Genomic DNA, 72,089 nt, shown 5'->3' with positions numbered 1-72,089 from the left:
ACACCAACCTCCCCACCTTTGAGCTCCGCCTCTCCATCTAATCCTGCCCTAGACAAACCTTGGCAGATCGTCCTGGCAGGACAGGCATTTGTTTAGACCTCCTGTCTGTCTCTTTTCTGAATCCCCTCACTAACCTTGGTCGGCACAACAGAGAATGAGGCACATCACAGAGGGATGAAAAGAGAGTGACAGGGAGACCATTGGCAAAACAAGAGTGGACTCATTTTGTATGTGTCAATTAAGAGACTGATAGGTCATTAATCTCTTAAACAAATGGCTTAGAGGTAGTCACCCACGTCCATGTCTGTTTAAGATGACTCATACCTTGTCCAAGTCTCATCGTCTATATTTTAAACTCTGGCATGTCTTTCAGAGGGTTAGAGGACAGGACGGTTGGTGTATGTGTGTCTCCCCTTCAGAGACTATCAAACACCTGCCAGTCACCTAAATTTAGGACCAGTATCTTGTCGGCTTGCCCAATCTAGTCCATTGATTAGTGTTATAGTGATACTGTAGGGTTGGTCTGCCCAGCTGTGTATGGGAGCAACAAAACAAGTTCCAAGCACAAGTCCTGTATTTAGATGACATCATCATGAAAGCTTCAGTTACGTATGCTGTCTGAAATGTAAATAGATCACACAAGCGGTGATGTAATGTATCACAGCAGTATTTTCAGCCACTGAAGTACATCTTTTAACCCACATTGGCCAAGAGAATTGTTGACTCTCTTGATCAAACATATTGCAAAGAGAAAAAGGCAGAAGGATTAGTTTGCTGACTTTGATGTTGGCCTGGCTTTTTAATCAGTGATCAATACATTAGGGAATAAAGACATTAGTATGCTGTCTATAGGCAACATTTTTTTTCATTACAGAGAGGGCAGGGGAATGACATCATTCCATTAGTGGTCATGTCTGTTTTATTGTTCCTTAACTTTTAAAGATGAAACTTTTGAGTTGTCACCAGGAGTCGGATGGGAGGCTTCATGTCAGTGTTAATGCCATGATTTGTTCGTGTTATTGCTGTGCATATCAACAGCATGAAAATATAAAACATCAAGCTTAATAGCAAAACTCAAACTAAGTAACTCTCCAGAGAGTTGAAATCGGCACCTGTATTCTCACATTTATCTTTTCTTTCTGTTTCCCTCATCCTTGGCCTGTTGTCTTTGAATCGTCCTTCTTACTGTAGGTGCAGTTATAGCCCAGCATCTTTCTTTTGGAACCTCATTGCATTCATGCATTGTTGCATTCATAGGTTATGAGGTTAAGTAAACTGAGACAACCCAGAACAGGGAGGTAGCTGAGGCACCTGAAGAAAAGTCACACAGAGGAATAATACACAATGTATACTCTGTATAGAAGTGCCACAGGCCAAACAGATTCCACATTGGAATCTTGTTACTATGAAGTAACACTGGCAATCATCTTCTACAATTGCATTTGGCAGTCAATTATTATTTTTAAAGGGGGAGTCAACCCAAACATATTTTTTTCAAGAATATGTTCTATGCAAGCTCACTAGTTGAAGCAACGCATTCTGATACATATTGTGTTTGTGGAATAAGCGTTAATCCACTGTTTATTAGCCATCTCTGGATGCTGCAATTTTGTCTCTTCTGTCGACTGAAAATGACATCACAACTACTCAGGGCTCAGGTAACGACTAATCATGGCTCAGCTTTAGAAAACAGGTGAGCTGTGATTGGTCGTTACCTGAGCCCTGGGTAGTTGTGATGTCATTTTCAGTCGACAGAAATGACAAAATGGCCGTCCCCTGAGATGGCTAAAACAGGTGGATTTTGCTGCTTAACTCATATTCCACAAACACAATGTTAATCAGAATGGCGTATTTCAAATAGTGGACCTGCTGGGAACATTTTCTTGAAAAACATATGTTTGGGTTGATTCCCCCCTTTAAGTAGGCATGTGCCAAAACAACAGCACAAACCCACAGGACCAATTGTGCTCATTACAGTTATTACACTATATACCGCATGTCCTCATTAGGTTCACGTGGGATCTTGAGCCTATCCCAGTTGACTTTGGGTGAGAGCCGGGGTAGATGCAGGACTGGACACCAGACAATTGCAAGGCACTAATACACAACCACTCACACAACCTATGGACAATTTAGTATTGTAAATTAGCCTCACTTGCATGTTTATGGACTATTAGACGAAATCCGAGCACCTGGACAAAACCCACACAAGCATGGAAAGAACATACAATCTCCATAAAGTGATGCCAAGATTCGAACCTCAGAACTGTGAGGAGAACATGAAACCACTAGGACACCATGCTACAGCACAGTACAGTACAGTACAGTACAAATTCAAAGCCAATACTTAAAGGGCCTTCAAGCGGTGTTGAGCATGTCTGTATTTTACAGACCACTGTATTAATAAATGTAAAATCAATGAATGCGTCTGTTTAAAAAAAAAACGAAAATCGACGCACTGGGTTAAAAGGCATATTATTTTTGTGAAACATTGTATGTTAAATGGTTTATTCTAATTGTACTATATGCTAGGTTCAGACCCATCAGGTAGCGTTGCGTGTCTTGCTTGAGTTTGTTCGCCGTTCATTGGGGTTGCTTCGAGCGGTAAAGAGCAGGGAATCCTCCGACAGACGAAGAAAAAGCAACTGGAACCTTGCTAGTCAATCTGGTGACCAGTGGTTGTTTTATGCTTTGGACAATTATAAATGCTATCTTGGTTGACAGTTCAAGTCAATGCACTCACAATTATTCAACTTTTTTGCTTGGTCGCAGCTATTGGAAGCTGCCTTTGTTGTTTACTTTACTCTGGTCCGGTCCCAAATTGTAACATTGGGAATATGCCGCCAGAAAAGCTCTGCTTACCTTGGCTCTTCACCAACTGCAGCATTAGGCTTGTAGGACTATATTTCCCATGATTCTTAGACACGAAAGCAGGAAGTAGTTCTAGTTCTGATATGACAAAAACAGACGCCTGCTAGTGATTAGATGCGGATGAAAATGAAAACACAAACACAAATGTTAAGTAAATAGGAAGGAATTTAACTTTATGTTTACTTCTCGGTCCCACAGACCGAAATTATGTTGTCCCACATTGTAACATTGGAAGTACGCCACCAGAGATAACTCGCATTAGGCTATTAGCACTACATTTCTAATGATTCTTTGACACGGAACCAAGAAGTAGTCCTAGTTCTGGTATGACAAAAACATATACGCCTACTAGCAATTAGATGCAGATGAGAATGACAACGCTAACATAATAGGATGGAATTTGAATTAAAGACGACAAACTGAAAAGCCAACATTCATCCATACATAGGGCACACTACATTACAAGGCGCACTGTTGATTCTTGAGAAATTTAAAAGATTTTGATGCAAGTGTTCCATATGGTCAAAAAAATATAGTAGCCTACTCGCTAACTATGGTGGTGATTTGTGGTTGAAACAGATTTGAACATTTCCAGCCATTCTTACAGTTTCATATGATTTTGATTTGCTTTGACAACATTGCTGTACCCCTTATCCTGTGACTGGCTGGCAATCAGTCCAAAGTGTCATTAGGGGCACAGCCAGAAATATTTAAATGGGCTAACACAACACCTCAGTTGGGGGTGGTGTGCGTGCCTCCGTCATTCTTTATCATACCATCCAGTCAGGGTTTCATGAAATAAAATTCACATTTATCCAGCACAAAGCCCTTCAGCACTCATAATCAAGATTTAACAAATCATAGTAAAAGAACAACATTTTCTGATCTTAATGTGTGACAAAATGTCTTTTTTTTTGCAGTGTCTTTGCTTTTGTGTACCTTATAGGCTATTTCAATCCCATGCAATGATTCTCTAGCTAACGGCCTATCAGAGTGATTGTCACAGACGACCAATGCCATTTTGCATAATGTGAATGATGGCCCATTCATTCAAATCATATCTAAAAGGCACATTTATTGCACAAAAGTCTCTCAGTTCTTTATGTTATGTTTCACTTTGGTTTGTTCCTGCTTTTATTATGAGTGTGTGTGCAAGATTGATGGCGTGTCCATTTTATTTCATGAAACCATGATTGTGGATGGCACGATAAACAATTACTTCTCAGTTATGTTGTTTGCTTGCTATGTTGTCATGTAATGATTTTCATTGATGTTGACTGTAAAAATGGTGTAATCTTTACTTTAAAGATTATTTTAGAGTTTGCCTTCAGATCAATTGTAATTTGTTCTTTAAATATGCTGTTAGCATAAAAAAAAAGAACTCGGCTCAGAGTATTTAGGTGTCTAAGAATACTGTATCCATGTGAAAATGGCAGAAAAAGCACATATATCAAAATGTTCACCTACTGCAGGTATGGGGGTGGTCAGGGGGGCCTCCACAAAGTGGCAAGCTGTGGCCTTGGCAACTCCTGACCACCCTTTAGCACCGCCCCTGGGTGTCACCCACCTTTTCGCCAGAAGTCTGCTGTGTTTATGCTGCAGCTTCCTACAACCCTCAACATCTCGTAAAATATTGTTTTTTATTGTCAAGTAAATGATGTGATGGTGATACAAAAGGTATTACCAGAAGAGGAAAAGCGTTAATCAAAACAACATATCCAAACTAGCCCCCTAAGCCCCAAGAGACATCCATGTGGTTCTCACACTGTTTAATAGATTTATTGGCTACGTGGATGTTTTTATCTTAAATACAGTACATGTCTTTACATGCATAGTTTGAGTTTCATCCCTGTCACAGTTCCAATCTAATATCTCTCTATATCACTGTAACGTGGAGCACAAGATGAATATTGGAAAGAGGAAACATGAGCACAAAGGTGATAAGAATTCCAGAAGGAGTGGGAAGAGGCTATGATGGTATGGTGAAGGAATAGAAAGCATATTTGAAGGTTATGATGATCCGAACACACCACCTTCCAACGGTACAAGATATCGCTCTGAAACATGAGATGAGAACAGATAGAACTGTGTGCTAGAATTTCCCGTAAAGAGCCCCATTCAGGACAGAGCATCGAGGGAGAGTGGGGCAAAGAGGTGAGCAGGCTATTACTGTGTTAAGAAATCAAATCCAGGGTATGATTGGCATGTCGATGGGAATTGTTGAAACAAATGAAACAATTGGAAGAAACTAATTATTTTAGATACAAAGTAAAGACGGGAACAATTATTGGAGGAGAAAAACAGCTTTGACACGAAGACCTTCGGCGGTATATACATGCTTTAAAAGCTCCCATCATCCCAGACTCCTGGAGCTCTGAGAAGGCAAACACTGAATGAATTATTCAGGTCCTGGCTGGATGATCTCCTCTGGGACACTCACTCTCCTTGTGCAATAGAGCACCACTTGATGGTAAATGCTCACTGGGACAAACGGGAGGTTCTTATAAAAAGATGTGCACTTAACTCACCATACAACCCCCTCCACTAACCCCTTGTCCTGACCTCAGCCAAGATCAATACACAGCAGGAGCCAGATGTTGCGCAACACACACTAGCAAGATAGGGTCTCGGGGAAGGTGTGCATGCTTGCATTTCAATTCTACGGCCACCCAATCAATTTCAGATAAGCACACAATTGAAGAAGCCTGAGTGAGTGGCTTGCATTAAGTTTGAGATTTTTTTTGGAGGGGAAATATATTTATGAAGAGGCCTCAGTAAGCATGTAATCACAGCCTTTTGGAAGACAGTCATGCTGACAGAGTGTGTAACTATAATACATTGGTTTGAAACCGTTATATTGTGTAATGCTGCCATCTTCAGGTAGTCTTTAGTTAGTGAAATAAAAAAACAACAACATTTGGTTAACGTGGAAATTAATTTAAAATGGCATCCATCTTGTCATTAAGGTTCTGAGTGTCAATCTCTGCCCGGATCTTTAGGTGTGGAGTTTGCATGCTTTGCCTGTGTTTGTTTGGGTTTCCCCTGATATACTGCAGCTTCATCCCATATTAAAAAAACAACATTCATGCTAATGTTAAATGAAGACTCTAAAGTTTAGAGTCTAAACGGTATAGAAAATGGATGGCTCGCACTGCAACTGTGTTAATGTGTTCAAGTCCTTACGTGTCCTCACATTTGCATTTGACTTTTGGAGACGGGTCAGCTTTGATTGTCCAAAGAGGGGCCAGGGTGAGACTTACTTTCAGCCCTGGAGTTTCATGGCAGAGACCAGCCCACATTAGTTCGCAACGTTTTATGAAAATAATAATAATAATAATAATGATAATTATAATAATAATAATCATCATCATCATCATCATTTTACCCTTATTAGTTTATCAATCTAAAATAGCTTACCATTCCCTCCAGCATCAATGTATCCCGATAGGAATGAGTAGAAAGCATGGGGGATATCTTGTTTGTAAAGCAGAGGGAAAGGTATCCCTCAGGTACCACAAACTGACTATAAAGTACTTGATCAAAAATCAAAATCACAACTGAATCCGAACTCTGAGGCAGATGTGCTCACGATTATAGTCCATGTTGGTGCCAAAAGCGAACAATTTATGATTTAATCAATCGCTCTATCACAAAAGTTGATTATTTTTGTGACATGTTTTTTGTGATTGACACTAACATGGACCGCAGAGCCAGTGAGTAAAATTGTGCAATATTGACCTTATTTCAGGTGCATGCAAAGGGTGGCGGCCGGGCATCCACCTGAGACTGAGGGAGGCCATCCACAGCCCCTGACGATCATTTCTGAAGGGGCAGCAAACAATTCTTTAAGGGGCACCATCTTGGATAGGAGCATCACCCAAGGCACTAACTATGCTTTGCACGCCATGGCCTTATGTGAACTTGAAATGGTTGGCCCCACCCTCAACACATAATTGCCTCTTAAGCCAAGTTACTGAACATGCTCCCAGTTTCAAGTTCTCTCCAGTAACATCATCATTCTTACTAGACATATGATTATTGACTGCTTGCGCACACATCACTGCAAGCAAGTGAAATGTAAGATAATCAGGTCTGCAGTGCCTGTTTTTGGACACAGCACAAAAATATTTTGCACAACTCTAAACAGAAACACATTTTACAGAATTGAAACCCTTCCAAAGTTGATGTTTATTGTGACTCCAGACTAGACTAATCATTCCATTCCATTGCATTCCAGCATTCTGAAAAAGCAAAAAATATTTTGTATTGTGTGAGAGCCATGGTGTGACATCAGCCCTAGTTTTTGATCTTCAATGCAATATATGTTTTCTGTTGTAAAACTGTGTTGTTGTTTTTTTTTTTTAGATAGAACTGATCATGACCATTTCCTATGACAGTACTTTGTGATAATGACATTCATGACTTTGCAAAGTTCAGCATGGAAATTGGCTACTTGATGGTAATTTACTGAAGTCTGTGGCTGGATGGAATTGCATGCATCTTTGCATGCATTAATGTTTGTTGGCAAAAGCTTGGTGGTTTGAGAAGGAATTTGAGAGCTTTTGCAACTATTCCCATGAAATTTGGTGATAAATGGCTAGAAAGTCCTGTAGGGCCGATTCATATAGCTTTGTCAGCTCCCTGACTTTTCTCTGCTGTTGTCTATTACTTAGCTGTACAACAGAACACCAGCTAAAGTCACTGATAAAGAATTTTGTGAAGACAGAAATATCTGAGATTCAATGATTGTCATTTAATTGATTGACCCCGTGATTTTCTACACCGCATTATGTGGTTTTATATTCTATAGAATGCATTACATTTGTTGGAGGATGTGGAGGTTATTGATTTAGGTAATCCTATTAATGACTGACTTTCACTATGAATGACAATCAACATAAATATGTCAGGATCACTCTTTTTATACTGCCTGTAGCTTTGGTTGGGATTAATTATCTCTATTTGCAATGGTTTAACTGAGTTATAACTGCACTAATCATGCAAATTACTTTTTGGAAATAGGTCAACAGCACTTTGGCAACATTTACAAAAACTCCTCCTTTCAGTGTCATAAAATACGGACGTCCAAGGTGTTTTTTTCTTTCACTGTTTGGATGGTGTTGTTCGTTATGTAAAAGAGAAGTCAACCCAAACATATTTTTTCAAGAATATGTTCTATTTGTGGAATATGAGTTAAGCAGCAAAATAATTTTTAGCCCTCTTAGGGCGCGGCCACTTTGTCACTTCTGTTGAAAATTACATCACAACTGCCCAGGGCTCAGGTAACGACCAATCATGGCTCAGCTTCAGAAAACAGGTGAGCTGTGATTGGTTGTTACCTGAACCTTGAGCAACTGTGATGTCATTTTCAGTCAGCATATGTGACAAAATGGTCGCCCCGAGAGATGGCTAAAGACGTGTGCATTAACTCTTATTCCACACAAAAATGCAATATTTATCAGAATGCCTTGTTTAAGCTAGTAGACCTGTATAGAACGTCCATCCATCCATCCATTATCTGTACCGCTTCTCCTCACAAGGGTCGCGGGGCGTGCTGGAGCCTATCCCAGCTGTCTTTGGGCAGTAGGCGGGGGACACCCTGAACTGGTTGCCAGCCAATCGCAGGGCACACAGAGACAAACATCCGCACTCACAATCACACCTAGGGGCAATTTAGAGTATCCAATCAACTTACCATGCATGTTTTTGGAATGTGGGAGGAAACCGGAGTGCCCGGAGAAAACCCACGCAGGCACGGGGAGAACATGCAAACTCCACACAGGGAGGCCGGAGCCTGGATCGAACCCGCGACCTCTGAACTGTGAGGCGGACATGCTAACCAGTCGACCACCGTGCCGCCTGTATAGAACGTATTCTTGAAAAAAATATGTTTGGGTTGACTTCCCCTTTTAAGATAAAGAATGCTGATGAATCAATGCTAGGCCCATACTATCTAACTTGTTTATAGCAACAAACAAGCAGACAATCATTATTTACCATGCAAGATTAGAAGAGAATGCATAGACATAATGGGAGGAAACAAGCAAGCAGGGGAGGCCATGCATGATGATTAACTGCATTACAGTTTGATACAAATTAAATCAAAGGAGCCCAGTGACAGCTAGGCAGTGAGGTGATGAAGAGGTTAAGTGAGCTTGTCATTTGTTTATATATCTCAATTAAGCTAAGGAGACGTTCACCTGATTGAAATTATGATGCTAATGATACTCCTCTGTGCTATCGCAGCTTGACCAAGACCACAGCCCCAGCCATCACAAACAGCCCATTAAACATCCTCTGTGCGGAGGATCAGAAAGGCTGTGGGAGATGTAATCTACATGGCTTCCCTGCAATGGTTGAGTGGTTTTACTGTAAGATTGATCCAACCGATCACCTCATTTCCTTTTTCATCTACCATTGCTGCCAAAATACTGAGTCTGTCTGAGAAAGCAATGTAAAGATGCCAACTACAACACAGGAAAAAGATCTGCAGACGTTGTTTTTTGGTCTGGTTATGACAAGCTGTCTTTGCCTGCTGTGAAATGGTGCAGCTAAAAGAAACAACAGTATAAAATGGACATGCCAATGCACAACACAGAAAAGTTTGACTCTCAAGTCGCACAAAAATTCAGATGTTGGACCGTTGTCATGGATGACAGCACGACAACCCATAAGACCACTGTTCAGAAGTGTCAAAAGATTCAGAAGTCAGTGAAAGCAATTTGCTTTTTCTTTGCCTTTTTGTTACATTTGAAAGCACTTATTAGACAGCATAACCAGTATTAAAGGAAGTCAACTCAAAGATTTTATTTTCAAGAATATATTCTATGCAGGCCCAATAAATGAAACATGGCCTTATGATTAAAATATTACATTTGTGGAAAATGAGTTAAGCAGTAAAATCCAACCGCTTTTAGACATCTCTGGGGGCAGCCATTTTGTCACTTCTCTCACCCGAAAATGACATCACAGTTGCTCAGGGCTGAGGTACCAACCAATCGTGGCTCAGCTTCAGAAAACAGGTGAGCCGTGATTGGTCATTACCTGAGCAACTGTGATATCAGTTGATAGAGGTGACAAAATGGCACACCGGAGATGGATAAAAATGGGTGGATTTTGCTGCTTAACTCATATTCCACAAACATAATATCAATCAGAATGCTGTGTTTAGACTCGTGAAGGCACATAGAACATATTGTTGCAAATAATTTTTGGGGGTTGACTTCCCCTATAACCCACGAGTGTGCATAACCGCATTTCTTCCACTAAAGCCGGGAGCGCTGTTGCGCATTTCTCCCTTTAAAGCCAGAGAGCGTATACGTCATTTTCTTTTTTTAATCCAATTCTCGGTCTCTTAGCCAATGAAATGCAATCGAATATACATGTGACGGTGTCGTGAGTTGTCAGAGGATATCCAGAATTTTTTCGAGGACTAATGGCGGCACAGTCGATCGCGGGAGCTCTGCTATAAGTCACGGCAGTGATATAGACGATACGCTTGCAGACTTTAAAGCCGTGAAACCATCCAAACGTGATGTATGGTTAAGATATATGCTCGTAGACAATGACGATTTCAACGTCTTTGTAACAGAATACAGCATGGTACTTAGCACTCAATTTAAAAAAAAATAAAAACAGTGCTTCACTTGTATCTTCGATTGAAACAGTAAATATTAATAAACTCGTGCCTGTGTGAAAGTCACAAGTCTAAGCTCTCAAATTTTTGGGGAATTATGTTTCTATCTGCTACAGGGGCTGAGATATTTATTAGTTTGTAGGTGGTGAAAATGTCAGGTTTTCAAGGGTGACTCCAAAAACGGCTGTAGGTTTTAGAGAGACGTCTCAGGAGGGGCTTCGGGCTTTAATGGGTTAAGAAAGAAAGAGACAGTTTTATCAATTACTAAACCTAAAGTAGATGTGTTGTATTATTTATTGTATTGTTTTACTTCTTTTTTTTTTTACCTCTGCATTGCACCTTTGTCGTATGTTGTTAAATTCAAGATTGTTTTATTGTTTTTACATTATTTATCTCGCTTTTACACTTCTATGAGAGTTACGAGTAGGCTATTAAAATTGCCTTTATGATTATTTCAGGGTTTATGATGAGCTCAAAGAGGTTTCACTGCAGTTCGACAGAATAAGTGACCACGAGTGATCATGGAACTCAGTTTGACTCCTTGAATTATGGTTATTATAATAATAATAATAATAATAATAATAATAATAATAATAATAACCTGAATTAACTGATAAAACAGGCATGATATGAGGTTTAGTATGATACAAATAAAGGAAATGTTTGATCAGCATCCAGGACATGACTGAGCTAACATTTCCTCATCGACTAAATGACACACAACACAACTTGGCTAAAGACATCATGCCCAGTGAGATTTGCAATACAATGAGCTTTCCAACGATGCAGGATGCTCTCTGACTAAAAATATCCTGTTTGGATAAGGCAATGGAGGGAGCAACCGAAAAATGAAGTCATGTCTCAGACGAGTTTGGCGTCCGTCCTTCCCCTCAAAGTAATCAATTGAAGTGGAAGCTTTTTTTGGCTGTGCCATCTGCTGATAAATGGAGCTATAGAGCTGTAATTCATTACAAATGCATGTTTGGGAAGTTGTCTTGAAAGGTTGGACCCTTCAGACTTGTAACTCATTCCTGATCTCCTACATTGTCTCATGTTTCATCTACACAAACACCAGGGCTTACTTGAATTGAAATGGACTCTGACACAAAGGGGAAGATTAATGAATTATTGCTAAAACATACATTTAATCGCTCAAACGACATTATACATAACACCACAAGTCTGGTCCTTGCCCTTTTCGAGTCTTTACTCTTGGGTTTTGAGTCTATCTGTGTATGGTTCTTCACATGATAGTTATTTCAAATGATTATGTTTTGGTCCCATGCAAAAACATTTGAGATAAATTAACCTGTCATGCAGGTTGTGGTTATGTGGTCAAATTAGTTAACTGCTTCTTGGCGGGATGCAGTGGCCTCCTGGAGTTTTGTTGCCGGTTGTCAGAGGACAAGAAGTCTTTGTAGTCAGCCAATAAATGCTTAGTCGCTCAATAACAATATCCTTTCTTGTTTAGGTTTAGGTCTGCTGAAGTTATATCATGTTACTTAGAGGCAGCATGTGAAGCACAGGCACTGTCAGGGGATCTTACTTCCTTTCGACATGAACTCCACCAAAGACATTTCAGCACAAGAGCTAATATTTTGCTCGTGCACCAATATAAGGTAGCCAAAACTTTAGGAACCCTTCTCAGTTTGATGTAGCGAGATTGTCCACTACTGACAATTGCAACCATAATAATCAACATATTTTTCATCTGTTACCACTCTGACAGTATCAATCCAAATTGAGAATTAATGTCTTATTTGATGGCCAGATCCTCCATTCTGCTGGAATTCGGTTCCATTCTCTATGGAAACATCTACGAGAGGTGGTTGTGGAGTTTTTAACCAGATGGTGAAGTTGATGAAACACACAATGAAGTTATGGGAAAGAGTAGTGGAAGCTAGACTCAGGACAGACGCGTATTGTGAGCAACAGTATAGTTTCATGCCTAGGAATAGTACTACAGATGCATTATTTGCCTTGAGGGTGTTGATGGAGAAGTACAGAAAAGGTCAGAAGGAGCTGCATTATGTTTTTCTCGATCTCAAGAAAACCTATGACAGGGAGAGGAACTGTGGTACTGCATGAGGAAGTCTGGCGTGGCAGAGAAGTACTGTGTTTGAATAGTACATTACATATATGAAGGTAGCAGAACAGAGGTGTACTTTAGGTGTGACAAAGGAGATTAAAGTGGAGGTTGGGCTGCATTCAGGGATCAGGTCTAAGCTCCTTCTTCTTTACAATAATGATTGATAGGCTGACAGATGAGGTTAGACTGAAATCCCCATGGATCATGACGTTTGGAAATGTTTGGCATGTGCTGGAAAAGAGAGAGATAAAAATGAGCAGATGTAAGACAGAATATATGTACATGAATGAGAGAGCCAGCGGAGGAGGAGTGAGGCTACAGGGAGAAGAGATTGTGAGGGCGGTGGACTTTAAATACTTGCGGTCAACAGTCCAGGGTCCAGATCAACGGTTACTATGATAAGGAGGTAAAGAAACCGATCCAAGCAGGTTAGAACGTTTGGAGGAAAGTGGCAGGGGGGGGTTACTTGATAGAAGTGTCTCTGCTAGGATGAAGGGTAAAGTTTATAAGACCCTGGTGAGGGCGGCATCCAGACACATCCAGAGGAAAGATAGTGACTATATCGGTAGAAGGGTGATTAGTGTGGAGCTGTCGGGAAAGAGAGCAAGAGGAAGACCGGAGAGAAGATTGATGGATGTAGTGAGGGAAGACATGAGAGAGGAGGATGCAGACGGTAGACTCCAATAGAAAAGGACGACATGCTATGGCGACCCCTAATGGGACAAGCCAAAAGGAAAAGAAGATGATCCTACATCTTGATCCTCGGTTAGCTGTGCACATGTACATTATTATGTATATACCTAGTTTATTTGACCTCATATGTTATAATGAGGGTAAACGCCTATTTTTACTCTTATGTCAAACTAAATTTGGAACACAAGCCTTTTTTCCTGAGTCAGCAGCCCTTAAAGGTGACACGCAAAACCTATGCAGACCTAAATATACAATAGACACACACACAGTATTAGCATTGTCAAGGTGTATTATTACACCTTTGGGAAATGTGCTGATGGCAACTGCTGGGTGAAGGGTCTGCTTACTGTAACAGATTGGTTTACAGAGGAACTAAGCAAATATCAATAGGGCAACTATGGTTGTGCACTACTCAAGGATAAAGAGATTATACATGAAACCACTGGAAATTCAACTGAGCTCGGCACTTAAATGCGGTCGCTTCATGCAAATCCCTGCATAAATCCCCTCAATATATTTAGTAGGTTTTATCACAAAGGCTGCTTGTTTTAGCTCAAAAGCTACAGTAGGTGCCAAATATGACGGAATTGACTTCGCATCTATAAAACTATGGAACATTTTCTGACACAGTGCAGGTATTTGAATTTATGTAGTCATTCCAACTCTTGAATTATTTTACCATCTTATATCTGCCGTTTATTTCAAACGCCACTTAGATTGCAAGTAGGATTGTTTCTTGCTGCCTTTCAGAGTTTAATGAATTTATTTTCTGTGAAAATTTGGCAGAAAAGATAAGATATGAAGGAATGGCTGTTCATGGCAATCTTATTTCTAAAGAAATTGCCAGGAAAGTGCGTGCACCACATTAATAACTATAAAACTGGTTGTGGATTTCCAACTTCATAGAAGGGGAACAGTGGATCTTCGACTTCCGTCAGCTTACAACAGTCCATTTTCTATTGCAATTCACATTTCGGGTGAAATAGTTATATTTTCAGTAGTGCAAATACACTTACAACACCATTCGGAAAGTATACACATCGCTTAACTTTTTCCCCATTGTATGTTAGAGCCTTATTACAAAATGGCATTAAGTGTGAAAACAGCATGAAAATGTTATTTATTTATTTCTGTTCTGGTCTGAGAATACTTCAGGTGGCTCTGGCAAACACTGTGCTCATTAGGACCTTCAAAGCAGCAGTAATCTTTCTTCGCACATTCGAAGATCTGTGCCTTGAGACAATCCTCTCGGAGGTCAAGACAATTCTTTGATTCAAACTTCGATTGTGCACTGATTAGCAGTCAACTGCGGGGGCCTAATACACAGTAGGCACTTGTGCCTTTCCTAGTCATGTCCAGTCACCTGAATTTACCACAGTTGTGCTCCAATTAAGATGAAGGAAGATCCTCTGGGATAATCAGTGGAAGCAAGATGCACCTGATCATAATTCAGTTTTATAGCAAAGGCTGAGAATACTAACAGACATGAGATGTCTTAGGTTTTTTCAAATGTGTATTTTTATGTATTTATTTGTAATAAATTAGCAAGAATCTCAAGGCTTTTTTTTTTTACATTGTCATTATAGGGTGTTGTGTGTAGAATTTTCAAGGATTAAAAAAAAAAAAAAAAATTTGACCAAAGTGGAAAAACTTTTATTTAAATTAGTCTCCGTTTATATATTTATTACTGTTATAACATGCAATGGTATGAAACTGTACTACAAATTACTGACTGTTTTCTTTTTCTGTTTTTTTTTAGATTTCAGTTATCATAGGTACATACATAGTATGTAATAGAGTATAATGCAGCACCAACTATTTCTATAAATTCATGTATATTTTCATATAACTCTTCAGACTTAATCTTATATTTCATATACAGGCATTATATAATGCCCAGTGACTATATGCCGTTAAAGTATGAAGAATAAACCGTATGAAGTAAATGGATGTCATGAAAAAAGCCATACACAATCCAGAAAATTAAACTACAGCAGTACAAAGTATAATGACACTCTTAGAATCCTAAGCATACTGTATATGACACATTCCAAAATTCTCTTTGTATATGAATTAATGCAAATTACAGTGGTTTTCAGTGTCGATCCATGATTTATGAGCCTAACGGCATGCACATGCTCATACACACACACACACACACACGTAACCCCCCCCCCCACACACACACACAGACAGAGACATCTTGTGGCATTTTTTTTATTTTCTGCTGGCACGCATGAATGCAATTATTTGAGCAGCATCAATAGGTAAAACAGAGAAAATGTGTGGATCATTTAACTACAATCTTCTCCTGCATCGAAAAACGTCATTAAATTGACTACAAATGTTAATCTAAATCTGATAGAGCGAGTGAGGAGTACCATGTTTGTCATGTGAACAAATGTATTCAGGTGTGTGTTAGTTGGAATCATTATCAGATAATTGTATGTTTTTACACAGAATATTCATACATTTTGATTTGAATCTTCCTCACGTTGGCATTGTTCATATGATCATCAACAAATTGGTAACATTTGACCTGATTCTTTTTTTTTTCTTTTTTCAAAATGGTATTGTAGTTAAAGTCTTATACTCAGCAGTTTCATCATATGGTTAATATCACCATCCTGGTGTGCACAAGTGAGAAGAAGGAAAAATGCTAATCAGCTTTCAAATGATACTTAGACTGTCATCATCCAAGACCCAATTCCAAAAATTATATAAACATTGTGCTGCAGCTTTGCAGTGCTCAAGGGCTAAAGACAATGATGTATTATCCAGAAAGCAGAAAGTGCATGGTTGTAAAGAGAAGCTCACAAGATCAAGCCACATCACCGTGCATGGCGAGGCTGTCCAATGCAGTCAAATTGCTGAGTTCAGTCAAAGCGACTTGGAGCTTTGGCTCAGATGCACAAAGCTGGCCTTACTGGCTTACCTCAGCACTGCGCCAGAGAGTGACTGTCACTGGATATTACTGTGCACACCACTGAGCAGAATATCCCACTGAGTGGACCTCATAGAAGACTCACCTCCACTCTGGGGACTCTGGCTACTTCCTGAAATGTGTCTGTGTATGATTTTGCGGTTCAGAACCTTCACATTAAAAATGAATAGCCTTGATAATAAACAGAAGCTCTCCAACATTTCCATTGGACCAGAAGGCATTCCAGTGACTGTGACAATGCTGTTAGCTTGCTCTTCGCTAATATTGTAAGCTAGGGTGACAACGTGTGTTTGTGATTGACAAAAGTGATTGACCATATCTCATCAAATAGAAGCATCTGCTCTATTAGGCACCATGTGGTCATCCACTTGCACAAAACAACACCACTCTCCAAATTGACTCCTCCTTTCTTTGCAGTTAAGAAAACAAATACACGTGGTAAAACTGTAGCAATAATTAGCTATACTGTAGCCATGTTTGCATGCCTTCATCATGATTTGTACAAATAAATAGACATCTGGCTGCCATACGGTTCAGTAAATAAATCCCCCCTGACCATTTTTGGAGGAAATACAATATTTCTCTACTGTGGAGTGTTTATTTGGAGCATGGCTGCACTGTAAAATCTGTCCACTGTCAGAAATAAGGATACAGTAGGAGTCCATGTCCAACCCCGTAAGGTAGTAATTTACAATGTACCACATAAGGCTAATTTATTCGAGTTGGCATTTACCAAGGTGTAAAGGTCACGTCAAAAGTAGCAGGATAGTGGTATTGCGGTACCTTACTATCAAGTTGTTTCACCCCTCAGTAATAATACTTAAGATGTATACAACACATCTCATGGAACACAAAGATGCTCTACAGTTGCGAGAATGAAAATCAGAACATTAAAAAAAAAAAAAAAACATACCCCACCGCTCTAAATTTGCCTCTGTTAGAGGCTGTCAACTGTAGAATGAAGTGCCAAACAGAAACAGTATATCAGATATAAAATATTTGAATCTCAAAATTAAATGAAACAGAACTGCAGCTTTTTTTTTAACTGATTGATAAATTGTGTTTGTGTGCTATTGATTTAAAATGAAAGTATTGCAATGTTGTTTATGGTGTAGTGGTTAGGACATCTGTAAGTCACATTTTGACAAAAAATATATATTTTTTGTCTTAAAGGGGAAGTCAACCCCCCCAAAAATCTTTGCAATATGTTCCATGGTATGTTGCAATATGTTGGTAGGTTGATTGGACACTCTGAATTGACCCTAAGTGTGATTGTGAGTGCAGATTTTTGTTTGTCTCTGTGTGCCCTGCGATTGGCTGGCAACCAATTCAGGGTGTCCCCCGCCTACTGCCCAAAGACAGCTGGGATAGGCTCCAGCACACCCGCGACCCTTGTGAGGAGAAGCGGTATAGATAATGGATGGGTGGATAATTGGATCAGAATCTGGTTGTTTTTTTGTGCTTTTGAAAAAAAAATTAAAATTAAGAAATTACTTAGGTCTGTTTTCATGCCCTGTCTAGGGACAATAGCATTGTCCCCAACTAGTAAATGATAAATAAAAGTGACTGAGTAGTATAATCTGGGAATGTCAGAAATTTTGACTAAATGACTGCGATTGGCTGATGACCAGTCCAGGGTGGACTGCGTCTGCTGTCCAAATTCAGCTGGGATAGGCTACAGCTCAACTCACGCACAACCCGAACAAGCGAAGAATAGAATTGCCTTTTTTCTGAGAGTGGACAGCATCAACTAAAATACTGCAGACTCGCACGTCCAATGTGCACAAGTGAATACATGATGACAATTTGTGTGAAGCCCATCATTTGACACAAAGCTGTGAATTACTAGTTCAAACTTTCCACTATATCCTCCAGGGACAAGTGTGCAGAGGAGTGACTAGGACTGGATTTAGTTTTCAGGCTAATGGAACCATACAGTTTGGCAGAACGTTTGGAATAAGCAATGACTTTCCTCCTGTACATCTCTCCTTTCCACATGGAGATCATGAGCAGAGTGGAAAGCACAACCCCTCCCAGAGTCAACAAGCACAATCCTGCTATAACGCATCGGTCCAGGTGAGCTCCAATGCGCGCGCTCTCCAGTTCCATTCTCTCCATCTCCCTGGCCGAGACACTGTCCTTGTCCACAGCCACATCCCGGGGCACAGCGTAGGAGATGATCACCAAAGAGATGCCGGTCACCAAAAATGTGACGGCGCTTATAAACCAGTAGTCCACTGAGGACCCTGAGGCCTCCCCAAAGGACAGATCGTCCTCGGACATAAAAGAAAATTCTGGCACCGTCTCTGAGCACGGCTCACAGTTGCGCCCGGTTCTGTGAGAACTTTTACAGCTCGTCTCTGGGCTGCCAATCGCCAGGTTGACATTTTCATCTATGTAGGTGAAAGATGTTTCCAATTCTTCGTCACAGCAGACGCGCACTTTCTCCTCCCCAAGGGTACGCAGTTTGACCTCCGAGCGCCTTGCAGCTGAATGACACCGGTCATGGCAGTTCCGGGCCGGGTTACAGTCCCCGAGGGAACCCCCTCCTGTTGATTCGCTCTGCTTGCGGACGTGCAGCACAGCGCAGAGGCGTTCAAGGACGGCAGGAGAATGTGACTGCTTCTCACTGTCTCTGGTTAAAGGCAGTACCGGAGAAGCCATTTGGTCTCGCTCGCATTCCTTCTTCCTGCCTCTTCTGTAATGCTGCCCAGCATCCCTAATGAGACAAGTCAAATTGTGAATGTTAATCAGATAACCTTGATGAATAAACTTGATTTGCATAGTGTATTTGGTGGTGCACAAAGGTGTGCGCTTCAAAGGGTAAGAGGTGCTGTAAACGCACACAGCTTAGCCACAGAACTGTGTGAAAGCCACTTTTAAGTTGATTAGAGAAATCCGTGGACTCGTCTTGAAAGATGCTTACATTGGATGCGATGAGCCAAATACCTTTGTATCCAATTAGGCAAGGAATCTGTGTTCATCCTAAACTGAGATTAAACTATATTCTACGATCTATAGTAGCATATAGCACGCAACTAGTAAACCGGATCTAAAACGCGAAGTGCTCATTTATCTACCTCACGGGCCGAAATTGAGTAACACATCTCATTGAATCTGCAAAAATATCCATCGAGCATATCCTTTCTAAACCATACAGTTTCATCCGGAGACGATGAGACGCTGCTGTATTTGCATGGAGGTATAGCTCACAATCGTTTTCTAATCCCTCTAGCACAACATTGCCGAAACGTGACATTTATCAATAAACCAACCGTGTTTCTTCAAGATCCCTTTGGCTGCCGCACGCCGAAACACACCATATAGCAGATAACTCCACGCCACATAAGGCAGATTTAGCCAAATCGGTCGAGTACGCCTCGGCTGCTGTCTCTCTGCTCGGAGCTGTGACGTCAGAGGCTGAATTGATTGGAGCTCTTTGCTAGCCCCGCCCTCACCAGATCCTCCACTGCCCGGCGCCGCTGAGAGGAGCTGACCAAATCAGCACCAAATCAGCAGCGGGCTCACTCACTCAGAGTTGTGCAGCCTTTGGAAGCGCCCCGAACAGACCCACGTTGTCTATTGAATTCAAAATCGATACAACAATCATGATTTTATGAATCGGAGTTTAATGCGTGACAATTAAAGTCCTACAGTGAAAACAACAGTCACTAACTTGCACTTTAAGATACAAATGTAGAAATAAATAAATACATAATGTGAACCAATTGAAAGGGGATTCTGTTCTGACCTTTTCATTATTTATGTGTAAACAGCAGAATATTCGTGGATAGCAGGAGTGGCCACTGTTGACCTGAACTGAAAATGATCACAAAAACAGATATTCCCCAAGTTTTTACTTTTTTATTTCAGAAAGAAAGAAAGAAAAGAAAGAAAGAAAGAAAGAAAATCAAAGTTAATCAAAGAGAGCCTGTGGGTGAGGAGGATAAACTGAATGTGTGAATGTGTGTTGTTAATAGTTAATAGTATATATATATATATATATATATATATATATATATATATGTATGTATAATGTTCTACATTCTGGCATTCTGGGCAACGAACGTCTCCTCACCTACCTCTTCTATGGTATGTATAATGAATATAGCAGGTGTATCTAATGAAGTGTCCGAAGAGTGGAACCCTCTCAAGATAGGTACCATAAGGCACCAGTGTTATGACCATTTAAACCACATACATTATAAGAGTTAGTGATCAATAAATTCGACATTAAGTAGGCCTGCTCCAACTTGGATCAAATACCCAAAGTGGAATGGAGTGACAGATTATTAAATTATATAATTATTAGTGCAAATGTTTACCCTCAAAGGTGGTGACATAATAATCTGTGCTGAAATTTTAATTTAATACTGTCTTCATAGCAGATAAAAATATGCAGTCTTGTTCTGCAAACAAATTGTGTGTATCATAGACTGTCGTACGCCATCTGTTGTCCCATGCTCTCAGAAGATTAGTGACCACATCAGAGTCATCCAACCATTTTTAATCTTGAGTTCAAATGGGACATGTGACCTGTGACTTCATACGAATCTTTAGGTGATTTGTCTTGATTTGTCTTGATTTGTCTTTCTCCAACCTCGGAACTTTTAATCTGCCGTACATTTTGATGTAAAACAACCAAAAACTGTATTTGTTTTAGCTAAGGTTACAATTGTCAACATTTAGTTTTGCATCCCACCGTTGATTATTATTTGCAATTTTTTTTTACATAGTTGGGCTGACATTTCTCCCAAAATATGAAATGAGCAAATGAGAGAGAGAGAGATAGAGAGAGAGAGAGAGTGGGAGGACATAGGAGACTCTCTTTACTTGAGTAGTCAGACATGAATGCTCCAGTTACTGTATATATTGGCTGCTTGGTCACAGTGGTTTATGGTGTGTTTGGTTATATTGCTTGTCAACTTTAAACTCTGTCTGGAGCATAGAAATACAAGAAGGAAGTGGATATCTGATTACATGAAGGATTATAGGAGTCCATTTGCAACATTGCACCACTTTTCCTCTTGACAAGGACACCCGTTTCTGAGGGATGCAGAGCTTGTGGATAAGTAACATTAGTGCTTAACTTCTCTATACATCGGGTTTATTTACTTGCACAAGAAATATTTTGGCCAAATTGTTCTCGTCTTGTGAATCTGCCATGCAAATGCAATGCTTGTTTTTGTTTTTTCAAGCCACCACCAATTATGGAGCACCCTGTTCAGAAAGAAAACTGATTAGAATCTCCTCTGTTACAGAGAAATCTATAGAAATTCAAATCGGTGACAACGGTGAAAACAGCTACTGCGTGTAATCTCTTGAACAAAGAAGTGAAGGAACATACCAGAACAACACCAGTCAGACCATGAGCTCACAATCTTGTGCCAACTACAATTTTACGAATTTATAGAAGGTTTGTTTTGTGTAAATGATAAAAATGGCTTTGCTGTTGTTCTGGTAGTACGTTATATCAATTGTTGACTTGCATAGTTGTTTGTTTGTTTTTGTTAATAGAAAATGTTGGCAAAAACAGTAAGAAAAACTGGACTTTTTACTATCTAGTTGTTTTTTTTTGGGTTTTTTTACAAAGCAGCACCACCTGTGATTAATGTAACACCGGTGAGGAGGAGCTATTTTGTACAGACTGGTTGTCTGTAAAAGTACCCTGCAAATAACCAATGCTTTTCATTGGACAGTGACAGTATGTTGCATAGGATGGATGAGAGACCCTCTTATGTCATCACCTAGTGCTGAGGGATTGTTGGCCACAAGAGGATTAAGTCAAAACAGCCTATATATGGGGGTTAGCGTAACCCTCAACCCTATGACCTTTAATTCTAAATTTGTAACGTTCCGAAAGATTTATTTTGACACGTAATTACTTCATCACATTCAACACATCACATCCATCATTGAATGCTATTTCTTTTCTTACCTCGTCTCTTTTTAATTGACTGCTCTGCAGCCTTAAAAATTACATGACATAAACATCAAGTTATTTTATCGATCCATTATCATCATTACAGTTACCCTAAAACTTACTACCCAGATCGCAAAATTGGCGTGGCCCAGTGATGGGCCACACAACTCACCTGCACTTGGCCCACATACCTCAATGAATGACAGACCTTTCGTGGTCCACATCTGGTATCCACAATATGGGCCACACAAGGCCCATATCTCAGCCAAATCATAACCATAGCTGGCCCTACAATGGATCAGAACTTGTTCCTGATCACGGTCATTTAGTGGTCCGCATCTGGTATTCACAATGTGGGCCACATAAGGCCCATATCTCAGTCAAACTATATCTGGCCCTATAATGGACCAGGACTGGTTCCTGATATTAGCCTTAATTCAACTTTAACTAACCCGCTTCATTCATAAGCCATATTTGACCCAGATTATTTTTAAAAAGCCTCGGGAACTACAGTGTTATAAACAGATCTTTATTTTCAGAACTTGAGAACCACCGCACATAAACTGGAAAACTGCAATTCTTTTTTAACGCTGAACACAGAGTCCAAACTGGGATGCAGCATGCTCTTGAACAGCATTTATCCATCCATCAAATTGTTGTGATCTCCACGCCCTTCTTTCTTCTCATCCTCTCCTTCCTGCCACCTTTCCTGTCAGGAGTAACATGTAGCCAACTAGCCATCTTTGGATTTGACATCAATTTCCTGGTCTTTGGCCCCAGATGTGTGGCCCAGGCGGTTACACTGAAACATGCAAACATGGTTTTAAATTAACTTTTTGTATTGTCAGGTAATTTGACGACTAAAAAGGCAGAGAAAGGCAGTTCAGGCAGTTGAATAGGTAAAAGGCAGTTCAAAGCTCATTAGATGGCTAATTTACTATTCAAATCCGCTTACCTTATGGGCACCCACTTCTGGGTTAACGGTTTGACGAACTGCTTGCCAGCTCATTGTATTGTATGTGTGTAAGGAAACGAAGAAGAGTTGAGAGTTGAAATGTAACCGCTTTATTTAACAGCCGTCATTGTTTATATGTCAATGCAGCGGACGTGAGAGAGGTCAGTCTCTGAACGGATGGGCGGAGACCCCCGGTACAGGGAGCGCTTATTGGCTCGCTGGTTTCAGCTCCAGCAGTTTTGGTCGGTGCTGCTACAGTATGTGTGTGCACTTGTCTCACGCATAGGCCAGCTGTTTGGAGAGGTGGGACAAGCACCAAAAAACTTTTTCCCTCTTCGCCTCGTAGCAGCCAGTCAGCGTCGTATTACATCACACACAGCGTCCTGTACGCTTGGCGGGTCTTGTGTGGAGAGCGCAAAATGAAGGAAAACATTATTATTGTGGTTTGTGTACATCCCGAACTATATGACACGGCCAGCTACCAGTACCGGGACAAGAAAAAAAAGAGACCAGGCTTGGAGAACCATGAGCGAGGAGCTTGTTATACCTGGTATGTTTTTACCTTCTTTCGTTTTTACAGTTGTTGAAGTTTACCAAGACGGCAATATTTGTTTGCATTAGCTTTAGCACAACTAAAGCTACGTACTCCTCCAGCAGCGGACAGTCAAGCGACATGCTGGCGTCACTCGCTAGCTTTGACGCTGCTCGCGCTACTGGGTCTCATCGCTTGTCGTACTAGTAGAACTCGCGCTGTATCTCCTGTTGAAAAATAACCTGCGCAGTTGGGTAACTAGTGGCGCGTTTGAAGTGTTTGAAACGTCTGAAAAATCCACCTCCGCCCTTGCTTAGTCCGTCCCTTTTTTAAAACCTGTTGCCCTCCGTTCTCCGTCCCAAAAATGGGCGTCCGTCTGGGACGGAGGGCTGCACCGTTCCGCCCAGCTCTGATACCGAGGTAACAGAGTGGGGCCAGCTATGGTTATATGATTTGACTGAGATATGGGCCTTGGGTGGCCGACATTATGGGAACCAGATGTGAACCACTAAAGGACCATACTTCAATGAGGTATGTGGACCAAGTGCAGGTGGGTTTTGCTATTTATTTTGCTATCTGGGCTTCTTCCACTGACGTGAGTCGACCTTTAACGTAACCAAACGTGGTACGTCGTAATGGTGTGCGCGTACACGCATGTTTGTGATGAATGTAATACAATTCTTACATCTGTTATGTAACATAAGACTGTGTAGAAAAAAAAATTGGAAACTGCATTTAAAGGTGGGAGAAGACTGGCTATACATGTATGGCCCAAAGTTCTAAATTGATTTCTGGGCCAGATACTAAACTCAAAAATTGGCCCACATCTTGTTTGTCAGAGTCAAGACGGTGCCTCTTTTGCCAGTCCTGGACCATGTTTAATTCACATGCCATATCCCAGTGCCGACTGAATGCCACCTGTGCCAGCTTCATGCCAGATCTGGCCCAAATGCCTTGCTATGTGGGTATAGGTATTAAAGTCGCCACACCAGATTACTTTCCCCCATTACACATGTTTACTTGCCTCTGTGGAGCATATTAAAGTTACCATGGAGAACTGCTTATGAAATGCAAATGTTTTAAGATATAGATGTAAAACATCGCCTGAAACAAAAAATGTTTAGCTGCACCAGCATAGCCTACATATTTGGTTCAAGAAAAAAAACATGGATGCCTCATTCTTTCCTTTAACTATCTTTATTTTTACCACACGGCGGCGATGTTGACTAATATTCAGTTTTACAATCCAGCATGTTATGTACTCGTGCATTTGTTTGTCGTCAATAACGTGTATTTGGAAGTTGTTTACTTTTATTTGAATTTACTTTTTATGCTTTTAGCACATTTTGAGCGCGGTTTGTTAGAAATGTATGTGTGTGCCACTTAATGAAAGTCAATTGGAAGTCTTAAGTGTAACTTCTTCCATTGGTGTTTTTAAAGATAAGTCATTTTAATTAAAAAACAACATTGCTAAATGTTCACATACAAAATCTTCAACATTGCATCTTTTCAGTGAATCAATGGTTGAATACAAAGGTGAATCATATTTTAAATATAACGCTATTGACAAAACAATTAAATTAAGTAGAAAAGAATAACACCCAGTATCACCAACTTTTGTTGTTGTTAATCAATTTGATAGAACTAAATATAGATTTCAAGTCTAATTGGAAAGGCACAAGGAGGTGAGGACTTAATACATAAAAACCATTAAAAAAAATTCAAAATTGCAGTTGTATATATTTTTATTTTAAAATTGCATATATATATATATATATATATATATATATATATATATATATATAATGTTGTACTTATGTACAGTTCCCCTTTACATGTACCCCTTTACATTGCAATATATACAAACACAAACAAAAACAAAACAAAACAAAAAAACAGAAAAATTGAAGTACTCATATTTACTAAAGTCTACTAATCCATCAAATGACGATAGAGAGATATATGATTCTACTATCATTTCAAATGTTCGAAAATTGGCATTACCTGATATTTCATATCTTAACTTTTCTATATGCAACACTCCTATAAATTCCCTAAGTCAGGTTGCATCTTTTGGCTATCACCATGCCGTAGGCAACCACAGAAATCACATTATGACCCAATTTTTGCAATACATTTGAGAAACCAAAAAGAGCTATCACAGGGTCAGGCTCAATAGTATTCTTGAGTGCATGGGAGTCCCATTTAAATATCGAGAACCAAAAAGATTTGACCCTTGGACAAAACCAAAATTGATGTTCCAATGTACCATCCATTATCTTACATCTTTGAGGGTAGGGTTAATTAATTTGGGTTATTTGAACTCAGCAGTCTTAAAGGTGTATGCTTTCATTTTCGTTTTGCAGTGTGGTAAAGCCGGTTTGGCGGGTTCTTTAGCCATTTAAGTAAGCTCTTTTGTGGTTTTCGTCACTCCCTGCACATCTAGAACAAATCAGGAAGGGTAAGATGCCATTTCCTTAGTTTTTCTCATCATCGTTAGTTTTCAGGACTGAATTTTGCTTTGGTTTTCTTCCACCGCGGCTGTACATAGCACGTTGCTCTAACTCTGCTGTGCTTTTGTTTTTAATTCTTCACTTGGTTTAACTAAGTGTGAGTTGTTTGATTGAAATGCTCTTTTGTGTGTGCAAGTGGTAATAACGCACTTTTGTGTGATCCCAGATCACTGCGTGACTTTTGCCGCGGACAAGTCAGAAAACTAAAGCAGGAAGTGTACTTGGAGACTTTTTCAACATCTGACAATTTATTCACTTGTGACTGAGGGAGACACACTCAGCGTTGGAATCACAGTGAGCGTTGGAATCTTGTCAAAAGAGACAGTGTGTTTGCAAGGAACATGGCTGGTAAAGTTGATGACAATCTCCACTGTCCATCCTGTTTGGGTATCTTTAAAGATCCCGTCATACTGCTATGCAGTCACAGCTTCTGTCGTACATGCGTACAGCAGTGGTGGGAGCAGAAAGGAGATCGAACGTGTCCAGTCTGTAGGGCTGTCGAGTTTAGATCAATGGATCCGCCTTTAAACCTGGCGCTGAGGAATGTGTGTGAGGCCTTTTCAAAAGTCTCGACGGAGGCGGAAGACAACTGCAGCTTGCACAAGGAGAAATTGAAACTCTTCTGTTTGGACCACCAGGAGCTTGTGTGCATCATCTGCATGGTTGCAGACAACCATGCTGGCCACAAGTTCAGTCCCCTCGATGAAGTTGTGAAATGTTACAAAGAGAAACTCCAGAAAGGCGTGCGGGATGCAAAGGAAAGACTGAAAGATTATAGTGAGAAAAGAGACAACTGCAAGGAACAACAGACGTACATCAAGGTCCAGAGGGAGCAGGTGGAAAGCAAGATTAAGAGGGATTTCAAGGAGCTTCGTCGCTTCCTGCAAATTGAGGAGGAGGCCAGGTTGTCTGCTGTGAGGGAGGAAGAGCAGAAGAAGACTCGGATGATAAAGACGATCATTGCGACTCTCGACAGAGACATGGTTGCTCTCTCAGGCGCGATCAGAAGCACAGAGGAGCAGCTGATGTCTGACCCCGTTTCCTTCGTGAAGAACTTCAAGACTGCGATGACCGGAATCCAGAAGCTGCCCGACAATCCTGAGCTGCTCCCGGGAGCTCTGCTGGACGTAGCCAAACATGTGGGCAACCTCAAGTTCAACGTGTGGAAACGAATAAAGGAGATGGTCTCCTACAGTCCCGTCATTTTGGACCCAAACACGGCCGGTCCAGGACTCAGTCTGTCTGAAGATCTGACCAGCGTGAGTTTTCAAGGACAGCAGTATCCAAAGAATCCAGAGAGGTTCGAGTGGCACTATGTGCTCGGTTCTGCTTTGGCTTCGGGAACACACACCTGGGATGTGGAGGTGGGACATAACACACGCTGGGCACTCGGGGTGATGTGGGGGAACCCTTGTTTGCCACATGACATGACAGCCTGCGGCATTGGATTTGCTGACGTCTTTAGAGCCGGTGTTCGGTCAGTGAAGCCGCAGAGGATCCGAGTTCAAGTGGACACGAATCAAGGTTTTGTTTTAATCTCTGAATGTCTTACAGGCACTCAATTGTGCAAAACCAACCCGTCCAACTGGCCACGTTTGTCTGACAACATAAAAATGTATGCTTTCATTAGGACAATGGATAAAATTCCTCTGCAAATAATTCCACTTGCACCTCGTGTTTTGACTCAAGGTCAGTGATGATGTTGGAGATGTTTTGCTCTCACATTTGAAATCTGATATGATATGGATGTGATATTTTTCCTCCTAAAGTGACAGTTGACATGGATTGATCTGTTTAATAAACTAAAATAAGTACATGACATTTTGAAAATAAATAGATAATTGATTTAGAATGTGTAAGAAAGAAATCAGTCTGAGCAAAATGTGAATGTTGTGGTTTGCCAAATTTCAATAAATAAATAATGAAATGTGCCAAGAAGTATTTATTTAGCTGTTTATTCAATTATTTCAATACTTATTTACTTCAGTATTTATTTATCTCTTTCAATATTTATTTAATTGAACAATTATATAATTATTTCAATTTGTCCAACCAATCTCTCTCAATATTTATTTAATTGAACATTTATATAATTATTTCAATTTGTCCAACCATTCAAATGCAAGCCTTGTAGCGAGCCTTCTTGTCTTGTCTAAACCAAAGGATGGCATGTGTAAATTAGTCACTGAAGATTTCTGATTTCTGTAGACAAAGGCAAGTTGATGGACCTTGTTGAATATCAACAACACCTTTTGCCTGTAGATCAAGTATCTAGTTGAGCCATTCCTGGTTCCAGAAAAAAAAAAAATTTGACCTCCCTAAAGTGAAGACACCTTTCGTCAACTTCAAAACCATTTTCATGAATGAGATGATCAGGCACATTGTCCACCACACCAATCTCTATTCTGCTCAACAAATGGGAAATCCAATCACACAAGCATTGCAGAGATGGAACACTTCGTGGCTATGTTACTATTCATGGGAGATTTTGAATTTGCTGCCATTGAAGAATACTGGGCCATTGAATCACGTTTCCCTGTGATTGCAGAAATCATGCCAACCAGCAAGTTGAAGAGGCCCCCGATCGTTTCTACAGGATCCTCTCACTGTTTGACATGTTGCGAAAGCAGTGCCTCGAAATTCCATCTACTTTCAAGCAGTCACTGGATGAGGTCATGGTTCCTTACAAAGGCACCAGAGCAGGAAGTCTGCATCAGTTCATCCGAAACAAACCTCCTCGTTTTGGCTTCAACATCTACAGTTGGGCCAGTACCTCTTGAATCATCCATGACCTGCTACTCTACCAAGGAGCCTCCACCTTCTTCAACGTCAGGAAGAAAAGAAGCTTCTGCTGGGAGCCAAAGTGGTGCGGACCCTCTGCAAGACCATCCCTGAGCCAAGACTGTCTGTTGTCTTTTGCGACAACTTCTTTACGAGTTACAGCCTGTTCAAGGATCTGGAATCAAGTTTTGGTGTGAAATACATAAAAACTGCACTGGTGGAGCTCCGTTGATGAAGGACAGTGAGCTGAACAAGAAAGGCTGAGGAAAATTTGACTACAGATCTTCAGAGGGGATTGTCGCGGTCAAGCAGAATGACAACTAGTGTGTAACCCTCCTTAGCAATGCAGTGAGATTTCATCCTACATATACGATCTTCCCCTGTCTCAAGGCAAGCAATCCATGCTTTGTAACATACCACAAGAAGGACAACTGATGTTGCTTGAATCCCAAAGCAGTGTTTAAAGTATTGCTATTTTATGACATATTTCTTTGCTTATGTATTGTTTGTGGCCAACTGAGCAAGCTTGATGTGAAATTTCTTTTGAAATAATCCAAAACAAGATGTCACATGGCTCGGCATATTTTATAACCAAAACGCATTTTGTCACAGTTTTGCCAGCGATGCCGTTTGGCACAGGTTTATAAAAACTACAATTTTAGGTATTTTCTTTAAATGTACATGTTCTTTTGTTATTTGTGTCCCTGATAACCAGGAAATGTAAGGAAAAAAATGTTCAATGACAATTTCTTGGTCCGGCTATTAAAGGGTTAATATTGAAGGGCTTTAACTTTCGATGTATTCATTTTTTTTTTACATTGCTATGACGCGCTTGTGACAAACAATGCCGGATACCTATAGTTTCTTCACGGTGTATAAGCCTAGCATAATTTTGACTGGACCTTATGTTGCGATGAAAAATGTGGCCAAAGCTTTGCAGAGTTCAGGGCGCCGATACCAAAGGAAAGTCTAATCATTAGGTAAAGGCTTGAATATCCCTTTCAATATATTCGTATCACCCAAAGTCAATATATCATTTTGTAGTCAAGCTACTCCCTGACCACGAGTCTTGTTGGTGCTCAACTAAAATCTCAGGGAAGATATCAACAGCGGCAGCTTTGCGCTGAAGTTCGTATATGCAATATTCCTTTCCTCGCACAGTTCGTGTGCACAAAATAGTAATTCGTGCGCACGAACTACTTATTTGTGCGCACGAATTAGTAGTTTGTGCGCACAAACTAGTTTTTTTTTTCAAAATGTCATGTCTGCTCCGTACAATGGCCATAATACTACTCTGACCCACACTCCAGCACAGTAGGTGGCAGTGATGCACCTCAAACGTCAGCTGCCACCCTCCAATAAAGAAAAAGAAGAAGAGCAAGCAAGAAGATTCAAGAATCCCGCCCGCGGCTAACAGTTGATGCTGTTTTAGCCACAGGTGCTTCTACTCAACCGGCAGGTAAACGACCTCAGCTGACTAGAAGTACCTGTGGCTCAAGACAATCTGTGGCAGGATGTTTACTTTCTGGACCTGAATTTCCCATCTCTGCCATACACACTCTGATGAGACATCCAGCAAAGACATGGTGAGTAAATGCATTTATTTTATGTTTATGAGAATGTTTGCCTTTTGTGTATTCTTCAGATTCAGTTTCTGGTGGCACATATTTCAGCCCATAGTGTTACACTTAGTGTAAGAATCTTCAAGGGTAATTTTTATTGATTATATATTGGTAATGATTTGCACAAATGTCTTCACACGCTATCCATCTTTGTTTACTTACATCAGTTAAAAAACAAACAAACAAAATGTTTTATTGTACACTGAAAAAAAAATGCTGTGCATCATTTACTTAATTCTATTTTGTCAAGTGGTTGCACTAAATAAAATCAACTGAATCCAGATAGATTTTTACAACAGATTATACATCAACTTTAAAAATCTGGATACAGATGATTTTATTTTGTGCAACCAATTGACAAAAAAGAGTAAATTCAATCATTTTTTAAAGTGTACATAGCTGGAAACATTTGGAAACTCTTAAATCCAACACCACTATTAGTTTTATTTGAATTCTTTTAGTAGTCTGATGACTATCATTACCAGTATCATTACCTGATGATACAAAAAGTTAATTTCAAACCACGTTTACATGTTTCAGTGTAACCACTTGGGCTACACATCTGGGGCCAAAGACCAGGAATTCAATGCCAAATCCAAAGATGGCTACATCTGTCTCCTGATGGGGATGGTGTCAGGAAGGAGAGGATGAGAAGAAAAGAGGGCATGGAGAGCACAACAATTTGATGGATGGATAAATGCTGTCCAAGAGCATGCTGCGTTCCAGTTTGGATTCATGTTTGGTGTTAAAAAAAAAACGCAGTTTTCCAGTTTGTGCGGTGGTTCTGAAGTTTCCCTTTGCGATGTCAATTTCCTTTGTCAGCTGGTTTCGAGCTCGTTTGTACAGTCCCCTATCTCCGCTTCTGAAGGCGGCCTCTTTTGCTTTTCTAAATTGACGAAGTTTGGATTATTTCAACAGGATATAAATACAGCATTCGTTTCAGTTCATTTCACTGTATTAAAACCTTTCATGTCATGTCGCAGTTTAAATGTTGCGACACATAGGTTATTTGTCCATCCATACTACTGTATTCCAAATATTTCAAATATTACCTTTAGAACTGTTTTAACATTTTTATTTTAGAAGGCATTATGTTTTTATAAGTATAAAATCTATGCATCCATTCCTGTTAAACTTTCTTCTTAATGTCTGCAGTCCTGCTGTGTTGTGTTGTTGTATTCTTTATTTTAATGGATAGTGGGATAGTATTTTAATGAATAGTGTATTCATCATTTGTAGCGTTGATATGGCTACCGAACGTAAAATGGTGTTAAGCAATTCAAACAGCTAAAATTGCTGCTGCAACAACATTGCAGATGTGATGTGCATTAGGGCGAGGTATTTGGTGCTTGACTTTTACAATCTAACAGTGGTCTGACAGCTATCTGATAAATGACCTGAGATTCAATACACATGTATATGATACTTTTCACACGTGGGAATAGACCATAAAAGGAAGCACTGCTTTAACACTGTGTCCACTGCTTGTCCAGACCCGATACATTTTTTGCACTGAGAACAACTTTTTCCCCAATTAATTTCACTGGTCGACACATTTACTACTTACTTTTTTTTTTAAATGAGAGAAGCAAGCAAGTTTCTAATTATTTTTTGCGCTGGTTCAGAATCTGCCCTAATTTTTCTCTAGAATCTCAGTTTTGACAAAAACAATAGTAATAATGATAATATAATAGAAATAATGAGATATGTAATGTGTTAAATGTTTATGAATTAAGTTTTAGATTCAGCAACAGGTGTAATTTTTTTTCTTAACCATAGCTATGAATTACAATGTATGCTAAAATCAGTATTGCACAAGCTTTATAGGTCAAACTTAAAAACAAAAAATGAAAATATCTCAAAAACATGCATCAAAAATATGTTTAGGGACGCACAGTTAAAGCCATATCTCATAATTTGCTGTTGACCAGTATTATTGTATCACCACAGCTCAAGTGGTAAATCTAAGTCTATCAGAATAGCAATCACACCACTGATATCTGCACTCATTTTATTTATTTCACTCATTGCGGATATGACAGATTGGCTTTTATGAGGCATTTTACCTCTCTGCTCACCAGACTGAGTGACTAGCTCAGCACACACAGATTTCTTCCAGCCTTTGTCTCCTTCTGTCATATTGACCAAAGGCATTGTTCATTTTCTATTAAAACAAAGCGACAAGTAACATATTTATAAGAAATGTCGATGCATTATATGCATATTTTACAAATCAAAAACAAGACCATTATTTCGCTATTGAGTTGTTTTTTTAATCTTTTTTGGACATATAGTATATGAAAAATAATCATGAACCTGTGTGTCTCTTTTATTGAGCCAAATTCTTTAAAGTGATATGGTTAAGCAGAAACATCACTCATTTCGTGAATCTTCACACGGACTAAAACTGGACAAAAACTGGCTCAATAGTCCATGCCAAAGTAATGTGCATGTGAGTGTATTGCTGCATGGTAGTCATGTCAAGGGTGAATGTTTTGCCCACCTGAATTATTGCTTCTTTACTGGGTCTCTTGGTCTTTGCAGCAAAGACTGAATGTATTGTAGATCTTAAATGACTTCAAATATGTTTTTCCCATCATGGGGGATCAAACAGAGATAATGGACGGATGAAGGGAGGTGCGCTTTCCATCTGTTCTCCTGATACAGATACAAACAACACAATGATACAAGCAACTATTCTTTCTAATTGGGAATCAAAGCTTTACTTTATTTGTCCTCTCTGTACGCTTTGCCCTTTTAAATTAGCAGCTGGTCAATGTGTGGTAGAAGAACTGATGGGTGCTCAATGTGCTCAAATAATTAGATAGGCACTAATTGTGACTCAGCAATCTCGAATGCACCCTTTACAATGAACATCGAATCCCTGTTCAAATCCAGCTGTTTGACTGGACATGTTTTCCATCAGTGATCCATTCATGTTTTAGTAGTGTAGAGGAGAAGACAAAATGTATTTACCATACATTCAAGGTTAAAGGTACAGTAAGTGTTTTTGTTAAAAATCTGTTTTTAAAGCGTAAATCAACCCAAACAGATTTTTTTCAAGAATGTTCCCAGCAGGCCCATTAGTTGAAACACGGCATTCTGATTAATTTTGTGTTTGTGGAATACAAGTTAAGCAGCAAAATGCACTCATTTTTAGCCATCTCTGGGGACAGCCATTTTGTCTTCTGTCGACTGAAAATCACATCACAACTGCTCACAACGACCATTCACGGCTCAGATTCAGAAAACAGGTCAGCCGTGATTGGTCGTTGTGCGCAGTTGTGATGTCGTTTTCAGTCGACAGAAGACAAAATGGCCACCCCCAGAGATGGCTAAAAACGAGTGGATTAACACTTTTTCCACAAACGCAATATTTATCAGAATGCCCAGTTTCAACTAATGGGCTTGCATAGAACATATTCTTGAAAAAAAAAATGTTTGCGTTGACTTTACGGTTCAACAACTGAATGGATTGTCCGTCCATCCATCCATTTCCACATACAACACCGATTCACATGGATACATGCATCTGTACAGTTTGACATACCAGTATCACTTGGGGGTGTTCAGTTCAATCAGATGTAATTGTCACAAGGTATGACTGTGATTGTCTCAGTTTATTGTATGACAACAAGAAACATTAAAGACATTCAATCAAACAACGAGAGGACAAACAGCGATTTTGGGACTGGAATGTTTATAGCCATCTGACAAAAATATATATATAGGCTCATGCTGAAATGTGCATTGTTCATCAAAAAACAGAGCGAGACATCGATAAATATTTAGTAGTGCGGAGGTACTTTATACTGAAAGCTATACAGCAATGTAGTTTTGGCCTTGCACCTAGCATTCCACTTTGAAGATAATCAGCTTTCACCGACTGGCTTGAAACAATTGCTGACACACTAACAGAATGGATCAGAACAGGCTATTTTCTTCAGAATGCGCTCAGTGGCTCACATTTGAAGAACACAATACGGAATTAATTTCACATTACACTGCACAACTAAATTATGACAGTGTGGACTTAGAACAAAAACAGGTTACTTTAGCCACTTTTCCACCAACATTTAGGTCTCGTGGCCCAGGGGGTTTGCATTTTCACTGCATCTCATAGTTCAGGGTAGTTTACTTAATTGAGACTGACGACATATGCACAGGAGAAGGTTTTGCGTTCATCATTATTGACAACCTGTGGGTCTTAAACATCATTGCAGTTAACAGAAAAGGCTTCAGTTACCTTTAGCATTAGTGTAGTATTGTTTATTAGAATGTCATCGTTGGTGTTTTGAGGATGACATAGTTGCCAATGCTCTTCAGTTGTTTTCTTCCCACAAGTGGTAACAGAATGTAGTGATGTGAAAATTAAGCTTCAAGATGCTTCATGAACCAGTCGTTATATTTTCTGACTCCTCCGGATAGCACTGTTGGTTAAAAAAAGGTGCTCAAGGAAATGGCAAGTAAAGTCACTGTGGTTTCAGCTCTATTTTGAGCAGGGAGCGCCATCTAGAGGAGTCCAAAAATACCCATCACTAACAGAATGCACGTTCATTCAGGAGCACCCAACACACTGACTCCTGCTTACAGTGAAAGTTTACCCAAACATTTTCTTTTTTTTTTCAATATGTTCTATGCAGCCCCACTAGTTGAAACAAGGCATTCTGATTAATATTGCATTTGTGGAATATGAGTTAAGCAGCTCACCTGCTGAGCCATGATTGGTCGTTACCTGAGCCCTGAGCAACTGTGATGTCCTTTTCAGTCGACAATAAGTGGCAAAATGGACGCCCCCAGATGAGGACAAAAATGGGTGGTCGACAGAAGTGACCAAATGACCCAAGAGAGATAGCTAAAAATGGGTGGATTTTACAGCTTAACCCATTAAGGCCTAAAGCGCCTGGCTCCACAGGCCCCCTAAAATTTGAGGTCGTCTTTGGACTACCCTTGAAAACCTGAAGTTTTCCCAGAAATTCAACACCTACAAAATAATTAATATTTCAGCCCCTGTAGCAGACAGAAACATAATTCCAAATGAATTTGAGGCCTTAGACAGGAAGCTTGCACACAGGCCCGAGTTGATTAATCTTTACTGTTTCAATCGAAGATGTAAAAGTAAAGTGCCAGTGCAAGAGAAGCACTATTTTTAATGTAAAAACATCGAGTGGTAATTACCATCCTCTACTCTGTTACAAAGACATTGATATTGTCATTGTCTACAAACATACATCTTAACCATATATCACGTTCGACTGGTTCAAAGTCCACAATCGCGTCGTCTATGTCACTGCCGTTACTCATTTCAGAGCTCCCGCAATCGACAGGCAACCGCCATTATGACTCAAAAAAATTCTGTGACATCCTTCGAGGTCTCACGACACCGTCACGTGTATATTCTGAAACATTTTATTGGTTAAGAGACCGATGATTAAATAATAAAAAGAAAATGACGTGTACGTCACTCTCTCGGCTTTAAGGGTAGAAAGACGCAACAGCGCTCCCGACTCTAGTGGTAGAAACACAGTTATGTGCTCCCGTCCTTTATGGGTTAACTCATATTCCACAAACGCAGTATTAGTCAGAATGCCTTGTTTCAACTAATGGGTCTGCATAAAACATATTTCTTGAAAAAAAAAAAGGTTGGGTTGACTTCCTATTTAGGTTGACTTCCTATTTAAGTACTATATATATATATATATATATATATATATATATATATATATAATCTTTAAAGAGATACTTTCATAATTGTGCTATTTTCAGCAGTAAAAATGTTTTATCTATAATGAATTCTATAATAATAACTTCATTATTTCTTATGTGCAACTAACACTACACTGGAAAAAAGGTGGTTTTATTTACTCAATATGATTTTGTCAAGTGGTTGCACAAAATAAAAGGATCTGTATCCTGATACATTTTTAAAGTAGATGTATAGTGTACTGTACTGTACAGTCTACTACCAGGATTTACAATTTTTTTATAAGTATTAGAATTGTGGGCGGCACGGTGGTCGACTAGTTAACACGTCCGCCTCACAGTTCAGAGGTCGTGGGTTCGATCCCGGCCCCGGCCTCCCAGTGTGGGGGTTGCATGTTCTCCCCGTGCCTGCGTGGGTTTTCTCTGGGTACTCCAGACACCATAGTTAAAGGAGTAATGGCTCGTAACTACTTTTTTCAGAGCCGTCCCAGAGATGGAGCGTTCCATTCGTCCGTACAGCCATTTTGTGGATGGTCAGACGGGTCAAGTCCCGTAAATGTTTGCGAACAGACGGAATGTCAGGACGCAAGTGCTTTAAAGGGACGAGGACGGACAGGGTTGGGGGACGATAATTTTTTTGAATAAGTACGGAGGGACAAGGAAAAGTACCCAGGTTGTGGATGGAGAACGGACCGGCAGAAAAGAGTAAAAAAGTGCCCAGCTCTGATTTTTATATTGTTTAATACTATAAAATTGCGACATCGGAATGAAATATACGAAACAAAAGTCAAGAGGCCAGGAGCATCTTATAGCTGCATATGCAGAGTAATAACACATTAAAGTTTTAAAACAGTCAAAATGACTGCCCTTGTGTTAATATCTTTACTGCAGATACATATATTGATACGCATATTCTTTCACACAGTCAGGAATAACACAGAAGCGGTTGTTAATTTGTTGATAATGATACCTGATTATAACATTTACTGTCACACAACACAATAGTCATGAATGATACACCTACACACAGGACATATAGTATGATGTTAGTTATCGCTAAGTGTAAACTTTTTGATTGTGTTGATAAGTAACACATAGTACAGAATACTCTACTGTACACAGAAGTCATGAATGATATCCAAGGTTTTCTAGGTCTAAATTGAAGGTAATACTTTTCTGTGTTGGTTCTTTTCAACTCGCACTATGTATCACTGGAATACATTTATTCATGTTCATGCATTGTTCTCCTTTAGCCAGATCAAAATAGTTTCATTTATGTGCAAAAAGCACAAATACCTGTTGTGGAAAGGAATAGGAAATGAGCCATTTTGATATTGTTTCATGGGTTGGCTAGTACATACAAATTTTAATTGAAGATCCCTGCCCTATATCTGTCGTGTAGAGGGATAGCCTGCTCTAGCATTCTGAAGCTAAAGGGCATACCTTTCTCTTGTTCCTGGCTGCAAGACACTTTGCACAGGCACTTGTTTGTTTTTTAGGTGGACCGCTAGCAGGAGGTGGCTCAAAGATTGATGGCCCAGCATTTTTATTCAGGGCCAGGCACTTCAGGTACCCCATTTGTACTGCATCACACTCTCATCGTAATCGTTTGGTTGCTTCAAGTGTGCACTGCACACACGGGGTTGTTGATCTGGCCAGCCATTGGCACTGTAAATGTGTTTTTGTTCTTTCTCAAAGGAAGAAGATGGAACCTAACATGGTTTGCATTGTCTCTACCTGAATTATTATGATAATGCTTGTCGATGCAATATGGTATTAGTATATTTATACAAATTTGATACAGATTTGATACAAAGCTAACAACAACCTTCATGTTTGCACATAAGCAACGTCACAGCGATCATGTCACTGGTTGAAAATGGTCCAAATGGTGCTGCCCAGAGTAAAGTCATTATTTTGATGCTTAACCGGCTTAACCACTTTTTTCCCCAGGGCATTAGAAGCCATTGATTTTTGTATGACTTTCAAATGATGGATATGGCATATTTTTGTATAATTCGTATTGTGTTCACAGTAAACCATCACACACACACAACTGTTAAATGAAGCAGTATGGAGCTGAAATGGGTAAAGGTTATGCAGTAATATTTCAGTTCATAATTTCAGCAAGCCGTCTTCGCGTTCTCATCTCATTATTGTAATTAATATGATGTTATCCCTTCAGGTGCTGCAAATGCTGTTGTTTTGTTTTGTTGATAATAATAATAATAATAATAATAATAAGAATAAGAAGAAGAAGAAGAAGAAGAAGAAGAAGAAGAAGAAGAAGAAGAAGAAGAAGAAGAAGAAGAAGAAGAAGAAGAAGAAGAAGAAGAAGAAGAAGAAGAAGAAGAAGAAGAAGAAGAAGAAGAAGAAGAAGAAGAAGAAGAAGAAGAAGAAGAAGAAGAATTGATGATGATTATATTTATGTCATGTCATGTCATCTTCCAAACCGCTTATCCTATATAGGGTCGCGGGGAGTTGCTGGAGCCTATCCCAGCCGTCAATGGGCGAAGGCAGACTACACCCCGAACTGGTCGCCAGCCAGTCGCAGGGCACACACAGACACTGTCACTGAGCGGGAATCGATCCCACGCTGCCCGCACACAACTCAGGCGTGTGTACCACTACACTATCAGCGGACATTGATTATATTTATTAACATTGAAAACATTTGTAGTAGGCATCGATGAGCTGAGAATAAAGCTGGCAAAAATAATCTTTATTTTTTGGGCTTTTTAAAAAATGTTTGCCAAATTTTGTGATTGGGATTAGCAAAACAGTTTAAAGTTGGAACATTTTGAAATGCTCAAAAAAATGTGGAAATTTGTGCTAATAAAAAAAGGTGGCTTTTATTTGGAAAGTCAGAAAAAAATGTTGATTTATCATAACAAAATAATAATAATACAGCGAGCATATGGTTATTTATTGCTAAAAATTAAAATATAAAACTACAGCACTTTACTGCCAGTAAAAACTGTCATTTTTACAGTAAAAATGTTTTAATGTATAGTGAAACATGGCTGTGGCAGCATCATGATATGGGGATTGTATATTAGAAGCAGGAACTTGGAGACTATGACTTCTGACTACACTTGCATCTTAGAAGCAGGAACTTGGAGACTATGACTTCTGATTGACAGTTCATGCTTAAGCAGGACAATGACCCTCAGCACACAGTTAAGGTTAAAAAGTTAAAAAGACTTGAGGCTCTAACTGTTGCCAAAGGTGCATCACAAGTATTGAGAAAAGGTTTTGAATACGTATGGGATTTCTTTGTTTTTTTACTTCCACTAAATTTGCAAACATTTAAATAAATGAAAAAAACATTTTTCATATTTTGTCATTATGAGGTGTTGTGTGTGGAAATCAATTTGTTTAAATGTCATTAAACAAATAACTACCCTCATCATAACAAAGTTTTCACCAGAAGATGGCAATATAGATCTGCTATATATGTGTATATATATATATATATATATATATATATATATATATATATATATATATATACTTTGAGTTGTTTGAGTTCTGCTGTTGGGGGATCAAGACATCACTCTCGTAGCTCTGCTGTTATATATATATATATATATAAGAACATTTTGTTTTTGTGCCCTTCGAAACTCAAATTACTTCCAGTGTTCCACATAAGTTACATGAACTGTCTTAGCATTGTTATTCATGTACATGAGGGGATGGTTAAATGAAGTGTTTAATGTAGCTGCAGAACAATGACAGCTCATCAGTTCTCACAGTCGGGGGATCAAGCGGTGGAACACACAAATCACCAGGCTACAGGCTGCAGGTCTGCCAAGTAATTCTGAGTGAATATTGATCCTAGTAATCCAAGCAGTAGGGGGGTGCTGTCAGTCTAAACACAAGTAGGAAAGCTTTTTCACCAGATACCCAGTCCTTAGGAAGCTAATACAGGTTTAATGTTCAACTTCTCTCATAGCTCACATGAAATAAAACAAACTATCAAGCACAACTAAATATCCTGAACAAAAATGACTAAATAGTTACCCCTTCCTGTTTTTATTTTTTTTTTTGTACCATCCTATATTTAATGTCATTTAATTCCGGTGGGTGAATCATGGTCCATCTCAGAAATCCAGCGCTGAAATTATAATCTTAAAATGTGGTTGGTCAGGCGTAGAATCTATGAGGCAGCGTAATCAAGTCATTCTGGAATCAAATACTGCCCAAATAGAACATGCAAAATATGTAACATAATATGAAACAGAGGATTAATTATTCAATTTGAAGTCCTGTGTTGAATTAAGAGAGATGAGCCCCCACTGTGTATCGATACGTGCAGTGCGCTATTACTACCCCTCAGTGTCACTAATGCGAAAGTCATGGCGTTCCATGAGGCCAAGGCGTAAATCTTTGAAAAAAACAACAACCGGGAATTCGAGATGTACTCATGATACAGAAAACTGACCAAAAATTACATGCACCTACAGCATGGGCTTTAGTTACAGCAGTGATCTCTCTCACTGATCACCTATGTCATTCTCCCTCCTCCCCTTCACTCCTTTCGCTGTGCATCTCAATGACCATTTAAATCGCAGCTTTTGCGATTAGGAAATTGCGTTTTATCAAACCACGATTATATTGAAAATGCAATTAATAGTTTAGTTCAACATTTCACGATGACTAGTATTACATTTAACCAGAGCTGGGCATTTTACTACAAATTGAGCGTCCGTTATTCGTCACCCGTCAGCAGTGTGGGTACCTTTCCGTCATCCGTCATTCACCTTTTTTTCCGGGGTGATAAAAATAGTAACAACTACTGTATAGGCCGTTCCACTGCTAATTTTAAACGGGCGTCCGTTGGCGCTTCTGACTAAACTTTCACTAGCTACACAATTTCACATACTTCACAATGCAAAAACAGTAACGCTAAATGTGAAACATTTGGAGTAACTCACCCTTCCCTGAGCTGTCACATTGGGATTTGTGTGTCCCAGTGATAACAGGAGCTGAGGTGTCTGGGGCTATATGCCCCTGGCAGAGTCACCCATAGCAAACAGATCTTAGGCGAGGAATTACACAACGTAAGGCTCACAGACCTCCGATGATGAATGAAATATTTGGACCTTGATTTTCCCCGCCTGGTTGTGGGTCACCGGGACCCCCCTCTGGCGCCAGGCCTGAAGGTTTGGGTCGTTGGCGAGCGCCTGGTGCCCAGGCTTGCACCCAAAGCAACTGGCTGGGCACAGCCCGAAGAAGCAACTTGGGTCCCCCATCCCATCGGCTCACCATCTGCGGGAGGAGCCAAGGAGATTGGGTGCATAAAGAGCCGGTTGGAGGCCAAAGTCAGGGACTTCGGCGGTCCGATCACCGGCTCCAGAAGCTGGCTTTGGGGTGTGGTCCGTTCGGCTTCAATTTGCTATAATTTTTCATGATATTTGTTACCAGTCACCTTGTCATTTCCATGTTTCATCTGGTAGTGACTCTTGATAGTGAATTCTTTGAAAACAGCCACAGTGACTTAGCAAACTAGGCAGACACAGTTGTTTTGTGTTTCAGCAAAAAAAATAGCCAATTTCCACTTGTCCTGGAAGCACTGCCCTCTCAGTCATCTTTCTTTTTCTTCACTGCAGTCTCCATTTTCGAAATGCGCTGGAAAGAGCCTCAAAAGGTCATGCATCTAGGTATTCACAATTTGGAGAGTTGCGCAGAGGCAGAGCACACTCAGACCGTATTTCTGATAGCACCCGAGAGCGCAGCCACAGGCCTGCTGCCATTTGGTGGTGAAATATAAAAGTGCCTTTTTACATGCGTATTTTGTACTGTGGTCAACACTACTGACGGGCCACTCATTACTTTTATACCAGAGGCTGCAGTCCAGTAGAATTTTTAACAGGGGCCTCATATGGCCCCCGGGCCGGACTTTGCCCTTTCCTGGTCTAAAGGGTCTCTGAGGCAGGCTCTCCTATCTCTGAGGTTGAGGTGGCTAAAAACCTACTCGGTGGCAAAGCCCCAGAGATGGATGAGATCTGCCCAGAATTCCTAAAGGCTCTGAATGTTGTAAGGCTGTCCTGAAAATAACCAGAAAAGCTTGCCAACCAATGGCAAATTTTATTGTCCCTGACTCTAAATTATGCATCTGTAACACATCTTCTTTCCCTATTTTTTGTTTTATTTTACAGTTGTTGATTCTGTTTGTCTGTATAAGTTTGGAATGTCAAAATGCCACTTCAAACATTGCCTGTACTGTTTCAAATTTAACAACTTAAGCCTGCGACACATTAACCCTTTCATGCACAATGGTCACTACAGTGGACAGCTATTTAAAAGTTGCTTTCGCCTATATTAATTAATCCAAATGTTTAAAAATATTTTAACCCTTTCATGCATTAAATATGATTTGATGTAATTTAAAATATAAATATATTTTTTAGATTACTAAATATAGGCGAAAGTAACTTTTGAATAGCTGTCCACTGTAGTGACCACTGTAAATGAAAGGGTTGATTCATTCATCTAAGTGATTTAAAAAAGTAATTATGATAATTACATAACCTAATAACATTAGGAGAACTTGGAAGTTAACCAACCACCGTGTCTGTTTGCCTTTGGGGGTTACATTTCACATAGAATAGACCAGAATAAGATGAACAAGGCATGTTGATTCGTGCAGTTTTTTTTTTTACACAAATACACTACTACTGCAATGAAAAATAGGATGCAAAAGAAGCAGTGCTACGAAACAATACATCGGATGTATGGATGTATCACATCCCTGAAAGGTAATTTGCAGCGCTACGCATTTATATTAAGAATAATTAATTACCATTAATAATCATGCATTGGAGTCATTCATTCACATTCCAATCGCGTTCTTTGCCCGCTGGTTGTCAGTTGTGTTAACAGGGTGCACAGAGGCTGCCATTTCCTCCCCTCTCACTCGCGGGTGTGAGCAGAGGCAGCAGGAGCTCGCCACTGATAACTTAAGTCTGCACGCGAGGCAGGGTCTTATTTTTTTGCAACCATGAGAGAATATAGACCATGGAAAAGAGAGGACCTTTGCATTGTTTGAGACTGGTATTCATTTTTCAGACATTTACGGGTGCGTTAAATGTTGAAGTTGGAATTTTGATGATTGGGATTTGCACATTATTCCACTGAGGGTTTTATTTGTTGTTGTTTTTTATGATTAGTGCATTTTTTATTTTATTTTTGCAAGAAGCACAACATGGAAAACATGACCACAGACAACGTGACAGCGGGCAATGACACGACTTCGGCGCAACACAATCAAACCTTGGGTCTGTGGCGCGACTACACGCTTGGCTACAAGGCAGTCAGTGTGTTTTTGGTGTCCTTCATTTGCGGGGTGGGGATGGTGGGCAACATCATGGTCATCCTGGTGGTGCTGACCACTAAACACATGCGAACTCCCACTAACTGTTATCTAGTGAGCCTGGCTGCTGCCGACCTGATGGTGCTCATTGCTGCCGGGCTGCCGAACATCACCGACGCCCTGCACGGGGAGTGGGTGTACGGATACGCAGGCTGCCTGGGGATCACGTATCTCCAATATTTGGGGATTAACGCGTCCTCTTGTTCCATCACAGCATTCACGGTGGAGCGATACATCGCCATCTGTCACCCCATCAAGGCGCAGTTCCTGTGCACTTTATCCCGAGCCAAGAAAATCATAATGCTGGTATGGGCGCTCACGTCTATATATTGTATCATGTGGCTCTTTTTGTCCGACACCCAAACTTTGGTGTATGACAACGTCGTGCTCATCAGCTGCGCCTACAAAGTATCCAGGAGTCAATACCTGCCCATTTACTTCATAGATTTTGCAGTGTTTTACGTGCTGCCCCTCATGCTGGCCACAGTTCTGTATGGACTCATCGCCAGGATACTTTTCCTAAACCCGTTGCCTGCGGACCCCAAGGACAGCACCAGCAAGTGGAGGACAGGAACTAGTAAAGTGGGAGGAAAGATGATCAATGCAAGCTCCTCCAGCAGCACTACTGCTGCTTCCCGCAGACAGGTGAGGAAACCGAGACTTTATCTCTCATATCAACAGTCCATTACATCATACTAGTCATCTTGCAAACACACGCACGCGCACCCGCACACATGCATTGTCCCACGTGCAGTCCCTTTGTAATGTTCCTGACAGAGTTGAAAATACAAAATAACATTTCCGATAAATTGTTCTCTATGTGAATTTCTAGACAGCTTTATCTGAATAAGTCAATACAGATTTTCAGCAGATGAATATTATGGTATAAATGTAAAACTCGCTCATGGTGACCAGACCTTTTTCTGCACAGAGATGCTCAACCAAAGGTGAGCAAACACTAGGGGGACTGCAAACTGCAACACCAGACTCTAAGGCCCCTCTCTAAGGTCCAGGAGCCCCATCGGAACAACACAAATATTGAACATTTCCACAGAATAACACGAGTAAGGTTTTCCGTTGGTGCAATCAAAACCTAATCTATTAGTCTGTGTACATGTTTCAGATGGACCTCACACTGTGCTAAAATTAAAAAAAAAAATTTATGAAGGCACACGTGCAGAACACCGTGTTAGGGGTGGATTTAGTTGTTTGTTTGATGTTTGTTCATCAGATGAAGGGCTGAAGTGGTCCTGGAAAAACAAAGGGGGTGTGGTAGCCTGAGGATGTCCCTGCCCTACTGGTCAATTTGATCAGTTAATTCCAACTCAAACATGATTTGTCTTCTCCATCAGTGTGGTTGGTGCATATTGTTTGACAAATGTAAACCAAAAACTGCACACGCTCATGTATTTGGATTGGTCAGAATTAACTAAACAACTATGAATACAAGGGAGGAAATTGTGCGTGTTTCACTGTATTAACAAAAGGTTGAGAGGATACGGGATTTGGTTTTGCTCATGGATGACACTGAGAGTATCAACACAATGCACCTCATGCAGATGTTATTAGTCCGTCACCTTGGAGATTAATCATCATGTGAATAATGATTTGCTTATGATTAGTAGCTTGTTTGGCTGTCACACTTGGTGTAAAAATGATTTGCAAGTAGACCTCATTGCAAGTAGCTTTTCATGTACGCAGTGGGGTTATTTGGGTGTTGCTGTAAACAATAAATTCCGATTTTTCTGAAACATCGTAAAATTTCAGATTAAATTTTACTTTGGGAATGAAATGAACTTTGTCCTGTACAGCTCCCCGTTTCGAAACTCACCATAAATAAGTCAGAGATCCATAAAAGAGGAGCTCAGAGAGTGGATGTAACTCTGAGCAGCACTAATGTTGGAAAACAGTTTTTTTTCTAACCAGGGATACGCGTACCCCTCTGGGTATGTGAGCACATTGGAGGGGGTACATGGAAACATAAAGAATTTATTGCCCAGATAAATAAAACGTGGCACAGCTGCACCAAAATCACAACAGCCATGTGTCAAGTCATGTGTCTCATTAAACCTCAGATGACTGATGAAAAGAAAGTAAAACTGCTATAGTGGGTCTGAATATGATTCTTGTTTAGTGTTTTCGAGTTTAAATGCCTGTTGGAAGGGGACTTATTCAAAGGTGCTTCAGTTTATTTTTGTGGTAAATGTAAGATTTATATATACAGTGGTACCCCTACTTACGAAATTAATTGGTTCTGGAAGAAATTTCTAAACTAGAAAATTTTGTAAGTAGAGACGTGTTTTCCATGTAAATGCCCTAATCCCTTCCAAGCCCCCCAATATTCAGACATAAATGTTTTATAAAGCATAAAAATGAATAGAGTAAAGAATAAAAATGATGGTCGTTTACCTTTTAATTGCTGTCCTCATTGCTTTTTGCCCTATTCAGTTCTCTCTCAGAAGTGTTTTTTGCCTGGCGGTTTATAAAGAACTGATTTAATAACGTGGCGACTGTCGATACATAACGGTCATATTCTTTGACGAGATCGACAGAACGCATCCCTTTTTCATACTTTTCTATTATCTCTTGCTTTGTTTGTATGGCCAAAAAAAAAAGATTTTCTCCTTTCTTTCTTTACCTCGGTTCTAATTCACGTAAAACTATCGGAACACCTTATGGCCCGAGGGGCGAATGACAAGGACGCTGCATAGACATATCTATCACGTATGTATCTATCTACTTGTCTATCTACACACATAGACGCATACGGTAGAGGTCCCTCTTAGCCAATGGGATGCCAGGAAGATGCTAGGTAATAGCCAATGGCAGAGCAGCTATGAGTATGTTGCGTTCAGGAAACTCTGGAGCTGCGAGTAGCAGCCCATAGTTTTACCTTTCGTGTCCTGAAAGCACGTCCGCCTCACAGTTCAGAGGTCGTGTGTTCGATCCCGGCTCCGGCCTCCCTGTGTGGAGTTTGCATGTTCTCCCGGTGCCTGCGTGGGTTTTCTCCGGGCACTCCGGTTTCCTCCCACATTCCAAAAACATGCATGTTAAATTGATGGACTCTCTAAATTGCCCCTAGGTGTGATTGTGAGTGCGGATGTTTGTCTCTGTGTGCCCTGCGATTGGCTGGCGACCAATTCAGGGTGTCACGCGCCTACTGCCCGAAGACAGCTGGGATAGGCTCCAGCACGCCCTGCGACCCTTGTAAGGATAAGCGGTATCGATAATGGATGGATATATGTATATATATATATATATTAGGGGTGTCAGTTTAGCGCGTTATTTTCGGCGTTAATCCAACCCCCTTTTGACGCCATCAATTTTTTTAATCGTGTGATTAAGGTTTCCATAGCAACCAGAGGCGGCATTGAAAAAAGTTGCTGGTCACCATGATCTATACATGTATATTTAAAAAAAAAAAAGCTTTAGAGTTGCGGAGGCATTACATACGCTTCAAAATATTGACAATGAGGATGAATTGCTCGGCTGAGTTCCCCCTGTGATAGTCGCGACATACGCGATGGTTGTGTAACCCTTAAAAGTTGTTCTTCCTTATCTTCGGAGGCTGTGGTATGGCAGGTTACAGTATAGGTTTGACTTTATGTATTTCTTCTGGCATCTTCCTTGCTAAAGACAACCGACACGGCAGGACAGTGTTTTGTTGCGTCTTTATTCAGACGTGAACAGCCTTGATCTAATTCACCACTCTTTCTCATTTCTTCTTCGCTCAGGAATGCGCCGCACCAAACCAAATGAAAAATTAATAAATACTTAAGCACAATATAAATATATACTCACAAAACAATACTGCAGCATTTTAGAAAAATAATAAATACAAAATAAAGCAGCTGTATTTTATAACAGCATGACACGTAGCGTGATCGAGAGCCACGCGGGACCATCTCAGCACTCCACCAACTGTTTCTCTTTGATTTATCTGACAAAATTTACATTAAAATATACCCACAATAGAATTTTAATAAACAAAATACCTTTATTAGACACTCAAGCAGCGAGTAATAATCTTTTTAGTTGAAGTCATTGTCAGAGTGCAATAAAAGTGACATGAGTCACTCTCGTAGTTCTAAATCCAAGCTGCGCTTGAGTAACAAGTTGCCCTCAAGTAGAAATAAATATATCTGTCAAAACAACACCGATGTAAATGATTGTGTGTGTGCGTGTCTGCGTGTGCAGACGCATGTGTGTGTGTATGTTTGAAAGGGCTGAGGGGCTGTTTGTGTGAGTTGAATCCAATGCTTGTTTTCTCAATTGAAGAGAAAGTCAACCCAAACGTTTTCTTTTCAAGAATATGTTCTATGCAGGCCCCCTAGTTGAAACAAGGCATTCTGATCAATATTGTCTTTGTGGAAAATGAGTCAAGCAGCAAAATCTAGCCATCTCAGGGGTCGGTCATTTTATCACTTCTGTCACCTGAAAATGACATCACAGATGCCCTGAGGGCTCAAATAACGACCAATCATGGCTCAGTTTCAGAAAACACGTGAGCTGTGATTGGTCGTTACCTGACCCTTGAGCAACTGTGATGTCATTTTCAGTCGACAGACGTCACAGACGGCCCCCCAGTGATGGCCAAAAACAGGTGGATTAACTCTTATTCCACACAAAAATGCAATATTTATCAGAATGCCTTGTTTCAACTAGTGGGCTTGAATAGAGCATATTCTTGAAAAATAATATGTTTGGTTTGACTTCTCTTTAATAAAGTATTTGAATAGGAAAATCTCTCTCTCTCTCTCTCTCTCTCTCTCTCTCTCTCTCTCCCTCTCTATTTATATATATATATATATATATATATATATATATATATATATATATATATATATATATATATATATAGATAGATAGATAGATAGATAGATAGATAGATAGATATTATTATATATTATATTATATATTATATATATATATAATACGTTCCATTTTTGGAGAATCAGCAAGTATAAGTAAGGGAGTTCTCATTGTATGACAAGAACATTTGGGGTTACACAAGCCAAATTAGTTTGGGAACTACTGTTCGGTGAAGTTTGGTGCCAAGCCTGCATTAAGATGTTGTATATTGCTTTGTTCCCTCCCCTTGATGATAGCAAAACTGTTTAATTTATGTCATTTGTGTGTGTGAATTTTATTATGCAAATAATGTTTGACTCGTTTGGATTCGGTCCTAATGGGTTCATAATGAGGTTATTACGCTGTAGTTCAACTTCATCACAGGTGTCCAATCGAGCCTCAGATTTTTAATAGGTGCACCTGTTGATCATGCTGCTATCGTATTGGACAATTCAAAAAATAGTATTCATTATAGTAATATAATAGAACCATCCAATAATGCAATTCCAGCACGCCACAGGGAAATGAAAATAAAAAGAAAATTCTTGTAGAGTCTCCAAATCCAATTTTCTCTTATGGCAGCACTCTTGGGAATGTAAATGCACCCACTTACAGCTGTTGTTTCCCTCCGCTCCCCTCATATCTAAGCAATCAATGCAAGGACAAGGGAACATTTCCCATACATTTGGTGCAACATTTGAGGGTGTCAAGGGCATGTTCAGAAAATCAAGCGTCCATTAGCTGAGTAGAGAAGGAGGACCAGGCATTTCAAATGAAAACAGTATTTTAGGAATAATTTACAAGTGAATGCTGCTGCTTTTTGGACAGTTAGGGAATGAATTAGTGGTGAAAAGTAACAAAAAAAAAGTTACAAAATGTATAAACCCAAGTGTAAGTAATCAAACATGGATCTCGAAGTTCTGTTAGTGTGGATCTTGACTATTTTAAGTTGTTCTTAAAGTTATTGATTTATAGTTTATTACACCATATTTAAAGAACAACTACACTTTAATCATACCGTTCTACAATATTTCCAGAGTCATAGATAAATTGAAGTATTCATCTAAATTCCTACTAAATTCAATGATTTTAAGTGTATGTCTAAGGTGTGGAGAAAACGGTCTATGAATAGTTGTATGTGTTTTTGATTTTGTTTTTTCCAAATTTTATTTTAATAGGTAACCAAAATGCTGGCTGTGGTCGTAATCCTCTTCGCCTTACTTTGGATGCCCTATCGGACCTTAGTAGTCGTCAACTCCTTCTTGGACAAAGCCTACCTGGACAACTGGTTCCTGCTCTTCTGCCGCCTCTGCATCTACTTGAACAGTGCCATCAACCCGGTCATCTACAACGTCATGTCTCAGAAGTTCCGCTCTGCCTTTAAAAAGCTGTGTCACTGCGGACCTCAGCACCTGGAGAAACCTACGTCGTGCAGCGTGGCACTTACCTACAGTGTCATCAAGGATATGTCCAACGGTGAAAGTCCTGACCACTTCACTACAGAAATGGAAGAACTAAACACACCAAGCGACCACTTAGTGCCCACTGGAATCCCGCCAACTGCCAATAAGATGTTATTTGAGGAGCCCTCCCTTTTGGGGAAAAATGCTCAAACTTAGAAAAAGACACATTGACAGTGACAGTGAGCAATTTAACTGTGAGATTTTATTGCATTAATTTGTAGGTGTCCATTGGTTGGGTTATAATAACAAGAAGCACAAATAAGTGAGGATTTTTTTTTTTTAGATAATTTATATAACTTTACAACAGAAATAAAATGTTACTTTTCCTGCAGACACAACAATGTAAATCAACACAACTGCTTCCAGTATTTTCCTAGTTTGAGTGGCTGAAACGCACAAAGGAAATTAGCCCCAAAACAGAACTACAGTGAACCCACACTATTTTCAATGGATAGGGACCGAGCCTTGCAGCCTAGAGAACACCCCTATACATTGGTACCTCTATTTATGAAATTAATTGGTTCTGGAATAAATTTCTTATGTAGAACATTTTGTAAGTAGAGACGTGTTTTCCATCTAAATCTGTTCCAAGCCCCCCAATATTCAGACATAAATGTTTTACAAAGCATAAAAATGAATCAAAACATGACACAAATACATGTTACAATTAGATTATTGCACAATAAATGAGAGTTGTGCATAATGTAAAAAAACAAAGAATAGAGTAAAGAATAAAAATTATGGTCATTTACCTTTTAATTGGCGTCCTCATCGCGTTTTGCCCTCTTTGGTTCTTGTTCTCTCTCAGAAGTGGTTTTTGCCTGGTGTTTTGTAAAGAACTGATTTAATAACGTGGCGACTGTCGATACATTACGGTCATATTCTTTGATGAGATCGACCAAACGCATCCCTTTTTCATACTTTTCTATTATCTCTTGCTTTGTTTGTATGGACAAAAAAAAAAAAAAAAAAAACGATTTTCTCCTTTTTTTTCTTTTCCTTGTTTCTAATTCACATAAAACTATTGGAACACCCCATGGCCCGAGGGGCGAATGACGAGTACGCTGCATAGACGTATCCATCACATATATATCGATCTACCGGTCTATCTACACACATACACACATACGGTAGAGGTCCCTCTTAGCCAATGGGATGCCAGGAAGATGCAAGGTAATAGCCAATGGCAGAGCAGCTATGAGTATGTTGCGTTCAGGAAATTCAGGAGCTGTGGGCAGCAGCCCATACTTTTACCTTTCGTATCCTGAAATGTATTTCGTAGCAAGAGGCAATATTTTCCTGTTGATGTGTTTCATAACTTGAAAATTTCGTATGAAGAGACGTTCGTAAGTAAAGGTACCACTGTAGTGTAATTGATGAGCACCCAAAAAGTTTAGTAATTTCCAATTGATGCCACAAGATGCTGACAGAAAATTGTCTTCATATTAGAAAAGGCTCTAGCCTGACTAAATGAAGCTCCTCCCCTAATATCAACATCGTTCCTTGGCCCAAGATGCCACAGGATGACAACAAAACAATATTTTGTATTAGACAAGGCTTTGGCCTGAGCACAAAAACAGCAAATGAGTGACTTTTCCAGTGAATAAAAAAGGTTAGCGCTCCCCCACCGCCCCCAAATCGGCTAACAGGGGAATGTGCAAATGCCAAACTGCAAATAAGTGAGGGTATAAGGATGCTTATTCAGACAAATTTTAGCAATTGAATCATTGCTCTGCATGATGTATATAAAATACGCATTTGGAAATAACAAAAAACAGCACCAGCAGGCCTTAATCACAGTTGCTACAATGTTGGTTGGGTGGTGGGTTGATGCAAGACATCTTACAAATGTCTAATTGACAGAAACATTGACAGAAATGAACCAAAAGTGCATTTTTGGTTTCGGTTTGAAAAACTTTTATCAGTGAAATAATCTGTTAGTTAGCCTCATGTTGTGACGTTTGGCTAGCTCATTTGCCACCAACGAATTGTGGCAAAGACCCAGTGCTGCGAAACAAAGTGGAGCTCCATCACCAGACCCAAACCCGAACCCCAAGAAAAAGTCATCTGACACGTGCAACGCACAGTCACTTGCAAAATATAAAAGTATATCTTCAAATAGAATGAAAGAAGTCAAATAAAAACAGTGAAACAGAAAGGCATAATTCTTTCTCTTTTCTGTGGTGTGTCAAATTTACAAGACACATTTATTTTCGTTTTTACTCTGTTTACATTGCGACCAAATAGAGTCTTTTTAGAGTCAAATGTACTCAACAAAATTTACTGTGTACTAATTCCTATAATACAGTATTCTTGCGACAAACATGGTAAAGGACTAAAATACAATACACAAATATATAAAAAAACTGAGCCTAATGATATGCATTGGTTTTCTTTGCCATGTAGGGATTTTAAATCCTCAATTTTTCTAGCAAACATCCTGCAAAGGTTAGTGTGTGTAGTAAATGAAAATGAGAGAAAATACAGTATACCGTCCTTATGTGTAGACAGAGCTGCTGTCACAGATTGAGATAACAGTTATGGCAGTATTTCACACACACATTGCAGAGAGCAGCACTTTGCCGGGATATACTGTACATGCTCAGCAAAACCTGCAAACCAGTGATTGAATGTGTAAATAGATCTTGCCAAAGTGCCACACTAAAGTAAACAGGTTGCAGGTCTCATTATACGTACAGTATAGTATATACTCAACAGCTTGCTCTGCTATTATCAGAAGGTACAAAAGCACTCAAGACAGAATGAATACTGAGTGCTTTGAATGGAAATTGATCTGTTTTGTTCTTAGCCCATACTGTAAAGTTACTTCAAATGTAGTTGTGCAGTGTAATATGAAATTAATTCAGTATTGTGTTCTTCAAATGGAAGCCACTGAATGCATTTCTGAAAATAATAGCTTGTGTTGATTCTGTTTGTGTGTCTGCAATCGTTTCAAAGCAGTCAGTGGAAGCTGATAATCTTCAAAGTGGAATAGTAGGTGCAAGGTCAAAACTGCATTGTTGTAGACTTCAGTATAAAGTACCTCTCCACTTCTGCCTGAGCCTAGTTTTTTGTCAGATGGCTATAAAAATGTCAGTCTCAAACTTGCTCTTTGTGGTGTTGGTATTTGATTGAATGTCTTTATTTTTCTTGTATTGTTGTAACATAATAAACAGAGACAGTGACAGTCATACCTTGTGACAACGGCATCTGATCTACTTTTTTGTTCAAAACAAATGACATCTCTCTCCACTTCTGATCCACTGCCAGCATATGTTGAATGACACTTCATTCTAGATGCTGCCATGAATCACTCAATTCAGTCCGAAATATTTTATGACAGAAAGCACTCGATCACAAACAGCACGTCCAATAATTTGTGCTTGTTAAATTACATGTATTTAGAAAAAATAAATAATAGGTCTGAGTTCCCTCGAGAAAGGCGTCTGTGTCCGGAACCTCCGACTGTGGACCAATGTACGAGGAGATGTGTAATGGTAATATCAATTTGGTGGAACAGAGTTGGCAGTAATTTACTGGGCTAAGAAAGAATGTTTTTTTTAAGACACAGTTTCTCATGGGCAACTGATGGAAAGTTTTATCTGTTGCCACTAAATAATGCTATTTGCATGTTTTTAGAACAAAATGTACTGGATGTTACGCAGAAAAACAAACTCCTGATTAATGGTAGCAGTAATAATATTAATAGAATATTATGCATGCAATTGAACACCCCCGAGTGTTCTGAATGTCAAAATGTCTGGATGCATGGATATTGAGTGTGAATGGGTGTTTTATGTGGACAAGGATGGATGGATGGATAATCCAATCAGAAATGTTGAGCCGTAAAAACTGTGATTTAAAAAAAATACACTGACTGTACCTTTAACCTTGAATGTAAATATATTTTGTCTTCCCCTCTACACTACTAAAACATGAATGGTGCACTGATGGAAAACATGTCCAGTCAAACAGCTGGATTTGAACAGGGATTCCATTACATTCTTTGTAAAGGGTGCATTCAAGATTACTGAGTCACAATTAGTGTGTTTCAAATTATTTGAGCACATTGAGGACCCATCACTTCTTCTACCACACAGTGACCAGACGGTAATTTAAAAGGGCACAGAGTAAAGAGAGGACAATTAAGGTAAAGCTTTGATTCCCAATTAGAAAGAAAGAAAAGTTGATTGCATCATTGTATTATTTGCATATTTATCTGTTCCGGAGAACAGATGGAAAGCTCGCCTGAGTTCATCTGTCCATATTATTGGTGTTTGATACCCCATGATGGTCAAAACATTTGAGGTCATTTAAGGTATACATGCAGTCTTGGCTGCTAATACCAACAGACCCAGTAGAGAAGCAATAATGGAGGTGGGCAAAACATTCACACTTGATGTGACTACTGTGCAGCAATACGCTCAAATGCACATCACTTTGGGATGGACAATTGAGACAGTACTTTTCCATGTGAAGGTTCACGAAATGATCACAGCATGAGTGATGAAGGTTGTGCCTGCTCACCATCTTGCTGTTGGCCTTTAAAGCGGAAGTCAACCCAAACATATTTTTTTCAAGAATACGTTCACGGCTCAGAAAACAGGTCAGCCGTGATTGGTCGTTGTGAGCAGTTGTGATGTCATTTTCACTCGACAGAAGACAAAATGGCCGCCCCCAGAGATGGCTAAAAACGAGTGTATTTTGCTGCTTAACTTATATTCCACAAGCCCAAAATTACTCAGAATGCCGTGTTTCAACTAGTGGGCCTGCTGGGAACATATTCTTGAAAATAATATGTTTGGGTTGACTTCTGCTTTAAATATCCATATCACTTGAAAGAATTTGGCTCAATAAAAGAGACACACAAGGTTCATGATTAATATTTTTCATATTGAAGAATTTGTCCAATATTAGAATCAGGCTTGTAATTACTGACCCTATATGGTTGGCTTTATATTAGCCAATATGTTAGCCATATGTTGATCAGATGGTAATTACATTACAGATTTATGGTCATCACACACAAACAGCTAAATGTCCTAACACATATAACAATCAATAGCAAGGGAAGAAAGAAAAATATTTGTGTCTTGTGTAACACACACACCAATAGGCCTTCATGTAAGTACACGCATACAACTTTGTCTAGTGGAATGGAATGTGGCTTTGAGGGATATCTGACAGAGGTAGGTCTCCAGGCCAGATGACCTGGTCTTTGAAGTGATAAACCACAGATGGAGAAGATCGGAACCAACATTTTTGATTGGACTTATCTGTCAGGACAACACTATATACTGTATGTGAGGGTTGTATCTTCGACAGCGCCCTTTTCTCACTTTGCCTCCACGGATATAAGTGTTCGTGAGGTAAGGAAAGAAGCCCAGATCTGACCTTGCCTGATTCCTGCATTTCAGCGATTGAAAGAAATAGACGAGCAAATTCAATCAACGCATTGGAAAATAGTTGTTTTTTGTCAACTAATAATTGAGCTTACATCCCAAGTGAGTGACCTGCTGAAATTTCCAACAATTTATGTGTGAAAAAAAAGATCCCAAAACAAACTCAGTAACGAAATAATGGTCTCGTTATTTGATTTTAAAATCCATGCACAACTAAGGAGCTTGAATGATTCTTCAGGCAATTTGTTGAAACGAAAAAGGCTTTCATTTCATTTTGTCTCTTTGTTTGAATGGGGAATTTTGCATTAATTTAAACAATAAAAGAACATAAAATACATACAGTATACAATACATTATAAGCCCAAGCACAAATACAGAATTTATTTTTGGGATTGTTGAATTTTTAGTTACAACACACAGCCACATGGTGCAATTGTCCTTCCAGTTTAGTCCACTTTAGTCCTGTGAGTCAAAGTAAACCCTGATGACGCATGCAAGCATCAAATGAAGCACTTGAAACCCTGACTGACAAGAGGAAAATTAGACCATGCTGACTAATGTTTCCATCACCTCAGCCAATCATGATTTGCACAAAAGGAAGGGATAGTAGCATGAAAGAAGCCATGTAATTACTGCTTGTTTCTTCGGTGGCACAGGACATCTCACAGGAGTGTTGCCTGCATGAACAATAGCAGTGGTCAATATGACAGGAGAAAAAGGCTGGAAACAATCTATGTGTGTGTGTGCTGAGCTCATCACTCAGTCTGGTGGGAAGAGAGGTAAAATGCCTCATTAATGCCAATCTGTCATATCCCCAATAAATGAACGAGTGCAGATATCAATGATTGCTATTCTGAGATGCATTCTTAGTTTTACCATTTCAACTGGGGGGATATGGTAATTCATTGGGGGAAAAAAGCTTTCAGTGCAAGAGAAATTGTATCAGATGTGGACAAGCAGAGTTTCCTTTCATGGTATATTCCTTACATGTGAAAAGTATCGTATGCATGTGTATTGGATCTCAGGTCATTTATCAGCTAGCTGTCAGACTGCTGTTAGGTTGTAAAAGCCAAGCACCAAATACCTCGCCTTGCGATGCACATCATATGTGCAACATTGCTGCAGCATGCAGTAAGTTGTTAGCCAGTTGTTTTACTTGCATACCGCCATTTTCTTTTCAGTAGCTACTGTATATCAACGCTACAAATGACAAACACACCATTAATTACTATTCACCAAAATAAATATGACAACACAACAACGCAACACGGCATGAGTGCCGACAAGAAGAAACTTTAACAGGTATGAACGCATAGATTTTATATTTACAAAACATAATGTATTCTACAAGTAAAATAATGTTAAAGCAGCTCTAAAGAGGCCATTTATAAAAAAAAAAGGAATACAGTAGTATGGATCGACAAATAACCTGTGCCTCAACATTTAAATTGTTAAATAACACAAAAAGTTTTAACACAGTAAACCGCCAAAGAATGCAACCTGCCTTCATCCTAAGTGGATAGAAATCAGATATACAAATCAGATACTGCATATGCTAATATGACTGCAGTTTAAGAAGAAAAATAATATGCAGTCCTTTCTAGTCAGTCATCATCCATTAATCAATCAATCAATCACGTACTAACATGCACTCATCTACAGTAAATGTGCCTTTGAGTTTACTAGCAACACATCCAGGTTGTATCTCTCACCCAAAGTTAGCTGCGATAGGATACAGCTCATCCGTAACATTGAACAAATTTCCCAGACTGTAACCTCTGAGGATACAGCTCATCCGTAACATTGAACAAATTTCCCAGACTGTAACCTCTGAAAAGGAAAAACAATGTAGATTTGCCACAGGGACAGTGGAAAATGGGCAGATCCAAAGAACTTAGACCAAAAGAGACGGCTGGTCGGTGTGACCAGTTAGAGAGAAAAGCTGTGAAAATATCAATACTGTATGATAACTCATTACCTGTATGGCTTCGACAGGGCAACTGAAAGCATCACCCAGTAAATGAAAGGAATGATTTCAAAAGCTATTCACAGTCTACTACCATTACTGCATGACACATCCATTACGAAATGAGCATCTGCATCTTTTGTCAAGGTTGTCACAAGTTGTTTGATATTTACATTTCATATGACAGGTATCACAGACACATCTCCTCACAATTATATTTGTAATTTTAGTTGCTCTAACGCTCACGCATTACCATGTTTTGCCATTTGTGTTGTGGATAAGCGATCATCCACTTTCATCCATGCTTGAACAAAAGGGGATTAAATACAATGCTGCGTGACAGAATACATTAATGGAGGGCTGGCCATGCACAGTGGCTTTCTCGGAGCTCGGATTCGAGCCATATTCAGCCTGAGCTGTCACAGTGCAGGTGATAGCGTAAACGGAATTTTTCTGTTTTTTGACGGCATCTATCGAGGGATATGAGACTAAGTACCTCTGAAATACGAAATGTTTTGAATTACTCATGTATTTTATTGTATAATCATACTTTACCACTTCTACTTTCATTAATAGGGATGTATCTACTGTTGTAGATTGTCTCTGCAAATTTATTATATTTTGAATAATAATACAATAAATAATAAATAAAATAATAATAAATAAAAATATTTGTAATGGCATCATGAAAATACATTTCAATGGAATTACATGTGCACTCACTCACCGCAGTAATCTAATGAGATCCATTATTTTTTCAGAGAGGTATTCAGTTGACCCATTTTTGGGAAAATAAGCATACTGTATTTGACAACCTACTTGGATGACCCCAAACGCCACACTGTGAGGCCATAGGACTGTTTGATTTCTCTCAGAGAATCAATAAAGAAACATTATGGTAAATTGCACCATTAAATATTTATAAATCTAATTATACCATTTGATTAATTATTTAAAATATAATACAAAATATTGAAATGACAACCAAAAGTGTTTTAATGCTTGATAAACAAATAAATAAATAATAATAATAAAAACAATTATATATATATATATATATATATATATATATATATATATATATATATATATATATATATATATATATATATATATATATATATATATGAGAGCTGTCAAAGTTAAAGCGTTAACTATAGAGTATAATTTAAATTTTACAACTCAGTTTTATTTACTTCCTGTCTGCTCCCTTTGCAGCCAAACTTGGAGGAGTGTCACTGTCGTAAAGACGGACTTTTGCCAAATTTTATTTTAAAAAGTTGCTTGATGGCTAATTGGAGAAATCCAAAATAATCTGCAGAGTCTGCAAAGCCAAACTCGAACACCATATTAGTTATACATATTTGGTGTTGTATAAATACCGAATGTCTTTTATGAGCTCTTTATTTTATGTTGTTGTCTGTTCATTTTTAGAACAGTTAGTTTCTAGTTGGGCTTATGTTCATACTCTTGTTCTACAAATCAGAGGGATAGGATTCTACATCATGCTCATTGCTTTCTCATTAGTCTGAGCTGGTCTAATGAGCTGTGGATTTTTAAGCCAGCCAATCAATTTCAAGATGTCCAAGCAGCTGCGGCTTATCATTGTCATTTTTTGTCTTAATTGTGATTCTTAGTTGGTGTCGCTTGCCAGGTTAGGATTTTGGTGGTTATCTCTTTCATGCAATTGTAAATTAAACCTCCAGTGCAGCTTGGTGACAAAGGCTCATGAGAAGATGACACTAAGGTTACATTATAATTTGTCTCTGAACATTGAGACACAATGTGAATGTCGATATGTGACACTGTTGGCTTGATAATTTTTATTATTTAGTTCTACCTTGAAAAGTGACATTTCTTTATTATGCAGATACTGTTTTTTTATATGTCATTTTATATTTCATAAGGATGTAATATTTAAAATGATTATTAATTTGAACTATATTTTCATGAAAAAAAAAGTTTTTTCTGTTTGATAATAGCTATCTTAAGTTCCACTTGACAGATGTTATGACAACCGATTTGAGGAGCAGAAGGATTCTGGAACAGTAATATTGGCTAACAAGTGCCCACTTATAAATATATACACATATACATGATTGCAATCAGAGTGAAGAGCATTTCAAGAGCTATTGGGCAGCCGCTACACAATGACAAGTGGTTCTATGCAAAAAAAAAAGCTAAAAAAGATCTGTCACACATGAGCTCACTTTACACTGTGACTTTTTTTTTTTTTCATAAAAAAACAAAGATGGGAAAAGGCTATGCTGAGGAGGAGCTGCCAAAAGGATGGAGTGTGCATCTTGGCAGAATTGAATTGTGGGAGCATCTGCTCAAGTAGCAAATGATGCTGGATAGGGTTGGGTACATCTTTTCAGCGTTTCTTAATCACTTGGTGCCATTTTTGGAGAAGCTGTTTTCACCAAGTTGTTCTCACAGTTGTGTTTACTGCTTCCAGTGAGAAGAACATAAAACAGTCAAGAAATTGTTGCAGCATTGCGTAAGTAACCACCATGCTATATCAAGCAGATCTCGAACGTAATCATCAATGCTGAATTGCCTTCTTGTGTATCACTATATGAGAAATTATTATAAATATGCTCAATTCCATCCCACAGAAAACCAAACAAACACATATGGAAAACCTATTTGGAGAAGGATCTCAAAAACTTGTAAATCCATGAGGCATGTCACACCTCTCTCTTTGAAGACATGTAAGGCACACAAACCTTATTCAATGACAATTTATCTCCAGGAGTATGGTGAATGTCAACGTAACATACAGTAATAAAGGGAGACTGCATGTGTAACAATAAGACCAATAGCAAAGTGCTTTTCTCTTTGCAATGCTCATAATTGTTGTTGGAGTTTGATATTCAGTGACAATTGAAAGAATGAAATGTCACTATCAATGTATTTAAAATCTCACATTAAATGACACGTGTCATTAAGTGAATTTTCTTCTACAGTTTAGATACTATGTGTGGTAAAGGAGATCCACTTAGCATCATAAACTGTTTAATTGAAGACTGACTGACAGGTTATCAAATGAAAAAATAAAAAGGACATTTTTCACTGAGAGGGCCTTTATGGGTGTGCAGTCAACCGCAACAATAGGCATAGAAATGCCATTTCAAAACACAATAGGGCTTCTTATTGCTTATAATGCAAGTATATTGTTAGATTGTTTTATTCATGTATGCTAACACACAATCCTTTTTCACATATCACAATCACATATCAGACACTCAAATTAACTCCAGCTGTCCAGACCAACATCAGTCTTGCTTCAGTACAGATGAACATTAGGCTGCTGCACAAATTGCTCTCTTTAACAGTTTAGCTTATTTACAGCCTCTTAAAGCATCTGTGATCCAGTCTGAATAAATAAGGAACAGATGGACACTTGTAGGCACAAGTGTCAATCAACTTGGTGATTCTGGACAACTTGATGTGCTCTTGACTGAACACAATGCAGGTATGCATGAAAATACACATCCACAAAAAGCCACAATGGAAACTCAGACTAAAACAAGATTGTTTTGGGAACAGTGTTTTTGATGTTTGGTTTACAATGTGACTGCACGGTGATCGACTGGTTAGCACGTCCGCCTCAAAGTGCAGAGGGCGTGGGTTTGAATCCGGCCCCGGCCTTCCTGTGTGGAGTTTGCATGTTCTGCCCATGCCTGTGTGGGTTTTCTCCAGGTACTCTGGTTTCCTCCCACATTCCAAAAACATGCATGGTAATTGCACACTCTGAATTGCCCCTAGGTGTGAGTGTGAATGTTTGTTTGTCTCTGTGTGCCCTGCGATTGGCTGGCAACCAGATCAGGGTGTACCCCGCCTTCTGCCCGAAGACAGCTGGGATGGGCTCCAGCACGCCCGGGACCGTTGTGAGGATAAGCGGATTGGATAATGGATGGATGGATAATGTATTGCATCTTTGAGTATCATTTTAGTATCGCGAGGCCGGGCCGCCCGACCGTCCTCTTTTTTGGAAATCAAAATATGGTATTTTATCATCCGTTCTTGAATTTATTTCGATAATTTCATTTTGTTGCAACTTTTTGTGATCTTTTGGACCACTTAATTTTGTCATACCGGTTCTATTTGTCTTGTATTTGTGATCAGTGAAATTGAATTGAAAAATGTGATTATCCATTGTAAATTCATGATTTAACAAGGGGGGCAAGTACTTTTTCACACTTAATTCACCCTCTTAATTCAAATCACCATTAAAAATGCATTTTATGTTTACTTAGGATATCTTTGTCTGATCTTTGCATTTGCTTAATAATCTTAAACATTAAAGTGGGGCAACATGTTTTAGAAGGGGGCAAATACTTTTTCATGGCACTGCATTTCCACATTTGTAATGATGCACTGTTGTATGTATTGCTTGTAAAACACACAGGTTTTCCCAAATCAGGCAATATGATGGGAAACAATTAAACTGGCTATCGAGGATTATGCTTGTGTTTGTTGGCATAATAAAAAATGTTGGTGTAGCAGCAGTGTGATTAACTTTATGCTCTGTCAACACCAGGGTAGATTTATGTTTGTTTTCATGCTGTCTTCAAACTTTAGTCTACTTCATCACTCAAAGAGCTTCTACAATGGGGAAAAAATAATTTTCCCACAGCTAATCACTTTTATTTTAGTTTTGTATACATTTTTGGGGTTCTGTTGCCATTAAACCATCTTTAAACCACCTTCTGCGAATACTGTGTTTTAAACATAAATATGTGCCTCGTCTATGTGGCAGACACTAGTGAATAAACTCAGAAACCCAATACAGTATAGCTTATTAACTGTTCTACATGCCATATTTCATTTTTATTTAATGATATGTTTATGACATTTTCCAAAGGCAAGTTAAAAATGGTCAATGGCTGATGTTTGGACGGACACTGTTAACCTGAAACTACAAATGAGCTTCTTTTCATTTTTTTCCCCCCAAAAGCTTTAGAGTAGAGGAGACATTACATCTGCTTCAAAATATTGACGATGAGGAAGAATTGCTCGGCAGACACATGCACGGCTGTGTCCCCGTAGGGTGGGCACCGAAACCCCGGATTCGAGTGGAATCAGTTCCATCATTCCGTTTCATCCGGAACCGTTCAGATTTTAGAATGTTTGTGCCAAATTTCGATTCCTAGTTAGCCGCGCGGAAGTGCTATGAACAAAGTACGACCGATTAAGAAAAAAAAAAAACGTGTGCGCGCATGGCGCGCAGCCTCGGGCTCCTGCCGCCTAAAATGCGTAGCAATAGCAAGTTAGCTCGCCCCAACTCGCCCTCAGCTCCTCGGCTCGCTTCGTGGAGCGTGGGCAGCGGCAGCGGCGGCGACTTTGGGCGGGCCAATTCCCACAGATCTCCACAGCTGCGCGGCCGCTGGGACACCGCGGTCGCCCTTCACAGTGTCGGTCATTTTGCCCGGGCAGGCCCGGCCGGCTCATTTGGCCGACGCCTAGCCATAGAATGACGCGATGCGGCTCATGACCCAAAGTCAGAATCGGCTAACTAAGTCTAATTGCAACATTGAACCAACAAGTTCAACACACAAATGCACATATCCAGCTAATATTTAGCTTAGATCATACGTAGCTGCAGCATATACATAAATACTGTACATACAGATACATCCTATGGTACATAGACTGCTTAAATTGGATAGACTTTCCTTGCTTGCCCTAAAAATACAGCGTTGTTTGTCATATATATTTTCTCTTTAAAGCAAGACAAGGTTAGCCAATCAATTGGTGCTCAGTAGCATGCTTTTAGTAACAGATGAAATACGCACGCGTGCGTGTGTGAGTGTATGTGTGTGTGTGTTTGAAAAGGGCTGAGGGTCTGTTAGCGTGAGTTGAACCCAATGCTTGTTTTTTCAATTGAAGAGAAAGTCAAAGTCAAGGTTTTTTTTTTTCAAGAATATGTTCTATGCAGGCCCCCTTGTTCAAACAAGGGATTCTGATTAATATTGTGTTTGTGGAATATGAGTTAAGTTGTAAAATTCGTCAATTTTTTACCATCTCAGGGGTCGGCCATTTTATTACATCTGTCGACTGAAAATGGCATCACAGATGCGCTGAGGGCTCAAATAACGACCAATCATTGCTCAGTTTCAGAAAACAGGTGAGCTGTGATTGGTTATTGCGTGAGCCCTGAGCGACTGTGATAACATTTTCAGTTGAAAGACGTGACAAAATGGCCGCCCCCGGTGATGACTAAAAACAGGTGGATTAAATCTTATTCCACAAACGCAGTATCTATCAGAATGCCTTGTTTCAACTAGAGGGCTTGCATGGAGCATATTCTTAAAAAAATATATGTTTGGGTTGACTTCGCTTTAATAAAGTAGTTGCATAAGAAATCAATCCTCTTATTCATGTTAACTATGAAAAAATGTGATTAACTACGATTAAAGAATGTAATCGCTTGACAGCACTAATATATACATATATATATATATATATATATATATATATATATATATATATATATAGTTTCGACTTTACGACGCCCGTGCCGCCTCCTCCATTCTGTCCACAGCACCATAGTGACTACATTTACATGCAGTCAATATTCGGGTTAAAGTCAAAATTCTGATTTCTGAAACATTCTGAATATCCCGTTTACATGATTGAGCGGACAGAGTTTCACCGGCATTTGAATAACCCACTGTGTACAGCGATACATGTCATGACTCAAATGGACGTCATTTCCGCTTGTTACTTTCAACCGTCAACAAAACACTTGATATTCATGTCACCACGTGAATGAAGACTTTGCAGACCACTTCAGAAGTAAAATTGATGACATAAGATCCAGTCTTTTAGCCCGTCAAAACACAAGTTTTAATAAACCTGGACAATCATATTTACATGAGGAAACACTGGAAAGTTTTGACCTGGTTGATGCAAGGACACTTGGTCGAGTTTTCTCCCAGGTAAACCCAACAACCTGCCTTTTGGATTCAATCCCCACATTTCCTTTTAAGACATTTTATGGATTTTTTGAGGAACAAATTTTAAATAGTCAAATGCTCTCTTCAGACGGGCGTCTTCCCCGCTGTCTTTAAAACGGCGGTGGTGCAGCCCCTTCTGAAGAAGAGCAATTATGACCTGAGCGTTTTTAATAATTACAGACCTGTATCAAACTTTCCGTTTTTAAGTAAGATTTTAGAAAAACTGGTTTTCATCCAGTTGAATCATTTTTTAAATACAAATAATATTTGGGAGAAATATCAATCTGGTTTTAGGATGAACCACAGTACGGAGACTGCTCTTTTAAGGATTTTAAATGATATTAGGTGCACTGCAGACGTGAGAAAACTCACAGACTTGGTGCTACTGGATCTAAGCGCTGCTTTTGATACAGTAGATGACCAAATTTTATTAAACAGACTTAAAAATCTAGTGGACATCTCCGGTACTGTTTTCAACTGGTTTTATTCCTATCTCACAGACCGATATTTCTTTGTAAGTATGGATACTTGTTCCTCCAAAACCCATGAAATTAAATGTGGGGTTCCCCAAGGTTCGATTCTAGGCCCCCTACTTTTTAATCTTTATATGCTTCCCCTTGGCGATGTCATCAGGGGACACGGCATCAGCTTTCACAGCTATGCTGATGACACACAGCTGTATATTGCCGTGTCTCCTGATGACACAGAACCCATTTATACCCTTTTAAATTGCATTTTAGATATCAAGTCATGGATGGCAGATAATTTCCTACAGCTCAATCAGGACGAAACTGAGGTTTTAGTTATCGGTCCTGAAGGTCAGAGAGAGAAGCTTTTACCAAAACTACAAGTTTTTAATCCCTCACATTGTGTGAAGGACCTTGGCGTCATTTTTGACTCTGAGCTCAGTTTTATTCCTCATATTAAAAATGTAACCAAGATTGTTTTTTATCACCTTAAGAATATCACCAGAGTCCGCCCATTTCTCTCTCAGGCTAACACGGAAGTGCTGATGCATGCTTTTATTTCCCGTCATTTAGATTACTGTAATGCCCTGCTCTCTGGCCTCCCGAAAAAGAGCATTTCGCCATTGCAACTACTGCAGAATTCAGCCGCTCGGGTGCTGATGAGAACCAGAGGGCGGGAGCACATTACGCCAGTTTTGAAACTGCTGCATTGGCTCCCCGTGTGTTTCAGGATCGATTTTAAGGTACTTTTATTAGTTTATAAATGTGTTAATGGTCTTGGGCCATCTTATTTATCTGATTTGCTTTTATCATACCAAACCTCATGGATCCTGAGGTCCTCTGGTGTCGGCCTTTTATTTATTCCAAGGGTGAGGACCAAAATGCATGGCGAAGCTGCATTCAGTCATTTTGGTCCTCACCTTTGGAATAGCCTGCCAGAGGACGTCAGGTCTGCAGAGACTGTTGATATTTTTAAGAGGAAGCTCAAAACACACCTTTTTAGTTTGGGTTTTAACAACTTTTAAATAATTCATCTTTTCTTTTGATTGAAGATTATTTTTATCTTATTTTACTGATTTTAGTTTTTAGACTATACTACTGTTCTGTCTTTTAGTTTTGTTGCTCTCAGCTTTTCGCTCCAGTGTTTCCTCATGGGGGGGGGGGGGGGGGGGGCTCCGCATTGAGGGAGGGGTGGCTGCCCTTCCTGCGGGGGCTTTCATCGCAGGGACTCCTTGGGTCTGGGTGGCCGGCGGCCTCTACACTTTGTGTGGGGTCCGCCTGTCTAATCCGGGCTGGGGTCTCTGTGATGGTGGCGCCCCTGTGGCCGTGGGCTGTCATTCCCCTCGGCGCGGAGAGCTCCCCTTGGGTACCCTTTCCTCATATGGTTTCTCTGTGCCTTGTTATGTCTTTTTAACACATTTTATCAGGTTGTGAACTTTGTGTGGGTGTGTGTGAGTGAGTGCTGATGCACAAGTGGATATCTGTCTTGGGTTTGTTGGGAGGGAGGGCGTGAACGGATTTTTTTTGCTTTCGCTTTGGATGTTTTACAGCACTTTGAGCTGCATTTTTAAGTATGAAAAGTGCTATGTAAATAAGATGTGATTGATTGATTGATGTGATGTAGGAGCAACATGGGCTGTGTCAGACAAATCTCTAACAAGTCCTTGTCATCTCTACATCAAGTGCAGGAATTACTCTGTTGCTGTGTTTGCAAAATCAAATTATATTGAGGCTTAAGTGCTGAATTGAATGAAATTCCGCCCCTTTTACCACAGCATAAGACTGCATATCTTTCGCTATGAATTCCCCAGTGCTTAAGTTATGCATTTTGCTTGGTCAGACGGGTCATTGTATAGCTGCGGGAAGTGAAATATGCCCAGTCGACTTTCTCCCTCTCCCAGGGTGATTTCTCCGCAGATGATTTGACATATTGGTTGTGTTGCTTTTGCATATTAAATACATGCAAAGAAGACAGCTGTGATAGGCTCCAGCACGTGTGTGTATATATATATATATATATATATATATATATATATATATATATATACACACACGTGCTGGAGTGTATATATATATCTATATATACGTGCTGGAGCCTATCCCAGCTGGCTTCGGGCCTATCCCAGCTGGCTTCGGGCAGTTGGCGGGGGACACCCTGAATTGGTTGCCAGCCAATCGCAGGGCACACGAAGACAAACATCCGCACTCACAATTACACCTAGGGGCAATTTAGAGAGTCCAATCAACTTACCATGCATGTTTTTGGAATGTGGGGGGAAACCGGATTACCCGGAGAAAACCCACGCAGGCATGGGGAGAACATGCAAACCCCACACAGGGAGGCCTGAGCCGGGATCGAACCCACGACCTGTGAACTGCGAGGCGGACGTGCTAACCAATTGTCCACCGTGCCGCATATATATATATATATATATATATATATATATATTCTGTATTGGTGTTGTAAATTCTGCATGTAAAGATATTGTGTATTATTGATATGTATATTCATTTGACGGATACAGTACATCACTACTAAAAGAGTGTTCCAAAAAAAATGGGCTTCTGTTCTGCATTTCTAATCTCACAAAATGTTCTTATTTGTGCGTGTATAGTAGTATTTTGCCCATAATCTTACTGTCTTTAAAGTAGCCCACAATAATTGTTCATGACTGTAAAGATTTAGCTTGAAACGACATTGCTCATTGTCAATAGAAAGCTGGCAACGATATAATTATGAGGCAGGCCATTAAAACCTTTTCGGGTATACAGGATAATGATATAGTTACTGACCCTTTTCTCAGTGGTTATTGAAAGTATCATAGAAAACAACATTGAGCTTCACAGTTTCTAAGGCAACCCAACAGACAGTGCAAAGAGAATTTGGTCTTATTTTGTAGGCTACTTCCTTGAAAGAGTAAATATCATGAAATGGAATCAAATAGGTTGTTTGGTGTGCCCAATTTCGACATATGTGACCCGCCATAGCAAAATGAGTAAACAAATTCAATCTCAAAGGCAAGGCAAGGCAGTTTTATTTATATAGCACATTTCATACACAAGGCAACTCAATGTGCTTCACACAAGCAAAGACAACACCTACAAGCATTTACAAACACAACAGTTAACAACATTTGAAAAGCAAAGTAGAGAAAACAAAAACAACCAACAAAACTACATTTAATCACATTAGCAGAAAACTTTAAAAACATTTAAAAGCAAAGAAATAAAAGTGGGTTTCTAAAATATATAAAATAATTTTTAAAAAAAGAAAGAAAGATTTAAAATTGTCTAGAAGACCTTAATCAAAGGTATGGGAAAAATGCAATGTTTTTAACCTGGATTTAAAAGCATTTACACTCGGGGCTGACTTCACTTCTGTTGGCAGCTATATTTGCGTGCAGTGCAACAGCTAAATACAGCTTCACCATGTTTACCTCAAACCCTCACTTCCACTAATTGACACAAGTCTGCAGATCTAAGAGCCCTACAGGGTTTATATTCAATCAGCATTTCATTCATGTATTCAGGACCCAAATCATTCAGTGATTTATAGACCAGTAGCAAAATTTTAAAATATATTCTACACTTATTTGAGAGCCAGTGTAAAGCCTTTTAGGACTGGAGTAATATGTTCCGATCTCTTTGTTCTGGTAGGAACCCGAGTTGCAGCGTTCTGAATGAGCTGCAGCTGTTTGATGCTCTTTTGAGGGAGATCAGTGAGAAGACCGTTCCAATAATCAAGTCTACTGGAGATGAAAGCAGGGATAAATGTCTCCTGGTCTGCTTGCAGCATGCAACCCTTCAGTCTGGATAAATTTTTCAGCTGATAAAAGGCTCATTTAGTGATTAATTGTATATGATTGCTGAAAGTCAGGTCTGAGTCAGTACCCCAATTCGGACTTGGTATTTGGTTTCTAAAGACAGTGACTCCAGGTGTTTTCTAACAGCAATCAATCTTTATTGCCGAAAACAGTTACCTCTGTATATAAATAAATAAATATATATATATATATATATATATATATATATATATATATATATATATATATATATATATATATATACAAACTCAAGTGGATCATAACATTTCCAAGCAAAAAGTATCTGTATCATATCGGTATCGGCCGATACTGCCCTGTATTTACTTGGTATCGAATCGATACCAAAATTCCCAGTATCACTCACCCATATTGCTGAGTCAACCGTTTAGTAGATAGCTGTTTGTTGAGTCTTGGGGTTGGTATAGGTGAATGGTGATCAGGAGTAAGAGGTGTGAACATGGGTGATGGAAGTAGCGTCAGTTGAATTCCAAGCTTGTTCATCTTGTCTGTGAAATCTGGGGGGGAGCAGTTCATAGACAACGGGTTTTGTGTCATGTCTGAGTCGTTCGGGGGTGATGTACTGTCCAGGGATGAATCCAGTGGTGGTGTTTGGCAGTGTGAAGATGGCTTCAAAGTTTGGGTTGAATCCAGCGGTGGATCTGGCCCAGAAGTTTGGGCTGACAAGGAAAAATCAATCTGTTCTGGAGGGAGAGGTGTTGGGGATTGGGTTTCAACGTTTGCTTGATGGTCCTTCAGAGTCGAGGCAGATTCTCGTCTTATCTGTTGTTGTGGATAAACATGACCTTTGTTGTGAGAACGTGGCGGCCCGTGACGCACACTTTGGACAATGTTGGCAGTCAATAATTTGATTCCCTGCTTATCAAGATAAATCCCATCGCATTGGAAAAGATGGTAACGTTCCCAAAAAATGGAAAAATTGTCAATAAAATTCACAAAATGAGAAGCACAGATGCTTCTCAGCCATCTTGACAAGGACATTATCCGGCTGAAATGCTCATCCCCTTGTCGGACTGTAGGCAGGGGTCCGCTTAAAAACACCTCTGCGTTCAGAGATTGCATTTTTTTGTCGGTCAACAAAGTCTTGCTTCAGTATCTCTGATTGTTTTTTCAACACATCAACCGCTCCTGTGTGAATTATGACCGATCTGACAGTCGAATGCTCAGCAGCAATCTTCTTGACCTTTTCAGAAATATCAGAAACCATGTCATTAGCAAACCACAGAACCTTTGTGTGCTTTCTGCTGCATAGTCGTTTGGTGCCAAATAAAGCTTTTTTGCCTATTATCAATGTTTGTGGCCCAGTAGCTGATCTCTCATTTTGAGAGGGTCCACTTTCATACCTTTCATTGGTGCTGTGATCCACCGAAGCTTGCTGGTCAGATGACAGTAGGGCAAACCTGTTTCTCAGTTCGATGCCCGTGTTTTTTCCCCTTGTCCATAAGATGGTTTCCTTTTTCTTGCCGGTGCCAAAGTCCAAGACTGATTTCTTGGTGTTGATGCGACCTCTTGGATGAGAACAATTTGTTCGCGGTCAGATCTGGCTGTTGGGTGAAAACTCCTCATTTTTGGCTTTGCTCCCTGCAAATTCCAGGGAGGGCTGGTGGATGGAGCTAGCTGTCTGTTAGCATACTCGTGTCCACTGTTTGGAGACACTGGGAGCGTGGTATCATTGCCTGATTTTCCATTCACCTCCACAAATACTTCTAGGCGATGGATTTTTGCCTCCAGCACTGCCATCTTCTGAAGGAGTTTGTGGTAGTCTTCTGTGGAGACGGGAGGCATCTTGCTTCTAGCCTCATTGCCGTGCTGACCTTATCGTGAGGAGGCGTCAAAAAATGTTGAAAAAATGTCCCTGCCACCTGTATTAAAAACGAAAAAAATAATACAGCCACACAGATATAAAAAGTATCCAAGAGAAGTCAAGAGAAAAAACAAAACAAAAACAAAGCAGTTATCAGCTAAAAGAATGCAAGTAAAGCAGGAGCTGAGCAGTAGGCATCTACACACTACGCAAGCAGGAAGCGAAGCAAAGACATGTTTGTCTTTTCACAGTCCAGCCATTCAGTCCCTCTAACTTATTTATATATTTTTTCAAACGTTAGGGTAAAAGAGGGACCGAAAATGTCTGGTACTTAATGTAACTTAACTTAACTTAAGGTTTTGGCATAATCATAAAGAGAACGATCTCAGCTTTCCAAAGATATAACCATTGTGCTACAGCGTTTTATGTGGGAGAGAAAAGTAAGCATTTTAGTTTAGTTTTGGTTTATTATGTTTGGGTATATGTGTGTGTATGTATATATATATACATTAGTGATGTCAAACTTATCACGTTATTACATTACGATTACATTACGATTACATTTTGTAATTGATCGCATCAAAATATTTGACAACATGCGCCGAACTGCCCATACATAGTCCCACTCAGTGCAGTGAGCAGCAGAGTGGACGCGTGCATGTGAATAGTAAAACAGGTTGGCCCTCTGGGTGGGGAATTCATATTCTTAAAAAAATACAGATGCAACAATAAATGGGCAGGTAGTCATTTGCACTCATTGAAAACGGTGACGTATAGTTTCCCCCGGCTCGCGGATGTCGCCCGCGGGAGTCTAAAGAAGCTGAATTGCTTGGCTGACACAAAGCCCTGCCCCGGTGATAGCCATCGTGACGTATGTTGTTGGTAGTGTAACCCTTAAAAGTTGTTCTTCCTTATCTTCGGAGGCCGTGGTATGGCGCGTAACATTATGTGTATTCTTGAATGAAAAAAAAAAGTGCAATTGACTATGCGTTAACTATGAAAAAATGTGATTAATCACGATAAAATATTTTAATCACTTGACAGCACTAATTTATAGAGAACAAGGGGATGTGATTGCAACATGTTGTTCTTGTGGATTCATTGACAAGCGTTTGTAAATAAAGAATATCTATCTCAAGCACATTGCAAAGATCAACAAGTCATTCATGTTTATTTGCAAATTGAAATTACATGCATCAATGATGTGAGACACTGGAACTCGACATTTGATTATGAACGTGTCTTTTGTGGGGTCTTTTACAGCTTCTCCAGTCCCAGCCCATACTTAATAACCAACACCATGGCAACTGCATATGTCTCACCACAACAGCACTTGTGATGAAAGTGCTTTTGAAAAAAAAAAAAAAAAAACATTGTGTGTATAGTGTGTGAGAACATGTGAACCCATGTGCTTGTTTGAGAGGTTTGTGTTTTCCCATGAGTTATACTTGGTTGCGATACGCTGTAAGCAAGTTGACAAACCACCAAGTGGATCTTATATCAAGAAAGGCTTTGACCGGTTAATGAAGCAAGGGAGGCAGGGAACACTCTCTCAACATGAACAAAGAAGAAAGCATGGGCACACACAGACCATGATTGACTCCGTAGCCAGAGCTGGACATCACATATTTAATCAACCCACGTGGTCCCAGTAGGTCGAGTCAACCAAACTACGTCGAGAACGGACTTAAC

The 72,089-nt window shown here is 39.6% G+C and overlaps 3 protein-coding genes across 10 annotated transcripts; 2 read left to right on the top strand and 1 right to left on the bottom strand.

Moving 5' to 3' along the window:
* Positions 1–15,511: 15,511 nt before the first annotated feature.
* Positions 15,512–19,637, bottom strand: LOC147144086 (transmembrane protein 74-like). The gene is made up of 2 exons (XM_086039059.1): positions 19,509–19,637; positions 15,512–18,952 (listed from the first exon to the last, which is right to left on the bottom strand). The coding sequence occupies exon 2, from the start codon at positions 18,895–18,897 to the stop codon at positions 18,079–18,081; it is 819 nt and encodes a 272-aa protein (XP_085895185.1). The 5' UTR covers positions 18,898–18,952; positions 19,509–19,637; the 3' UTR covers positions 15,512–18,078.
* A 1,458-nt stretch (positions 19,638–21,095) lies between these two features.
* LOC147144085 (E3 ubiquitin-protein ligase TRIM35-like) lies at positions 21,096–29,718 on the top strand. Of its 8 annotated transcripts, XM_086039049.1 has the most exons (4): positions 25,577–27,520; positions 27,622–27,680; positions 27,787–27,845; positions 28,705–29,718. In XM_086039049.1, the coding sequence occupies exons 1-4, from the start codon at positions 26,498–26,500 to the stop codon at positions 29,049–29,051; spliced, it is 1,488 nt and encodes a 495-aa protein (XP_085895175.1). In that variant the 5' UTR covers positions 25,577–26,497; the 3' UTR covers positions 29,052–29,718. The 8 variants fall into 8 exon arrangements, with proteins under 8 accessions (XP_085895171.1, XP_085895170.1, XP_085895175.1 ...); XM_086039045.1 differs by adding an exon at positions 21,096–21,649 and having other exon boundaries at positions 26,323–27,845; XM_086039044.1 differs by adding an exon at positions 22,398–24,604 and having other exon boundaries at positions 26,323–27,845.
* Positions 29,719–43,293: 13,575 nt separating this feature from the next.
* On the top strand, positions 43,294–53,142 carry LOC147144084 (thyrotropin-releasing hormone receptor-like). Its single transcript, XM_086039053.1, has 2 exons — positions 43,294–44,282; positions 49,667–53,142. Exons 1-2 carry the CDS (start codon positions 43,470–43,472, stop codon positions 50,105–50,107), a joined length of 1,254 nt encoding a protein of 417 aa, XP_085895179.1. The 5' UTR covers positions 43,294–43,469; the 3' UTR covers positions 50,108–53,142.
* Positions 53,143–72,089: the final 18,947 nt, after the last annotated feature.

This window comes from Filicampus tigris, chromosome 8 (assembly GCF_054856515.1).
Source record: "Filicampus tigris isolate MCC_2025a chromosome 8, RoL_Ftig_1.0, whole genome shotgun sequence".
NCBI classification, from domain to species: domain Eukaryota; kingdom Metazoa; phylum Chordata; class Actinopteri; order Syngnathiformes; family Syngnathidae; genus Filicampus; species Filicampus tigris.
Note: the sequence above shows the minus strand (reverse complement) of the source record. Positions and strands in the feature narration are given on the sequence as shown.

What these genes read in the sequence shown, in the direction of transcription:
- LOC147144085 (XM_086039045.1), top strand. Translation starts at nt 26,498, where the DNA reads ATGGCTGGTAAAGTTGATGACAATCTCCACTGTCCATCCTGTTTGGGT. An exon ending in ACCTCGTGTTTTGACTCAAG is followed by an intron (nt 27,846 to 28,704) that starts GTCAGTGATGAT and finishes CTGTGATTGCAG; the next exon opens with AAATCATGCCAACCAGCAAG.
- LOC147144084 (XM_086039053.1), top strand. Translation starts at nt 43,470, where the DNA reads ATGGAAAACATGACCACAGACAACGTGACAGCGGGCAATGACACGACT. An exon ending in CTGCTGCTTCCCGCAGACAG is followed by an intron (nt 44,283 to 49,666) that starts GTGAGGAAACCG and finishes TTATTTTAATAG; the next exon opens with GTAACCAAAATGCTGGCTGT.
- LOC147144086 (XM_086039059.1), bottom strand. Translation starts at nt 18,897, where the DNA reads ATGGCTTCTCCGGTACTGCCTTTAACCAGAGACAGTGAGAAGCAGTCA.